General features: G+C 46.2%; 1 long non-coding RNA gene across 1 annotated transcript; it reads right to left on the reverse strand.

The window, feature by feature from the left end:
* Positions 1–35,112: 35,112 nt before the first annotated feature.
* Positions 35,113–52,632, reverse strand: LOC144142154 (uncharacterized). Its single transcript, XR_013316866.1, has 4 exons — positions 52,441–52,632; positions 37,969–38,148; positions 35,610–35,801; positions 35,113–35,180 (listed from the first exon to the last, which is right to left on the reverse strand). It is a non-coding gene; the product is annotated as an uncharacterized LOC144142154 (long non-coding RNA).
* Between the last annotated feature and the right edge of the window lie 19,457 nt (positions 52,633–72,089).

Consider the following 72,089-nt stretch of genomic DNA (forward strand, 5'->3'; position numbering starts at 1 on the left):
CAAATCGGCCTACCTTAAGCCGCTGTCATAGCCCCGGCTCTAATTAACATCGTCATGCCAGGTCTCTTCTCCATGATGAGATCAATATCAGGTCTCAGTTATGACGTGTATGCAGATCACATAACGCTGTGGACCAATTCAGGGACCCCTGGAGAGCAAGACATTTCTTTTAGACAGGCGTCAATGCCGTCCACGAATATATTCAGAACTGCGGCATGAAAACCGAGGTCGCGGCGCTCATGAACGGCCCGCAACTGCGAGCTCAGTCCGAGTGCACCTTTGTCTCCCTCCGCTTAGAAGAATCAGTCACTTGCCCTAAGCGAACAATTCGTACTCTTGGTATGATTAGTGACGATGAGAAAGGAGCTAAAAGCTGCCCTCAATGCATGAGGCAGTATCCCCATGAAGCCATGTACTTCTTCCGTGGCGTGTCCGCCCGTGGATGGAGAATTAAAGAGGTTGGAAATCGTCAGATAGCTCTACCCCTTGCAACATCAAACATTATTTTCGCATATTTGTGTTCACCGCTTATTTAACACAACCCAACGCCTTCGCTTAAACGAATAAGTTGCAAAGCGATGCGCTCGGTTACTTGTTTACCGCAGTAGTGCCCAGTAGCGGATATGCATGCATGCAGCCAACTCAACGCCCTGCGGGAGGTTGCTAAGCGGCATCCGCATACCCCACGTGTCCGTTTCTCTAGACCGGTGCCTGTCTGCGGCAGTCTGCGGGCTTTAGGCTACGACGTCGACCACCTGTAGCCAGACTTGCCTGCTGCCCAACCCTGCAGACCTATCGACCTATAGGTGTGCAATTACCGAAGAACATTAGTTCAGCTAATCTACAAAGGTTGAAAGCGCCATTTAAATTCCTCAGGGAGGTGCATGAAACTAGCCCAGGAGTTCATCAGCCAACTGTACGCAGAAGCCGTTGAATTTCAACAACGCCCCGCCATAGCCTGCAGACATCACCGTAGTCAGACATCACCGTAGTTCGAATGCTTTCCGAGAAACAAAGAGTCACTATTCTTGAGCTCATTGCTTTGCGCATTTCCATTATGTGCATAGGAGAAAAACGGGATCCGCGGGACGCGAGATTTATATAGACTGGTTTACAAGAAGCGTACACTGCCTGTCATGCAGGAGGCGTAGACTACTCGGTACTTAGAATTAATAGGACCAAAGCCTGTCGCCCCGGAGAAGAGGGCTACAAAGTCGTTATACATGGGATTTCCGCCCATGAAGAAAATAATGGTAACAAAAAGGCACACCTGGCTATCGCACTGCAGCTCTTTCCACACCTTTGCTTTCTTTCAACTTTTTAAGACCCTCCCGACGATTCACATCGACCATTTTTGACAAGAGATAGGGCCGATACATGACATCACGCGCAAACGTATCGCCGCAGCATTTCCCTGCCCTTGGCTAACACCTAGGAACTATATCGCCGTCCACCCGATACGCTCAGGACGATAGAGGCCGTATTTTCACTGAGCCCAGACGGGTCAACTTCTGTCTCTTACACGGTTGCAGATCATTTACTCAGGCTCATACTAGACTTTACATTGCCCGCCATACCCAGCAAGAGGCACGACCGAACATTTCCTGTGGCGCTGCCCTGTTTTTACAGCGTCCGGGAGAGATCACTTCAGTCTCTCTGCGGACACCGACCTCGTACTTTGCAAGAGTAGATCTACCCGCCATCACATATCAGGCTATCGGGCTATCCTGGGCTACTCCTCCTCTGCTTGTGAACAAAAAAAATGGCATGTAAGATTCTGCGATGACTACCGACGGGTAAACAAAATAACGAAAAATACTTGTACCCTATCCTACAATCCGCGACGCCCTGGACCACCCTTGCACGCCAAGTAGTTTTCGTCGATTGACTAGATACCGGGTACTGGCAAATTCAAGAGGACGGAATAGACTAAGAAGACTGCATTTACAGCGCCGGGCGGACTCGACGAGTTTAGGGTGATGCCGTTTGGGCTGTCCACGAAACAGCAATATTTGAACGAGTTATGGACTCAGTGCTAGCCGACCTAATGGAGCACACCTGCCTCGATTACTTCGACGACTTCGTCGTATTTTGCCGGTGCTTCGGCGAGCACCTCGAGAGGTTGTAGTTGCCACTCAACGCAATCCGACCATCACTTTAATACTGCAGCTCCAGAAGTGCCACTTCAAGCACGAGGAACTGAAGCTTTTGGGGCCACGTCTTCAGCGTCGTAGGAGTCATGCCTGACCCCCGAAAAACCTCAGCCATAGCCATTTTTTTAAGGCCGAAGGCCAAACATGGCGTGCGAAAATTCGTCGGACTATGCGCGTACTACCGGCGCTTCATCGAAAACTTCGCCGGCATTGCAGAGCTACTCACTCCCTTGAAGAAAGATAGCCCCTTTGCAGCTGAGAAAACGCCCAAGAGCAGTCATTCTGGGTGCTGCAAGAACGCCTGCAAAACCCGTCTGTGCTCGCTCATTTCGACGAAAACGCAGAAACAGAAATACACCCGGACGCCAGGGATATAGGTTGGGTGCCCTCCTCGTCCAAAAGCAAAGCGGTTGCGAAACATTCTGTGTCATCCGTGGTCTGCCGAAAGAATAGAAAAAGCGCGCCATCTCCACTAAAGTGAAACCTGGGGAGGGGCGAAGCAAGCAGTGTGTACGTGTAGTTTTGGCACCTTGGCGTTTTCCTTTCAGAGATGAAACCAGTGGGGGTAGAGTTAAACAGTGTTGCTGTATAAGTTTCATGTCATTGAAGCATAGAGTGCTCTAGCGCGAAGGCGTTGGAAAAAGAGTGCCCCGATGTTTTAGTACCATGACTAAATGAAATGACGACGCCGGCGCAAGACGCCGAAAAGGATTGTTTTACAGACTTGCGTATAAGCACGTTCATCTTGTGCTCTTCTTCTCTCCTCAGGATGATGTATGAAGGCCCGTAGTTTATGGCAGAAAAAAGACATGTTTGGATAAGCTTCACCATGGCCCTTTTTTATGCCTGTGTGTCTGTCTGTTTCTGGCCCTTCGTATCGTATGCGTGGCTTGCTTGCCGGTCTTGGTGAGTTGTTCTACCAATGCGTTGTGCTTGCCGTTCACCTGGACGAGTAGGCCCAGAATCCCGCTGGATTTTCTTGGCTTATTGCGCCAAAGCTCATTGTTCGGCGTCTCCTCCCCATGAGAATGTTATACGTCCGTGGGGAGCACGACTAAGGGTCGTTGTTCAGCAGAATGGGAATTTGGTATGGGTCCTTTGTCAAAGTGAGCGAAGTAGAGCTGATATCCGTTAGCCGGCACTCGACGGACGTCATTACTCGATTGTATCAGCCACCACCACAACCATGCCACGTGTCCTGGAATTCCGCACCCAATGCAGATACGGTGGTTCTCCGGTGCCCGCGAGGGATCGAGTGTTTGAGGTGTGAGTCGTAGATACCGCCTCTCCTGCTGGTCAGTCGCAACGTAGTACGATTCGAGCGCACCACGTTGCAGTTGTCTGACGAATGTAGCATAACTCAAATGCGCCGGTTTAAATGAGCGATTCATTTTTAAGTATGTTAAGGCGTAAGGTAAGACCATAATACGAAAGGTGGATAAAGGGCCGCTGCTAGTTATTGTTAGACGGGTGTTACCACTGGTGATGCCAGGTACCTTGTAACAGCCGAAGTGAGCGGTGCTTTAACGGCTGAAGTCACGGGTGCAGGACCTAATTTCGGTTACTGATTGAAATAAGCGCCTACGCCACCTGTTCCAAGATGAGGCGGGGTAACATCCAGTGCAGTAGACGTAAGGGCCCTTGTCCCACGGAAGCACGGTTTGGGGGGGAGGTGAACTCCCTCGGAGGTTCTTCTCGAGTATTCAGTGGCGATTGGGACCTGCCACAGTGTCAATAACTAGACGAAGGTGCTTGACAACCAAACAATCATATATTCTTAAGAAAACACGCCACACATCAAAATACACACCATTACACCAATAGCATTCGAAAATCCCTTTTACATATACTGCGGTACAAAATATATTCATAGTGCACAAGCCACTAGTGATGAAAAACAAGCGACAAAATTTTGATACGTTTAATATTCACAACGAAGCATTAGTTGTATTTGCGAGCTGACTCGAATCCTGGACTTCGCTCTGAAAAAGAAAAACATCCCCCTCGCAAGGGGCACGATCAAATGCAGAGCATTTCCGCGGGGGGCGCGCCTGCAAGTCGTATGGATTACGTATTTGTTGTTGTTGTAATTGTTGTCTTCCAGCATAGACATTGTCGATGAAGTCGCTGGTGAAACGTGAAACGTGCCGTGAACCCCCTGCCACGGCTATGACGCAACGTGGAGCGGCTATGACGCAACGTGGCGCGGCTATGACGCAACACAATCCAACACAATTCACTTTAATCCAATCCAATCTAAATTCAAACCAATCCAATCCAAGCCAATCCAATCGAATCCAATCCAATTCCCCTCGCCAGAGAGTGTTATAGCGCCAAAATCGCGCCACCACACGAACGCGTGATATTGACGTCACGATCACGCCACAGATGTTAGCGACCGGAGCACGCGCGAACGACATATGTGGTTTAAGCGCGAACCCAACGCGGCGAGAGAGGGTGTTGCGAGCAGAGAGAAGGCGAGGAGGACGCGGGGGAGAGGGCGCACTTGTGGCCGACGGTTGAATGAGTCAAGGATATAAGGGCCGTTCGTAACCTTCCGTTCTGTGTCGCCTTTGTGGCCCAGTGAGTAGAGCACCTTGTACCCTGCGTTCCGCCCGCAGAGTCGTGGGATCGAAACCTGGCGCCGGTAAGTATTATTTTTTTATATAGTGTAGGGGGAGCGATGCGGACTACGGACGCCAACGCGGGTGACATCGTGAGTTACTGAAATGCTCTGCATTTAAAAGCAAATCACACCTAAAAACGTAATGACACAGACATAACCCTACGGCATACGAAACATCACAAAAGTACCAAGAGAAGTCCTCACCGAAGGTTCAAGGCGATGAGGCGTTGTACGCAGGGCGTCGTGGGTGCTGGTGTCGCTGCGAGGCGAGGCGTTTCTGGGCTACGACTATGGCGTCGCACACGCCGGCTTGTCGACGAGGAACATACACCGTTGTCCATGTTGACAACGGTCTGCTCGGCACCCGCTCACAATCGGGCGTCTTGTAGCTGAGGCAACGGTGCACTGGCTTCTCTGACGGGCAGCAGGCAAAGGGTCGTCCAACGGCGGAGAACCCAAAGTTGCGTACCTCCCGGATTCAGGAGTCACGTCTCGGCTCTAGGATGCCAAGGCGCGAGGTAGACCCCTCTCGAGCTCGAGTCCCGAAAACTCGAGGAGCTTCGAGTCTTCAACGTGGATGTCGCGCTCCTTCATCGTGCTCCGTCCACTCTTCCCGGCGTTCTCCTGTGTTAGACCTCGCCTCGGTAGCTCCGCGGTTGTGGCCGTTCCCATTGGCTCACGTCAGCGCCTGGTGTGGGTTGCCATTTCTACGCGCAACCACACTAAGGGCAATCTCCGCACGATTACTGCGTCCGTATGTTCCCATGAGGTTGTCGTCGTTGTTGTCGTCACAACGGGATCCTCATCTCTCATACCGTCAGTTGCCTCAAAAATTCTTCTCCTAACAACTGCTCGATGATTGGCAGAAGACAATAAAGGCGAGGAAATCAAATCCACAACGAAAGCGTTCCTCGAGAGAAGTCGCTACGCGGTGGCGTGTTTGCAGATGAAAACGCAATGCTTTCGTAGTTGGTCGTGGCTCACCAGCAATTCACGGCTTCTTTGCTAGTGTGCATCATCTTTAGGACAGCAATGTGAAAGCATATTCGTGTATGGCCTTTGCAAATTTATTTATTTTGCCGCACTCAAGAATTGCAGGATTTAGTCACGTCCCTAGGTCCACCAAAAGCGTCTACATTTCTTGTGCCTGACTCGTTTTCCTGCCGTGCACATGCACGTGCACGTGAAATAGTTCAGCGCGAAGCTAGCGCACAGCCGATCGACCCAACGCCTCCATGAAACTTTCTTGAAGGCTCATGACCATTGTTCGTAAATTTCATTGTTATAGACTGTAAAGGTACCGCCAATCCCCGAAGGGGTATGCTTGCAATTAGAGGACAATAATGCCCCGGTGCGCGAGCGCGTGAGCTGATGGAACGCGACGGGGACCACCATCGGTCGGCGGAAGCCCGGTGTGAGCTTGGACAGCACCGAAAGTGATCGACACCAACCGACGGCGCCCGTGCTACCGCGCCAGGAGGTCGCCAGTGACCGCCGCATAACGGGGGCCGTGCCGTAGCGCCGGTCCCTCGTACCCGCCAAAACACCAGGCACCCATGCCTTGCGCCTGGGCGTCTGGTCATCAGCCCTCTGGCAGGGCTGCCATCGGTTCGAGAGGACCAACCGTCGGGGTCGCCGCCCCTGCCTGCCTCTCTTGGGCCTCTGGGCGAGAGGTCTGTGCTACCGCGACGGGCGGCCTCGTGTTCCTGCTGCGCTGCGCCAACCGGTCGGGCCACGTGTCGTTCGAGAGACGTGGGGCCAGCCAAACGGGACTAGCACGTCTGCGACCCTCGGCTAGTGTGACTGCAACAACCCATGTGAGCCCAGTCCAGATTGCACGCGTATGTGGGGCGTTCGCTACCCTCGTTGAACTGGAACTTGCGCGGGACTGTTAGAAAGTGCAGGACTGAATCACGCTTGTTGTTTTTCTCCTGTTTCATTTGCGTTTGCCGCGTGTGTAACGTTTTGGTTTCTTCCCGTTTTGACCCATGACCCATTTGAGCTGTTTTCGCCGCATAATACATCACTCCTACGTTTCCCCTTCGTGTTGTGGCCTCTGTCGTCATTGATCTTGCGTACACGTCTCGTGGTTCCCACCACCGAACACAGATCATCACAATTTATTTTATTTATTTGTTTATTTATTTATTTCATACATACTGGAGACCACAGTAGGTCCAAGAAGGACGGCCATTTGGTAGATATACAGGTACAAAAAAATAACAACTCAAGGGCAACAAGACATGCGATTAATCTAAGGAATGTGCGCTGAATACGGTTCACTTAACGTGTTCCAGTCAGACACGGTCGGAGGGAAAAACGAATACATAAACGTATTAGTTCTGGCAAAAACCGGGGTCAGTAAGTTAAATTGGAAGTGCCGAGTTGGCCTCGTTGGAAGAAAAGATAAGTACGGGGATGGGTCTACCGACAGTTTGCGGTTCAGCAACAAAAAAAGAAAATCAAGTCGCAAATCACGCCTGCGTGATTCAAGCGTGTGGATGCCGTTATCAAACATTAGCTGGGTTGGGGTATCGGTTCGGGAGTATTTGGAGTAGATAAATCGAATTGCCTTCCTTTGTATTCGTTAAAGTTTATTAATATTAAGTTTCGTGTGCGGGTTCCTTACGACACTGGCATATTCTAGTTTAGGCCTTATATATGATAAATAGCACATCAGGTATCCGTTTGGTATCCGTGACACAATTGGGTCACCACAATTGGCGTCCGCGACAGGACCTCGTCAATAACATCTCGAAGAGGTCACGAGGCTTGTCCAAGAGGCGTAGGGACAGAGGACCGACATCGAGGTGGAAAAGTTAGTGGCCAGTGGAAAGTAGCTGGGACTCCGCGATGCAGATCTCCGGGAATGGGTTAAGTCAGAGCAGGCTCAGTTACGCGATGAGAGTGCGGCAGAACGGGAAGCTCTGAAGGCGGCAGGAGAGCTGGAATGCGCATAGCAGGAGAGCCTGATGCTCAGTTTAAGGCTACAGGAAGGCGCACAAAACAACCCACAAGCTGAGGTTTCCGTGGCAGCCCAACCAAACCCCGTGCCTGCCATGGCAACGAGCCCGCACAACTTTATTCCCCCGTTTGATGAGAACAGAGATGACCTGGATGCTTACCTCCTAAGGTGCGAGAGGGTTGCTGCAGCTCAAAAATGGCTGGAGGATAAATGGGCCATCGGCTTGAGCACATGCCTTACCGGAGACGCGCTCTCCGTCGTCGGGAGAATGACGCCAGAAGATTCTCTGGACTACCAAAACGTTAGGCTTGCGCTCTTTCAGCGGTCCCGTTTTACCCCTTTAAGGGTATAATGATAAATTCCGCCTGGCTAAAGCTGAGGACGGTGAAACGGGAACTCAGTTCGCACGCGACTCTCCGGTTATTTTGACCGATGGCTCGAAACGTCTGGGGTTCCAAGACGTTCGAAGCGTTACGTGACAAAATGATCGTGGAGCAATTTTCCAAGTGTTACTCGTCCCAGCTGGCCATTTTCATTAAGGAAAGGAACTGCAAGTCGACCAAATAAATGGCTGAAGCTTACGATCACTTCCTTGAAGCACAAGACCTCACAAACTTGGGAAAGACCAGGGACGAAAGAAAAGAGTGGCAAGCAGACCTTCCTTCCAAGAGAGTTCCCACCTGCGTTTTATGTGAAAAACGGGGCACAGCCCGCAAAACTGCAGAGTAGTAGGCCTGAACATCCACTGCGGACGCTGTAGAAAACAAGACCATCACGCAAACAGCTGTCGCTCTAAGCCTCCTGATAAAGAGCAGGTGTCGTCATGCGCTATTGGGAAGTGTCACGACAAACCGCAACAGCACCGCGGGAATAAAGGCACATTGGCACTATCAAGTTCCCAGCGTAAAAAGCAATGCCAGCACCAAACGAAAAGTGCTGCAAGACGTATGCCAGTTGTAACCGGTGACATCTACGGTCAACAAGTTTCCGTTCTGAGAGACACCGGCAGCAACGCCGTCATCGCGCGACGATAGCTGGTCCCTGATAGTTGCCTTACAGGCCAGGCATCAACCATCCGTTTTGTGGACAATACCACAAGGAGACAAACAACAAGCGGGATTCAGTCCTGCACCTTCTAACAGTCCCGCGCAAGTCCCAGTTCAGCGGGGGTAGCGAACGCCCCATATACGCGTGCAATCTGGACTGGGCTCACATGGCTTGTCGCAGTCACACTAGTCGAGGGTCACAGACGTGCTGGTCCCGTTTGGCTGGCCCCACGTCACTCGAACGACACGTGGCTCGACCCTATGGCGCAGCCCAGCAGGAACATGAGGCGGCCCGGCGCCGTAGCACGGACCTCTCGCCCGGAGGCCCAAGAGAGGCAGGCAGGGGCGGCTACCCCGACGGGTGGTCCTCTCGAACCGATGGCGGCCCCGCCTGAGGGCTGATGACCAGACGCCCCGGCGCAAGGCACGGGTACACGGTGTGGTGGCGGGTACGAGCGACCGGCGCAACGGCACGGCCCCCGTTATGCAGAGGTCACTGGCTACCTCCCGGTGCGGTAGCACGGGTGCCGTCGGTGGGTGTAGATCACGTTCGGTGCTGTCCAAGCTCACACCGAGCTTCCGCCGACCGATGGTGGTTCACGTCGCGTTCCATCCGCTCACGCGCTCGCGCACCGGGGCGTTATTGCTCTCTAATAGCAAGCGTACCCCTTCGGGGATTGGCGGTACCATTACACTACCCCCGGCTTTGGAACGTTGTAGGGGGCGGAGCCACACACACACTTTCAGTGTCCCCGGTGTTCGAGGTGCGGTGATGAGGGAGAAGAAGAAGAAAAGAAAACGCTATTTACACTACAAGGGCTACTTGCGTAAATGTCACCAAAACAATAAGGCAGCAAGCATAGACTTCTGGCATTACACTCGACTCATAAAATCTGCTCCTACATTTTCAGCACCTTTTATGTATTGTACGGTGAATGAATATTCTTGTAGGAACAGACACCACCTCAAAACACGGCTGTTTAAGTGTTTCGCGATTTGTAGGTATTGCAAGGGCTGGTGGTCTGTTTGGAGGACAAACTTTCGACCACACAAGAACAGATGATATTTCCGCACAGCCCAAACGAGCGCTAAGCATTCTCGTTCCACAGTTGAATACTTGCTTTCACGCGGGGAAAGCGTTCTGCTGGAGTACGAAACAGGGTGGAGGGTGCCATCTTTCTCTTGCAGCAGAACCGCCCCTACGCTCTTGTCTGATGCGTCGGTGCGCAGCACGAAGTCCTTACGCAGATCTGGTGCTTGCAAAATTGGTGCGGAAGATAGCGTCTAAATCGGTGAAGGCGCGTTCATGCTCTTGCGTCCAGTAGAATATGTTTTTGGCAGATTTGCGCGTGAGGTCCGTCAATGGCTTGGCCGTCTCCGCGTAGTTTGGTATGAACTGGCCATAACAGCTGGTTAGCCCAACGAATGACCGGACTTGTTTCTTGTTCTGGGGTCGTCTCGACTCTAGAATTTTATCTAGTGTTTTGTCCATGGGTTCTACTTTGCTGGATCCAATCTTGTGTCCTAAAAAGGATACCGTTGGACTTCCGATTACTGATTTTCTTGGCTTGACGGTGAGCTTGGCTTCTCGTATGCGTGTGAAGACGGTTCGGAGAACGAAGAGGTGCTCGTCTCATGTTTCGGTAGCGACTAGAACATCGTCGAAGTAATGGAAGGTGTGTGGGATTCCCGTGAAGACCTTTCTCATAAAGCAAGCGTAGAGTGCTGGCGCTGTCTTCAAGCCAAATGGCATATATTTAAACTGGTACAGCCCGGATTTGCAAGAAAAATCGGTCTTCTCACGGGAGTCTGGGGCCACCGGAACCTGCCAATAACCTTTCGTGAAGTCGAACTTTGAAGAAATCTTCTTTGGTCCGATTTCTGCGAGCAAAACGTCAATTCGTGGAATAGGTTTGCTGTCGTCCAGAAGTAGCTTGTTCAGTTCCCTAAAATCCACGCACACTCGGATCGTGTTGTCCGGCTTTCGGATAGCCAAAAGTGGCGAATAATATGGGGAGAGTGATCGTTTGATGACGCCCAAGCGCAACATATCTTGAACCTCATTTTCAATGGGTTCTTGGAATGCGAAGGGCACGGGGTATTGCCGCACGTTTACCGGAATCGCGCTGGTTAGGTTGAGCTGACATTCCACGAGGTAGGTCTCTCCCGGCACGTCACTGAATATGTCTTGAAACTGGCTGCACAAGGATCGTGCCTCTTGTCGCTGTTGCTGCGTCAACCCGGGGAAAATACCGACATCCTCAAAAGTTTGCTCCTGTTTGCCGGAGAAGAAAGGTATTTCTTCGCTGTGTGTTCCACCTTTGATTATGTTTACAGCGGCTACAAACGCTTCGGCCTGTTGTCGCTCCTCATATTTCTTTAACATGTCGATATGAAAAAGTTTCGTTTTGCCTCCTGCATCCACCTCATAGTGAACGTCGTTGCATTGGCGGAGAACCGCAAACGGGCCCTTCCACTGCATCAACAACTCGTTTGTGCTGCTTGGAAGGAGTACCAGGATCCGGTCCCCGGGCTTCAATGGTCTTCGAACTGCTCTGCGGTCGTAATAGGCTTTCTGTTTGACTTTAGCCTTCCTGAGCTCTTTGTGCGCAGTCTTGCATGTTTCTTCAAGATTTGATTGATTGTAGGGTTTAACGCCCCAACGCAACGGAGGCGATGAGGCGCGCCGTAGTGGAGGGCTCCGGATTAATTTTGACCACCTGGGGATCTTTATCGTGCGCCGAAATCTCGAACACACGGGCGTTTTTGCTTTTCGCCTCCATCAGAAAAGCGGCCGCCGCGGCCGGGAATCGAACCCGCGACCTCGTGCTCAGCAGCGCAACGCCTTAGCCACTGAGCCACCACGGCGGGTATGTTTCTTCAAGACGGTTCCGGAGTTCTACAACGTATGTGTAAGTGGTACGAATATCTTCGTCGAACCCGTCCTCCGTCCAGAGCTCTCGTAACACTGCCATCGGTCCTCGAACATGTCGACCGTAGATCAGTTCAAATGGGGAAAATCCCAGACTGGCTTGAGGAACCTCTCTATATGCAAAGAGAAGCGGAGCTAGATAACGGTCCCAAGATTTTGGTTTTTCTCGGCACATTCTGCGCAACATGGTCTTAAGCGTACCGTAGTATTTCTCCACCAAACCATTGTCCATGGCGTGGAATGGTGTTGTACGCAGAGATTTCATGGAGAGTAGTCTGTTCACTTCCTGCATGAGACCGGATGTGAAACTGGTTCCCCTATCAGTCAAGATGTCTTTCGGGAAACCGACTCTCGAAAACATTTCCAGTAAACCCTCTGCAACGTGGATACTGTCGAGGCTCGGTAGAGCTACTGCATCGGCGTACCGGGTTGCTAAGTCTATCATGGTTAAGATATACTTATTGCCCTTTTCTGAGGCTGGTTGTAGCGGCCCAATGATGTCCACTGCCATCCTCGGGAATGGCGTTCCAATAATAGGCGTAACTCCTAATAGGGCGACACCGACCTTCCCTTTTGGAGTAATACGCTGGCAGATGTCAAATGACTTTACAAATCTTTTAACATCTGCATGAATACCTGGCCAGTTGAAAACCTGGGTAGTGACAATGTAAACATTGAATTTGAAAATTTTGTTTCTTACATCACAAATGTAATTACCCAATCTACGCGCGAATGCGTCAAACATAATTATGAAGACCCTGTGTGCCCGTGGATAACTCGAGACATACTTGCTGTTCTGAAGAGTAAGGATTCGTACTACAACAGATGGAAAAGAAACAAAACAAATGAGTATTACCGCAAGCAGTTTAAGTACTACAGAAACAAGTCAGTAGCAATGATTAGAAAATCGAAGAAACTGTATTACGCAAAAATGGTTACACAAAACAAAGGTGACACGAAACAACTATGGAAGATTGTCAAAAACGTAATTGGAATAGATCGACAAAACAAAGTCACACCCAAAGATATCTCCCAACACGTTGCTAATAATTTTAACGAGTACTTCATTAATGTTGGTTCTGGCCTCACCCGGAAATTTCCTTTAGAGTTATCTACTACTCCTGCACCCAGAACTGTAAATAATAACTTCTGTTTTCATAACACTTCTATAGAGGATATGCGAGCCAGTGTCAGTAAAATGGCAGTAAATAAAGCATCGGGTCTTGATGGCATCCAGATGCGGGTTATAAAAGAAAACATTGATATCATTGGTCCTTACTTATGCCACCTGTTCAACCATTCCCTTGAAAATAGCTGTTACCCGGATATACTCAAAGTTGCAAAAGTGGTCCCCATATACAAAGATGGAGATCCAAACGAACCAGGTAGTTACAGGCCGATATCAGTACTGAGTGCGCTCAACACTCTCTTCGAAAAACTAATTGCGCAACAGGTTAAAAAATTTCTTAAAGAAAATAATATCATTGCACCCCAGCAGCATGGTTTTGTAGAAAATAGATCTACTTCAACAGCCGTACTTACTTTATCACAGGCTCTCAATTCCGCGATGCATCAGAATAACATAGCTGTCGTTGTTTTTCTGGATATTAAAAAGGCATTTGACACGGTTTATCATCCAATCTTGCTGCATAAATTAGAAATTTATGGCTTTACAGAGTGCACACTTAAATTCTTTCATAGCTATTTATCCTCCCGGAAGCAAAGGGTTCTTATTAATGGTTTTTTGTCAGATGTTAAAGAGATAACTTGCGGTGTACCACAGGGCTCCGTTATGGGTCCCATATTGTTTTCACTTTATATAAACGATCTCCCTACGGCTCTTTCCTCCTCACAAATAATAATGTATGCAGATGATGCCGCTCTTGTTTCCGGAACATGTCTTCAGGAAATTCAAACCAGAATAACCAGTGAGCTGAAAAACCTATCTTCTTGGTTTTTTGAAAACCGCTTAACACTTAATGCAGACAAAACTAAGTGCGTCATTTTTCACTCTAGGTACAAGACCACCCACAATTATTTTACACTTACTCTCGGCACCCTTTAATGCCGGAATTATGAAATAGGCCGCAAAAAATTTCTTTTTTCGTGTTTCGGCTTTAGACAGACACCGTGTTTGCATTCCCCAGTTGTATTATCTGAGATGCAACGTAATCGCCGACTTTTAGGTTTGTCGCGAATTCGCGACAACAGGCACGTAGGCCAATATCTGGAATGCAACTTTATCGCCTACTTGGGCCATCCCTTTGTTTGGGTTTTTTTCGTTGCAAAAAGATTGGTCTGCTGTACGATGTGATGCAGTAAGCTGTCATCAAAAAACTCTTTGAAATATTCAGTAGGTCCTCACACACTGTCTCTTTCAGGAAGAGTGATATTCCAGGATGGTATCTCCCGCTGTTCTTGACAGTCTTTTTTTTCACTTCACTGTCTGTTTGGCAGAGGCAGTTGGCAAAGGCACCACGTCACCGTTTTCATCTTCACTGCTTTGACGGAGGCTCTCCCAAGGTCGCAGCTCGTGCTTGTGCATGAGGATCGTAGTCAACATCGTCGCAATCACTGTCACTAAGTCAGCTATCGTCACTGTTATCCTCAGGTGGCAGGCGTGTGCGAAGCCCTATTCTTCCATACAGCGATCTGACATCCATACTCGGCCATAAAATAAAAAAAAACAGCATACCTGCAGTCACCGCAAACTGCCTAAATGGCCGAATGTCGCGAATTCGCGACATACAACGAAAGCAAGAAGCATGCAACAAAAAAAGTATTTTTCGACAATGTAACACCTCTTGGGCAGTCTCCTGAATGCGTGCAAAAAGAAAAAAAATTGGGGGACCTTGTACTTTTTATGGTTAGACAGAAAACGACGACGAAGTAAGAGCTGTCGCACGTGGCGCGCGCAGTCCGCCAACCAATGGACATACTAAGTTTAATTTTCAACACCTTATACAAGCTGGCGCTACAAGTCTGGAGCGCAACCACCACCTCTTTGCCGCAAACACATCACAGCCGCCGCTGAACGTAGCAAAGGTTTCGCGAGTTGGTTGGCCAGCTTCATTCAGTATGTCGCGAATTCGCGACAACCGGCATTAAAGGGTTAATACAGCAAGTATCGCATTTCAAATACTTAGGAGTAATTTTTGACTGTCATTTACACTGGAAAGAACAAATTAATAGCACATGCAAGAAACTAGCTTTTGGTTGCCACGCGCTCTTTAAGGCGAGATATTATTTTCCGTACGATGTACGACGCTCCCTCTACTATGCATTCTGTCATTCACATATCAGTTATTGTTGTGAATCTTGGGGGCAAACGTATAAAACATACCTGTCGCCTTTACTTCGTATGCAAAAACGAGCATTGACTGCGTTAACTGATTCAGGTCTTTTCAGAAACAACGTTTTCCATGATAATCACGTACTGTCGTTTTGGTGCTTGCGTAACTACAAAATTTCGCTCGTGATCAACAATATAATAAACACCAATTCTCCCTTTCCATTAAGCATTTTCCCCTTACCCTCTCGTAGTACAAGGCAAGCCTCAAATTTCAATTTCAACCTTCCCAAATGTAACAATGTATATGGTGAACGCCTGATCGAGTTCAGTGGAGTCAAAATATGGAACGACCTTCCGATAGAGGTGAAAACAGCGAGAAATTTGAAGATGGCCGCTAAACAGCATTACAAGTCTTGTGAAATTTTATCTGAAACTCTTGCTAGGTGAATCATCTTTTTAGTGACAATATTTTTCTGTTGTGTTTGTTGTGTCTATCTGTGAATATGTACTTTTCCAGTTGTATGACATGTAGCCCTGTGTACATCTCAATTTTTCTTGAGCCCTCTACGCTCTGACGTTTAAGTGCTTGTGAATTGCTTGTGAATTGCTTGTAATTTTATATTGGACCGGCCACTAGCCTATGCAGCTATCGGTCCAAACAGTGTTTGTACATACTTCGTGTTTTTATGAATAAAGTTTCTCATTAAAAAAAAAAAAATTCTCGAAGAATTCTTCCAACTGTTCTGCTTGTTCCTTGATGGCCAGACATGATTCGTTCGTGTGCAATCTTCATGACCGCCTCCCTCAGCGGATGAGGTATGACCAGCTGTTTGAACCGTTGACCTGCTGCCGTACAATATCGTCGGTACAGCAATCCTTTTTCCTTTGTATACGTGTACGCATTTCCGCTGCGGGAGAAGAACTCCGTCCCCGCCTTTTTGAAACAATCATCAAGGGATTTGTCTTGTTGCGGTTTTTGGATCATATCCCGGCTCGTAATATCAGCGATCGTGATTGTGCTCGTAGGTATGCTCTGTTTCACAGCTGATATTTCTTGGGCAGCTTTGTCGGTTTCCCTGTACGCAGGCGAGTGAAGGGATTCTAGACTGGCCGCCTCTGCCCTTGGGGGTTCGGGGACTTGCGGCTGCCACGTGGGGTCAGGATTGTTCGGATTCCTACAACCAGGTATGTTCTCCAGTATCAGGTCATACAGGGGGTGGGCCATGCATTTCGCCAGAACGTGTCCTGTGAAACACGGTGTACTGACGTAGATATATGCCTCTTCAAGCTACCGCGTGGTGTTGTTCACAAACAGAACCGTGGACGCTTGGCCCGTGAGACACCTGTCTGGAATGAGTTCCCGACGCTCGATGACCGTATTGCTTCCGGTGTCTCGTAAGACCAAAATGAGTCGTCCATAGACCTGACCGGTGGCGACAGGCATATTTGCGGTTAGACTTCCCGTCTAGAGCTTGCACTTTTCACGCACTGCACGCGTGCGAGCTAGTTTACGTTTGACGCCATCGTTCTTTCGGGGTCCTTCGGAACGGCGTTCTGCAAAAATGCATACCGAGACCTGCTTCTTATTGGGCGGTTTGGACCGGCAGTTTTCAGTTTTGTGTCCCTGTTTTCCGCAGTTATCACAGCGGACATTCCGTACTGCGATCCTGCAGTCTGGGGCACAGTGCCCTATTTTCCCGCATAAAAAGCAGTTAGGACCTTTCTTGCACGGAAGGTCTACTTGCGACTCTTTCTTTTCGTCTCGGGCCTTTTCCAAGTTTGTCAGAGCCTGTGCTTCGAGGAAACGATCGCAAGATTCGGCCATTTCTTTGCTAGACTTGCAGTTCCTTTCCTTAATAAAAATGGCCAGCTGGGATGAGCAGCACTTGGAGAATTGCTGCGTGATCATCTTGTCGCGTAATGCTTCGAATGTCTTCGAAACCCCAGACGTTTCGAGCCATCGGTCAAAGTAACCGGAAAATCGCGTCGCGAACTGAGTTCCGCTTTCGCCGTCCTCAGCTTTCGCCTGGCGGAATTTGTCATTGTACCCTTCACGGGTGAAACGAAACCGCTGAAGGAGCGCCAGCTTGACTTTTTGGTAGTCTAGAGAATCTTCTGGCGTCATCCTCCCGATGACGGAGAGCGCGTCTCCGGTGAGGCATGTGTTCAATCCGACGGCCCATCTTCCGGCCATTTCTGAGCTGCAGCGACCCTCTCGAACCTTAGAAGGTATGCCTCCAGGTCATCTCTGCGTGCATCAAATGGGGGGATAAATTTATGCTGGCTCGGCGACATGACAGGCACGGGGTTAGGTTGGGCTGCCATGGAGCCCTCAGCTTGTGGGCTGTTTTGGGCGCCTTCCTGTAGCCTTAAGCTGGGCCTCAGGCTCTCCTTTTTTGCGCGTTCCAGCTCTGCTGCGGCCTTTAAAGCTTCCCGTTCTGCCGCCCTTTCATCGCGCAACCGGTCTTGCTCCGATTTAACCCATTCCCGCAGCTCGGCATCGCGGAATCCCAGCTCCTTTCCGCTGGCCACTAACTTTTTCACCTCCATGTCGGTCCTCTGACCCCACACCTCTTGGACAAGCCTCGTGACATCTTCGAGATGTTATTGAAGAGGTCCTGTGGCGGACACCAATTGTGATGATCTGTGTTTGGTGGTGGGAAACACGAGACGTGTGCGCAAGATCAATGACGACAGAGGCCACAACACGAAGGGGAAACGTAGGAGCGATGTATTATGCGGCGAAAACAACTCAAATGGGTCATGGGTCAAAACGGGAAGAAACCAAAACGTTACACACGCGGCAAACGCAAACGAAAAAGGAGAAAAACAACAAGCGGGATTTAGTCCTGCACTTTCTAACAGTCCCGCGCAAGTTCCAGTTCAGCGAGGGTAGCGAACGCCCCACATACGCGTGCAATCTGGAGTGGGCTCACATGGGTTGTTGCAGTCACACTAGCCGAGGGTCGCAGACGTGCTGGTCCCGTTTGGCTGGCCCCACGTCTCTCGAACGACACGTGGCCCGACCGGTTGGCGCAGCGCAGCAGGAACACGAGGCGGCGCGGCGCGGTAGCACAGACCTCTCGCCCAGAGGCCCAAGAGAGGCAGGCAGAGGCGGCGACCCCGACGGGTGGTCCTCTCGAACCGATGGCGGCACCGCCTGAGGGCTGATGACCAGACGCCCCGGCGCAAGGCACGGGTGCCCGGTTTGGTGGCGAGTACGAGCGACCGGCGCTACGGCACGGCCCCTGTTATGCGGCGGTCACTGGCGACCTCCCGGCGCGGTAGCACGGGCGGCGTCGGTGGGTGGAGATCACGTTCGGTGCTGTCCAAGCTCACATCGAGCTTCGGGGATTTGCGGTTCCATTACATAGACTCACAAGTTGGTGGCGTATATCAGGTGATAAACTGCGTCGTTCTGTTTAGTTTCATCATCCCATGTGAGAGCGCCTACTTCTTCGTAGGAAGAGAGCCAGACTCTTGTGTGTTTCTCATTGGCACCGGTGAAGACGATAGCGTAGTTCTGGCGAAGAGCGCCGGGGCCAATTATGGGTGCGCAAACGTTGACGCCATTTTCCAGTTGATTCCTCGGGGCGCCTGGGTAGCTATTATGGGGTATTAACCGGACGTCTTCAAGACATTCAGCGAGATCAGATAGTCCCACAGTCCAAGCGCGAACAAGCGAGCTCTCGAGCCCATCCGCGCACAGATCTCGCTAACAGGCGCTTCCGATGGGGCTCCCTCAAAGTGTCTATACGCATACACACTCTGGAAATAATGTTAGGTCTGCCTCTTTGTCTCTGCTGGGCACATATGCGAAATGGGAGTTGGGTTCATTTATGAGTCGTCACCATCTACACTACAATATCCCTCTCTCTCTCTGTATATAAATGCACGGCTACTTGTTCATTGCAACTATTAGTCGGCGGAGTAATTTCTTCCACCCAGTTCCAGCGGCGTCCGCTTGCATAAAACACTTCCTAATACGTAGCGTCCAATTGCATTCAGTTGGCGTGCTTCGGTTTGTGTTTTATTTCTTATCCACCAAGCTCTATAGAATGCATCAAAGCCGGCATGGACGCTGCTTGTGTTTGTATTTGTGTGTGTGACACGCCCAGTACATCCAATATATTCGTGAGTAAAATGGGCAGTTGTTTGTCTTTTCTTGTCCCGTGCATGTGCTATGGAGTATGTTGAAGCAAACGGGCGCATTTTGCTGTTCCATTCTCACCTTATTTCTGATATATTATGTATTGAAGGCTCCATCACGACTGAAACAGCCAATTTCGTTGTGGTTTTATTTCTGACACACGGCTTTGGTCGTAGGGCGCATACCTTGGTAGCACTTTAATTTTACATTTTTAGAAATGACTACTCATTATTTGTTCGTTTATTTAACACATAGTGAATACAAAGTATGGTCCATGCACGGTAGGGCAATAGAATTTGAAAATCCCTTTTACATATACGGCGGTACAAAATATATTCATAGTGCACAAGCCACTAGTGATGAAAAACAAGCGACAAAATTTTGATACGTTTAATATTCACAACGAAGCATTAGTTGTACTTGCGAGCTGACTCAAATCCTGGACTTCGCTCTGAAAAAGAAAAACATCCCCCTCGCGAGGGGCACGATCAAATGCAGAGCGTTTCCGCGGGGGGCGCGCCTGCAAGTCGTATGGATTACGTATTGGTTGTTGTTGTAATTGTTGTCTTCCAGCGTAGACATTGTCGATGAAGTTGCTGATGATGATGATTGTAGGGCTTAACGCGCCGACGCAACGCAGGCGATGAGGCGCGCCGTAGTGGAGGGCTCCGGATTAATTTTGACCACCTGGGGATCTTTAACGTGCGCCGAAATCTCGAACACACGGGCGTTTCTGCTTTTCGCCTCCATCAGAAAAGCGGCCGCCGCGGCCGGGAATCGAACCCGCGACCTCCTGCTCAGCAGCGCAACGCCTTAGCCACTGAGCCACCGCGGCGGGTCGATGAAGTCGCTGGTGAAACATGAAACGTGCCGTGAACCCCCTGCCGCGGCTTTGACGCAACGTGGAGCAGCTATGACGCAACATAATCCAACACAATCCACTTTATTCCATTCCAATCCAAATCCAAACCAATCCAAATCAAGCCAATCGAATCCAATCCAATGCCCCTCACGAGAGAGTGTTATAGCGCCAAAATCGGGCCACCACACGAACGCGTGATGTTGACGTGACGATCACGCCACAGATGTTAGCGACCGGAGCACGCGCGAACGACATATGTGGTTTAAGCGCGAACCGACCGCGGCGAGAGAGCGCGATGCGAGCGCCCCCACCTGTTCTTGCGCGCGAACCGACTGTTGATCAGCGCGAACCCAATGTGGCGAGAGAGGGTGTTGCGCACGTCCCCACCTGTTGTGCGCCCGAACCGAACGAGGCGAGAGAGGGCGTTGCGAGCGGAGAGAAGCCGAGGAGGACGCGGGGGAGAGGGCGCACCTGTGGCCGACGGTTCAATGAGTCAAGGATATAAGGCGTGTTCGTAACCTTCCATTCAGTGTCGGCTTTGTGGTGCAGTGGGTAGAGTACCATGTACCTTGCGTTCCGCCCTCAGAGTCGTTGGTTCGAAACCTGGTGCCGGTAAGTATTATTTTTTATATAGTGTAGGGGGAGCGATGCGGACTACTCACACCAACCCGGGTGACATCGTGAGTTACTGAAATGCTCTGCATTTAAAATCCATACCCACAACACAGACCAGGCGAAAAAGACAGGTTGTACCTACAATTTACTCCCGGCATGTCAAGCATAGCGGAATCCGAGGATGTTCTTCGGTTCAGGCGTACCGAACAACCCTCATAATCATCCCTTTCAAGTCCGCCAACCGACGGGTGCCCGCACTAGTACTGCGCCTGCACCAGTTCTATTAAAACCGTCATTCTAAACCTCAGGCGCTCTTTCCGCTCTCGCACGCCGGCATGGCAGGCGGAGGACCTCGACGTACATCGCATGGTTGCGCAACCCACGAATCTGAGGACAACGCAATCCTCATCGACGCACGGAGCCTAACAGGCCCTGTGAACAGACAATATGCCTGTCAGGAAATCGAAGCGGAACAGGAACGAACCGGAATTTTTGCCAGGAACCGGAACCGAACCGAGCCCCTTTTTTTCCGCCAGTTCGGAACTGAACGGGAACCGGAACGAATCGAGTTAACCGTTCCAAACCGGTTCCGGGGTTTGAAAAACTGTAATTTCCATTTTTTGATTATGGTGCTCTGCTTTGCGTGTGAAGATATCTTTACCACTCGCCGGACAGCGCCCCCAAGGAAGGAAGGAAGAATGTAGAAGAAAGGCAGGAAAGTTAACCTGGCTAGAGCCTAATATTATGCATAGTCTGTTGTCCCAGAAGTCACCAGTCTTTCTTCCTACTCCTACCCTCAATATATGTGAAGTTGTCCTTACATACTATCAGTTTGTGTTAGATACTGCCAATTTGCAACAATTTTTTTGCATTTAGCATAAGTTTTCTTAAAAGTACGAAAAAAGCGAAACAACATATCCTTCATTTATTCATCGTGATTTTGATGTAAACATCATTATCATCATCAGCCTATCTACACTCACTGCAGGGAAAAAGCCTCTCCCAATAATCTCCATTTAGCCCGGTCCCGCGCTAACTGCGACCAATTTGTCCCCGCGAACTTCTTGATCTCATCTGCCCATGTGACTTTCTGCCGCTCTCTGCATCGCTTGCCTTCTCTAGGGATCCACTCTGTTACCCTTAATGACCAACGGTTATCTTGCCTTCGCATAACATGCCGTGCCCACGTCTATTTCTTCTTCCTAATTTCTACTAATATCCTTAACCCTTTCAGCCCTGAATTTTTTTCTTTCTACTGGAAAGATGTTTTCTATGTGTTTTCTTTAATATTTGTACCCTATTAGTTTACAAACAAAAAATTGAGCTTGTGATGCATGTAATTAGCGATCTACAGGCATGACAACTAATTAGGTCATTAGGCAATAAAAATTTTAAAGTCGAGTAGAAAAAATATTTTTGCTTGTTTTCCTAAATTTTGGAAAGAACTAAACCCACATACAAAAATTGAAGATGGTAGTGCAAATATTTTTCGATTGACAGCCATGTAAACTAACTATGACTTCAGTCCTTGGAGTCACCCTGACGTCAATTTGGTGTTCACTGCAATGCCTTCCTCTTTCATGTGTTCAGCTATAGCAAAAAACGAACAATAGTTATATCAATCGGAAGGGGCATCCTTAAAGAACTATTTCCCAGAAAACTATCTGTTTTCGTTTTGTTCTCAAATTGCTAGAAGACTTATGGTTAATGTCCTAAATATAGGACACCAGGGCCGAAAGGGTTAACACGCGGTGTTTCCCCGACCCACTTCGCTCTCTTGTTGTCCCTTAATGTTACGCCTATCATCTTCAGTTTCATTGCGCGCTGAGTCATCCTCAATTTAAGTTGAACTCTCTTAGTGAGCCTCCAAGTTTCTGCCTCGTAGGTGAGTACCTTTAGGATGCAGCTGTCATAGACTTTCTTCTTCAAGGACAATGGTTGGCTGCCATTCATTACCTGAGAATGTCTGCCGTATGCACTCCACCCCATTCTGATCCTTCTAATTATATCTGCCTCATGGTTGGGATCCGGGGTCACTTGTCCTAAGTATATATATTCGCTTAGCGCTTCCACTGCCTCGCCACCTATCTCACACAACTGTGCTGTCAAGAGGTTTTTTATCATTCCTTTGGTTTTCTGCATATTAATTTTCAGGCCCACGGTTCTACTCTGTTTGTCCAGTGCAGTGAGAATGATTTGCAATTCCTCCCCGGAGTTACTCAGCCAGGCAACGTCATCAGCAAATCTGAGGTTACTGAGGTATTCTCCATTAACCCTTACTCCCACCTGTCTCCAATCCAATGTTCTGAATACTTCTTGTAAAAATGCTGTGAATAACATTTGTACCTTTTGATATACATGGTGTTAAAGATTGTGCAAATTTTTCGATGTCTTGTGACTTTGAATGCATCCCTGCCCCCTTGTGAAGGACTTCAGGACCATCATAAAGTGCTAGATTTTTGTCAGCTGGGTTATTTGGTACTGTTCCCAGGTGGCTAACAGCACAAAAACTTGGCGAAGACACGAATGGGGAGGGCACAAACAATTACGGTTGTTATTCTCAAATTCTTATGCACTGCTCCTAAATCTTGATTCTGTACCGTCCGGTAAAACAAACAATTAGTTACCTTCCGGTAAAACAACCCATTAGACCTCTTCATCCGACAAAAGCAATTTCAGGTCACTGTTCACAAGGTAATCCATTATACCTTCTCAGTTGAATATTTTTTCGGGCCGATACTGTAGACCGCAAGATGGCATCATGCACTCCCCGATGCACCGCTGCTTGTCGCCCTCCGAAACATGACGAGTGATGTCACGGGCCTAACTAACCTTTTCCATCATTGACAAACTGTGCTCAAAGGCAGACTTTGGGCCTAACTGCAGAACTTGGCAGTGGGGCTCCGGAAGCTGCACGTCACCTAACGCGACTACTTGTCCTTGCATTGGAGTGGATCTTTTCCTGGTTGGGTGGGTAAGCCGGGTGATGTTCCAAAACGCTTCCATTTCTTCACCAAAAATTTTAGGTACAAGAAAACCGTAGCAGATAGCCCCATTTATTCTCAATGCAAAATTTTTGGCTCATTGTGCGAAGATACGTGTGTGTGTGCGTTTGCTTGTGTTGGCATTCGGTGCTATCAAACACGATGGCCGTCAACGAGGCTCTCTGCTACCCAGAGGAGTTGTCTGCCCTGCTAAGACGTTTCCCGCTTGCCAGTAAACTACCTGTCTGCCGCCTTCCTGCCAGCCAGAAAACTCCCGCGAGGATGCCTGATAGGAGAGGAGAGGCGGCACGTCACAAGCCACCCAGGAGAACGGGGGTGCAATTCCGCACCACGGCGACACTCGATGGTACCAAAAAAAGCGATAGTAGACGGACTCTCACCTGCTCTGTGGATGGACGGGGCAATGGGTAGCCTCCGAGGAAGGTGCGCATTGCCAGAAGCTTCACGCGAGGATGCCACATGGGGGGGGGGGGGGTGAAGGGGGTTGCCGTCGGCGGCACCGGGGTGCTGCCCACTGGCCAGGAGGTTGCATGCCTGCTTGCCAGTAGTAAGCGGCGAGGATGCATCAGTAAAGTTACTACTTTCGTCTAGCGGTTTCGCCGCGGATGCGCAGGTTCCACTTTTGAGCGCAAATACACCCCTTGTGACATACCCCTTGAAGCGCATCGCGTGATTCCTTTTTAGTCGTTATTCTCAACTAGCGGCGACGGTCGCCGCCGTTCCGGCCGCTCAGCAGATCGGCAGGCCAATCATCCCCGCCGCCTCTGTGGCATGCGCCGCTGGGCCGCCTCGGGCTGCGTGACTTGTATTGCGCCGCCTTGTCCGTAAATGAAAGCGAGACGGCCCGCCCACCGTGACCGTTGCACAGGACCGAACGGCTTTGAGCCGTGGTCGTCAATGTAGCTACATAAGAGGTTAACCAAGCGAAACCTTGACTCAACCAGACTAAGCCAACCTTTTGCTTTGCATATCCAAGGTTAGCTGAGGTAAGCCGCAGCCAATTGTTTGGAGACGGAGTGGTTTGGAGACGACCCCGCTGCTCTCGTTTGTCGTAGTGCCTCACAGTCGGCCTCGTCGTAACCGAGACAACGAAGGGGCCACCGAAGATAGCGCAAACAGGACAGCAGAGGATGAAAGTATGGCGAAATTGTGAGGGGGAGGTCGTCATGCCGAAACTGCCCTACACATGCTCCCACGCGGTGACGCGCTACGAGATAACGCCAGAGTATAGCGCGAACCGTCGTGCTTTCGTTCATGACGCGGTCACTCCCTGAAACACAGGAGCCAAACGCCGTAGCCGAGTAGAGGACAGTTCGTGCTTCGATCATTTTCACGTGAAGGAGTATCTTGATCAACAGTCATTTTTGGTTAATAAAGCAGCGGGTTTATGACCCAAGAATAAAATCAAATCGAATTACATAAATCACCTACTCAAAATCATTAAAAACAAACTTGCGGCCAGTTTAACCTTGAGCTTGGCCAGCTGGTATTAGCAGAAAATACCAAGAACAAAACATCCGGCGCTTTTCAATGGTTGAACATCGTAGAAACGATGTTATAAGAGTGAAGCTGGCTTTCGCGCCAGCTCTAATGTGAGCACAAGGGCCATTAGCGTACGCGCCCATTCTACTATACCATTCTAAAGATGATGGCATTTTTGGGCGGCTGAACACGCAAAATAATATTGGCGCAGCTGGCACTAATGGTGCAAGGCAGGAGAAACAGTGCAGCTGATCGTCGACCTAGCGTCTTCCCGCCTGGTATACGCTGTCAGTGTTGGCGACCGACCGGAAGGGCCTTGTAAAATCCGGGTAAACTTGGTCTCACCCCTTAGGTCTTAGCCTAGCCTAGCAAGACAGTCGTGAAATCTAAAAAACATTACGAAGCCCCGCAAAACCTAGGAAAAGTGGCAAAATCGGAAGAAGCTCGTTGACCCTCAACTCCGCCGTTTCTCCAGCCTTGTGCCATTAAAGCAAGCAGCACCATTTTTTACCGTGGAGCTGTTGTTGCATGTAAAGATGCAATAAATGAAATCAAATGAAACAATCAGAAAACCGCCGGTCGTAGTTAGTCTCGCTGCTTACCGCGCACGTAAGCACTCGCCGTACGAGGAGCGCCGGGCGTCGTCCAGGTTAGCGCGTGGAGTTCGGAAAAAAAATACGAAGAAAATATTTCACGTACGCCCGCGCTTCAAGGAGAGAGCTGCACAAGACAGCTCGCGATACAGACGCCCAGCTGGCGAAGCCGGCTAGCGCAGGTTCTAGGCCTTGCTGACGCGTTCCACTTCCGAAAAAATGCGAAAGCGTGCGGACAAAACGATTTTGGGCGGCCCGTCATGCATGAAGAAGACGACAATATGGATGGATATAACGATGACTACTACTACCACAGTGAAACGCGACGACGGCACATGTAAACAAACGATTTCAAACCTAATGCAATGCGTGGCTGTGGCTCCTTGAGTGCTTGCATAGAAAGAAATCCTCCATTTTAGCCATGGTTCAAGCCTTGCGTGACTTATATAGCGCAAGCATCCCCAATGTTTTACGTTGCTATCGAATGCGTTCATTGCTGCAGCCAAAGGAAACCCGGCGAATAGCCGCTCCACCAATGTAATGAGGTAATTCCGGCAGTCAAAAATGGGAAAGAGAAAGAAACCTTTTGAGCAACTTTCTAAGTTACCTGATGGGCATAGAGCAGTAATTTCGGACTGTGGCGCTTCGCGACGCTCTAATCTATGTATGGATGTGTTGGATGATTACGTTCTGGAAGCCTTTGAGATTGCTAAGCTGAAAAAAAGGTTGCAGGGTCTCTTTGAATCGCCAAAATTAGATCATTTGCACAAGAAAACCTGTAATATAACTTTGTTTTCATACCGACGTTCCAATGGCATAAAAACGCAGCGCTAAAAAAATTAAACCAAGAACACGGCTCATTTTTATCTCCGGACGCGTTTGAACCCGTTTGACCCCATTCGAACTGGTTCGGACCGATACGGAATGGTGCTCCGGAATCAAAACCGGAACTGAACCCGAAAGTCCTGGACTCGAACCGAACCGAAGGCAAAAAAATTCCGGTTCGACACCCTGATGCCTGTGATCTTCGCTCAGCATCCACCCCCCCCCCCCCCCCCCTCTGACAGTCATAGAACAGCTACCGTGACGTCGTCAGACGCTTTCCTCGCAACTCGACAGAGCACTAAACAAGGCGGCCGGTGTTTTGCGAGTGACGTTGTTTCTGTGACGTTGTTTCTGAACATACTGCAACTTTGACGGGTGTACTGTCCGGTTCAGGAGTACGTACGAAACCTGAAAGCCTGAAAGCAGTCGGCACTAATCTTGGCCATTATTTCTCTATACCAAGGGAAATCATCTTTAGGGTACCGCAAAGAGACCTGGTGTAGCAGTTTCACAAAAGCTTCAAACCATGTGCGCCTCTATAACGACATCCACCTCGACTTAAAACGTAGGTGATCCACAGAACCGTACTGCACCTCCCGAACAAGACCTTAAGCAACTTCTCTAGTTTTTGATCATCAGGTACACCTTAGGGAATTCCCGGAGCAACAAGTAAAAGTGATTACCACTTGCATCACTGTGACACTAGACGGTCCACCTTGACCACAGAAACCATTTAACGAACACAGAGTATCGGCTCGGCAAAACTCAGCAAACAACCCTCAACGGCGCTTGTTCCAGTCTGCGAAGCGTCGCACAGATAATTGCGACTGCAAAGAGCAGAGTTTTACACGCAAGAAGCGGCTGCCCATCAAGGTAGGTCGATGTTTTGGGCCACCGAAACGGTCAGGTTTCAAATACGACCGAGGTTGAGTGCTGTGCCCAGAAGTGCGCCCGCAAACATGCACCCGTAAGACGCCCCGAACGCACCGTAAGACGCCCCGAAGTGCGCCCGTAAGACGCCCCGAACATCACCGATGTGAGCTATGACACTCTGCCTCGTTCCTCCACCAACCGGTCCCACTGTTCTGCTCCAAATTTTTACAGTTATATTCCCATAATCAGCATCTACAGGACGCCACCAATTGCTCTGCGACGGAGGTAGCCACCACAGTGGTATCTCTGCATCGGGGAATCGCGTTCTTGTCCCCGAAACTAGAGCGCGATTTCCTAGAAGAGAAGCCAGTGGCAATGGGTGTCGTTAAGTTCAAAAACAATGCAAGTCTGAGAAGATTACGTCTGCCAATTGTCCCCGAAAAACTGAGAAGCCCGCGTGGATTGAGGCACCCGTAATGGGTACAATACGCAATGAACTTGTAATACCACAACACAAAGTTATGAAAGTGGTGCAAAAGTGCAATAGGGCACACTGGCACTCTTCGCAGAACAATTCCGTCAAATCAAGCTATGGACCTTCGGTCAAATCAAGCTATGGCGGAGAATAGTACTGGGATCTACAGACCGATAGGAAACAGACCGGTAAGAACGGAAAGAAACATTTCTATATTACGCTGTGGAAGGCCCGCTGCCTTTAGTAGCCATTGTCATGCACTGTGGTAGCTGTACCGTTGTGCGAGGATCTGTTCACACCAACGAGGTGTTGACCACTTTCAAGTGTCCCTCCACAATAAAAGTATCAGCTTCAAAGCCGAGCACGAGCACACCTCTGTCGACAAACTGGTGAAGACGCAATTCAATAAGACAGTCATTACAACGAACAAACTAATGAGCTTCCGCCACTATGGAATAAACCAGCTGAGTTGGCTGTTAACATTGAGGTTGAGACAATCATGAGCATCATCAGCTTATCTACGCCCACTGCAGGACAAAGACCTCTCCCATGGATCAACATTTCTCCCGGTCCTGTGCTAACTGCGACCAATTTATCCCCACAAACTTTTTGATCTCATCTGCCCATCTAACTTTCTGCCACTCCCTGCCACGTTTGCCTTCTCTAGGGATGTATTTATTGATTGTAGGGTTCAACGTGACGCCGCAGCACCGGGGATGAGGCGCGCCGCAGTGGAGGGCTGCGGATTAATTTTGACCGCGGGGGGATCTTTAACCTGCACCGAAATCTCGTACACCTGGGCGTTTTTGCTTTTCACCTCCATCAAAAAGCTGCCGCCGCGGCCAGGAATCAATCCCGCGAACTCGTGCTCAGCAGCGAACGCCTTAGCCACTGAGCCAACGCGGAGGGTCTGCCTTCTCTAGGGATTTACTCTGTTAATCTTAATGACCAACAGTTATCTTTCGTTCGCATTACATGCCCTGCCAACACCAATTTCTTCTTCACTTCCACTAATGTGTCCTTAACACGCGTTTGTTCCCTGACACACTCCACTCTATACTTCTACGTTAACGTTAAACCTATCATCTTCCGTTCTATTTCTCGCTGAGTCATCCTTAATTTGAGTTGGCAGAAACTTGGAGGCTCACTAAGACGGTTCAACTTAAATTGAGGTTGAGACAATGCTGCTACCCACACTAACAACAACCTAGGCAACAATGCCGAGCTAAATGAGAACGATAACGATAACAGTACAAAAAAAATGTACCTGGAAGGAGAAATTAACCAAGAAGTACAGTGGGGGGACAATTACCTTGTTTGCATGAAAAAATTATTGCTTTTACGTCGACGCGAACTGCTGCGAACAAAAAAGCTGTTCCCTAAAGAGCACGATCAGAGTTGCGAGAATTCCTCCACGACGACGTTTTGTTTTGAGTTCGGCGGAGGGTACTTACTAATGACACCTACATAGCATAGGTCCCCAAACTTCTGCCGGAAAAAAAACACTTAACATTGCTCAGGATCCAACACTCTCAGACCCTTGTTCGACATGGAGTAGTACGAGACACCCTAGCTAAATTTCGGGAGAGGTTCTGGCTTCTGCACTCCCGGGAACAGATAAAAGTCTTGGACATTCTTTTCCATCCTGCAGACTGTGGTCCCAACAACACGAGCTTTGCCCTTCTCCATGTGCTGTGTTATTTTGCTTAAACCACGTGCGTTATAAGCCAAGGTTAAGGATATGCATACGTTGTCCTGTTCACTTGTACAGTAACAAGAGCTGTTCAACTGGATCATATAGAAGACCTAACAGGGGAAACATTCATTTACGCCAAGGAGAGGAGGTTTGTGTCACGGTGTGGGTTGCGTAAAACCACCTACAGTGACAAGACCCAAATTTGTGTTCGCGGTTCAAAAGAAATTAAACGGCAGTGAAAAATATCCCAAATCCCGACATAGTTATGTTATTTATAGCATCAAGAGTGTAGTGGAACTTTTTCTCCCCAACCTCACTTTAATGGGGTTCACCCCGCTTCACTAGGCTTCACTAGGCTTAACCCCACTCAAGCGGGGTGAAGCCTAGTCAGGAGGGTATATTTCCTTTTGCTTTGCCTCGCCGTCATTTCTGTATTTTACTGCCCAAACGGAACAATAAATACAAATAAATACGGTACAGTAATAGGATGGCTTCAGCAAAAGACTGGTCCGATTTTTTAAGATATGATTGAAGAAAATTTTGGAGAGCCACCCATTAAGTTACAGTAACTTGGTCCAATTTCTTTACAAAATGTAGGTTGTTCTAAACTCTTGATCTCTAACCTATGTCTGTACGATATGAATGATCCCCGTTACCTATCTCCTGGAAGCTTTTTTATCGGGAAGTCGTTTGGAGCATTGCCACGAGCGAAACCCAGAACCCCCCCCCCCCCCCTAAAACTTAGTTACCATCTGCGAGTCCCTTGGGAAAAAAAGAAAACAATTTAGAGCCAGTTTTCAATCGCTAATCGAAGAAATATTGAGTGACCAGAAACCCTTTCCCCTCAAACAGGTGGTTCTGTTATTCAAAACAAAACGTGGCTCTTGTAATTGAAGTGCAACTTCCAGGACATATGTGAACTCTGGGCTGCATTTAAGCACTTACTTCTTTTTACTTGGCATACCTTGTCTTCGAACCAAGTTTCCTTTTGGCAGACGAATATTGTTTCTTATCTCTAGGCCTTACGGCAATGTTTGTTTTCACACAGCTATTGTGACGGTAACACTGGCAGATTGAGTGCGTTTGATGAGTGCCAATCTGGCATTTGTTGGGAGATTTTAAAAAGCGAAAACGACGCAGGTGATAAGAAGGTAATTTCAAAGTTCACCAACATCTATTATGAAGCTATTAAGTACGAAATTTATTTCTTGCATAAAGAAGTCCCACACGTCATTGGGATACCTGGAACAGTAAAAATTGTGAAGAAACTGGTTCAGCGCTACAAAAAGTTCATGCAAACGCGCCCCGCAGTTGCGCGATTAAACAGTTCAGCAGTTACAGGATTCGTGAACCAATTGTTCGAGAAACACCTATCATCCCAATGTTTTTAATTCAACTCTGTGATGGACAGAATCGGTATGAAAACTGATTAATTTTATGATCGGCCAAACATGGGGCCCACTGACATAGTACAGATTGAAGAGCAGTTAGAGGCAACGAATTTGGGTAATGTGTTTGACAATCAGTTCGTCTAAGCTACTCCGACATTTTTCATTAAGGAATGCCTTGCTTACCTGACATGTTCTAATGCCAATGCATTATCTTTATTTTTTCAGGCCACATGTGATGAATCCGGAGTCGCTGTAAATAGTTTAGTCAATAATTCCCCACCCATGAGTACAGCGTCATGTTTGGACCAACAATTACGTATTCAACTTTCTCGCGTCATTCTTCTTCCTTTATTAACGTGTTTTTCTCCCATGGCCTTGCGCCAATCAATACGCAATCTGTAAAAATTATTCTACTGTACAAGAAGGGAGACAGAATGATATCTCCAACTATTGAGCCATCTCAATTGTTTCCACTTTTTATGGTTGTAGATATTATTTTCAAGAGGGTCAAATTATTCAGTACATTTTCAGGCTTTTGCTTCAGCTCAGTGTCACAACCAAAAAACAGGTCACCGGAACATGCAAATCTCGCGTCAAATAAAATGATTTTGAAATAGTATAAAAATACAACTTTACGAGTATTTTATCAATCTTAGTGAATTTTTGAATATTTGTCATCATACGCTTTTACAAAAGTTAGGGTGGCTTGAGATATGTGGACAGGAATCCGCATTGTCTTCATATTTAGAATTTTTTTTTTATTTCAATCAATCAATCGGTTACAGAATACAGGGAACAGTACATTTGCCACACATGAAATAAACAAGGGTAGTAAAAAGGCAATTTAATGCCTGACAAAGCACCGCAACCTGTTCCAGTCAATAAAGCACACAAGGAGCATGTTTGAGACGTAAAAAAAAGTTAAAATCATCTGGCCTCACTACTTACTAGAAGTGACACATCCGTACACGTCAATTTTTAAAGTCAACCAAAGTTAAATTCATCTGTCTTCCCAACTTACTAAAACGGACACATCCATACACGTCTATTTTTAAAGTCAGCCTGAGGGATGCGAACTAAAATGAAATTGGCAACAAAAAAGAAAAAAAAAAGAAAAAGAAAACAGAAAGAGAAACACAAGAAAAGAAAAACAAATTTACTTTTGAAGCTTTAGTAGATATGTGTGTATTTTCTTTATAAACGAAATTACTGAGCGGCTTTCTTGCACCATGGTTGTAATGGCGCTACAAAAACATCGATCCCAATTTGTTGAAATAGGCGGGCAATTTCCGCTGCTCCACCGCTCAATGGAGATTACCTCAATGTACTGTTTAGGCCCGTGTCTGTTGCTTCTTTGTATGAACAAATTTGTAATATTGAAACATATCCCAAAATTATTATGTACACATTTACACGTGGCGTTTTACTAGTGCGATAATTAAACAGTTAATTGTCATCCCTTTACGATTGATTACTAAATTGTATGATGTATTACATGAAGATAACTGTTCCGTAGACAAAAACAATATTCTTTCACCCACTTAGACTGACATTCAAGCTTACTATTTATTTCAGTGTCTCCAAAATTCCTAGAATGGCCAGTTTTAAAACTCTTCCAACAAATTTCTCAAATTGCAGTATGACGAAGGATACTCTGTAGACTATCTTATCACAACATTCATTCAAGTTATCATTGTATAGCGCTTTAACGCCTTTAGTCCAGTTAATCTCCTGCTTCATATTTCCCTGTTTTCTTCCCTGTTTACGATTAGTGTTCTTGTGAGGAAAGCAAAAGTAGAAAAAGTCCGTGTGTTCGACATTTCGCCGGACGTTCAATATCCCCAGGTGGTCGAAATTATTCTGGAGCCCTTACCTACGGCGCGCCTCTTGCCTTGTGTAATTTCTACGCGTTAAACCTCATAATCATACCTATAGTGTTTTTAGCACGCCAAAACCACGTACGCAAATACATAACGCTAATACTTCTTGAAAAAGGAGGAGTAAGAATAGAAATTGATTCTTTTCATCACTCCCACATGTATCAACTCCTGAGAGCTCCCTATCTTATTCAGGTAAATATTTTATACTCCCAGAAACTTTGTCCCTCCTATTTAAGAAGGTCTAAAAGTAATGCTGAGATATAATCATGGGCCTGTCTCACGTCGGCACCTCCTCTTTATCAAACCCTCCATCGCTAAAAATAGTTGTCACTAAATGTCGGATGAAAGATACACAACAAATGTAAATGTGCAAACCGTAGACATTACTCGATGGACAAGAAAAAATAACCTTGATTTAGTCTGTCTTATTATAAAAAATTATTGCCCAGTGTTTGCCACATAGCACATGTAACATCACTGCCCCTACCGTTCAGTTCCTTACGATTTATAATTGATTGTAGGTACTGCTCTTTTGTTCTTGTTAGGGTTTACCACCCGATATTCGGTCCCTACATTTTTTTACGCTCCACGGCGTATGCTTTCACTCCGAAAACACTAGGCATTCCACCCAATTGAAGTTTTCCTGAATACTAATGTGTACTGGTATGTACAGTGCAAACTTTATATTTCGAAGATTTATTGCTAGTAATTATTTATAAATATGTGCACCCAACACGCATTGATTAGCCCACTTTTTAATAGATACAAGTGCGCTATTGTCTATACCTTCATGGTGCTTGATGAAGAGGGCCCAGCTAATATTTTAATGACTGATTTTATTACGGTGGTTGATATCAGCGTGTAACGACTTGTCCTGGAAAATTCAGAAAGTTACTCTTGTTTTAGGTCATCCATTACTAGACTTTGGTTATATATAAAAAGGAGGATTCTTTCAGCATGACTGCCCTATAAATTGTCTGATTTCTTTATTTTGGTTTCTGACGGGAATTTCTCAAAAACATTTGCACGTTTTCAACCGACTCACTAAAAACGCCAATGACACAGGGAAACATCCGTTGGCTCCAACATTATCACTTTGCCTGTTTTCCTGAAATGTCTTGATCAATCTCATTAAAGACCGTAATTACACACCTTACAAAATCGGGAGGCTGATATATTTTTGGTAAAGCACTTCCTAATAGGAAACTCTTATGAAACAGACTTGCACCGTCAGGACCCTTTACTACGCAGTGGTAAAGCAATACCCAGAGTTCCTCCACTACATGGTCTGTCCCTATTCCCATTACAGCGGCGGGGCGAACGGAATCAAGAACAGTGTGAGCAGGATATTTCTACATTACCTTGTTTAGGAGATCAAATGAGGAATTTGTCACCGCATTTCCTAAATTCATTGCTTCCGCCTGACACTTGTTTGAAGAAATTTCGTTTTTTCTTAAAACGCTATAGTTTTCTTACATGCTACATTACTATAATTTATCCATTTTGCCTCATGCGTGTTTTAAATATTTGTACGTCTTCTTTCTTTTTATTATCCGGCATTGCATACTTCATTATTTTGATTGCAGTCGCTCCGTAAGCATCACAATTAGCAGAAATATATATAAAGTTTTCTTTGTGTACTTCTCCCTGTGCCTTACGCATATTTACTACCCCGTAATCTTAAAAATGTAAGTGACGTAACTGTGAACTTCGCAGAGCAAATGCACATTCTTTTCAGATCCTGAGTAGAGTGCATGCCCATAGATCTTTAAAAGCGAAACCTCAGCTCCAAGCTCTCCGGGTTCGGGTGGAATGTAAGTCTGGTTTTTGCTATTCGTACATCATGGCCTCTCCATATGACCGATGTTTATAAGAACGGATGCGACAGTTGTTTTTGGCTAATAATTAGAAATACTCATTCGAATCGGTAGTCGCAGCCCTTCTTGAGTGCTTTTGAAAGCAACGTCAATGGCTGCCTCGGGTGGTAGAAGAAATAGCAGTGACCAAGGTCCTATTTTCTTCGCACATTCGGACGTTCACCACGGATGAAACCAGACTTATTGCAATAAATACATGTGAAACTCATCTTTAGAAAGACTACCGCTACATCTAGTTTGTTTTCAGTGTTCTTCAGATATACGAGTCTCATCAGAGCAAAATATAAAGACTATAATTATTTAGTGCCACCTTTTATGTTACTCTTACACAACAATGAACTGAAAAAGGCAGCTCAAATAGAAAACACAAAACGTTGGAAGTGCGTATACGGTTTTATTTCGAAAGAGACCTGTTATGTTCGCCAGCGCCACTTTGGAATTTCTGAAAAGTAAAAAAAAAAATATTATTGACGCCGTGAAAGTAAAATATTCTCACACTTATACCAATATTTCCCTTTAACGTTAATACAAATTATCAAAAAAGTAACGCGTTTTCCCAAAGAATATTTGCCCTTCCTTTTAAAGCCGAATGAGAGATATCTTGTGAGGCTGCCCTCTCAGAAGTTAAAAAAACTGTTTGCCTAAAGCGGCGCGTATAATGCTTAAAGTGCTTCGCTGAAGGCTGGACTTTTAGCTTTTAACTGCCGTAACGGTTTTTTGTCAGCTTTTATTATTACAGTTTTATTGTTTTTATTCTGAGTTATACTTCATGCTTTACTAACAGTTAGATATAAAACAATTCATCAATTTAATCACAAAACGTGCATTCGCGGCGGCGGATTGAGGTAATAAAAATTACCGCGGTACCTACCAGCGCACTCTTGCACGCATTCGTCATAGCCGTATAAAGTTGGATCCCGAAAATTGCAGTCAAAGAAAAATACGACATAGCACACTCTTCTTCCATTCCAGTACGTTTTAGTTAATCTTCTTCCGCAGCCGCCTCCATTAATGAACCAGTACTTGCAGCCTCTTCTTGGCGGGATTGGATGAGGTGCGGTTGCTGGAAATAAACATTTTAATATTGCAATAGAATTTTCCCAAATATCGCAACAAAGTTGACACACACGCGCACATACATACATACATACATACATACATACATACATACATACATACATACATACATACATACATACATACATACATACATTCTACATACATACATACATACATACATACATGCATGCATGCATGCATACATACATACATACATACATACATACATACATACATACAGACATACATACATACATACATATATACATACATACATACATGCATGCATGCATACATACATACATACATACATACATACATACATGCATGCATACATACATTCATACATACATACATACATACATACATACATACATACATACATACATACATACATACATACATACATACATACATACATACATACATACATACATACATACATACATACATACATACATACATATATACATACATTTAAATATATTGGCAAGGCGGTACATCGGGAAATCAGCGTCTTTAAAAAATTCTGAGCAAACAACCCATCTGTTCGCGCCCAAGCTTTACGCGAATGTCGCAGAAAGGCCACCTATATTCGATTACTATTGCTTGGATAGTAGTTGCGTTCTTTAGCTTCTCTGACGCGCTCGCGTTCAAAGCATACATTTTACCAATTTTTCTGATATAGTTCCACTACCATCGCCCACTGTCTAACCTCTTTTTTTCTTATATAGAATCAATATACCGTTATAACTCAGAACACTAGTTTTACAGGTAGCAAGTAGCCGAAAACTGCTTAGAGTAGCCAAGAACGTTATTTTCATGAAATACGGATTTCTTTCGAACCAGATATCCTGTATCAAAAAATAGGAACCCTAGTTAATCAAGCTCTCTACTTCAATTTTTCCTTTCAATAGGTTGAAGGAATTTTTGCTGTTTCGCAGGAAAATATTTTCTGGCCTTAAAGGGGTCATTTAGACATATACAAGTGTGCTTTATTTGAAAATTTCGTGTTTTATAGTGCCCCCAGTGCTTGTCAGGGTGCAAACGATGCTTTATTACCTAAGAAGTTACTCAATTTAAATTAAAATGTTGATTTTCCAGCAATTATTGTGTATTCATGGTCCGCAATGACATCACAGTAACAGACCACTCTGCCGCCGATTGCAAAGCCTGGTTTACCGTTAGTGAAACTAGATGGCGCCACCATACAGCGGTAAGCCGTTTTCGGCCTCTGGTTTGCTTTTGACCGTGTCTACACCTGTTTTATTTTTGTTCGGGTGCGCGCTTGACAAATATGGTCACGTAAGACAATCGCTTGCGACAATCACTTGCGTCAATCGCCCAGTATCGTCTGAGACGACAGCAAACCCCGCAGACCTGTGCAGCTAAACCAAGCATAGTGCGCGCAGTACTAACAGCAGTACGCATCAGCATTTCTATGTTTACGTGTGCTTTCGTAACTTCCACTGTTTGTCCCACCATTCTTACTGCTTGGAAAAGAATGCGCCCTAAATATAAGCGCAAATAGCTCGTTGGGAAAGCGTTTAAGTCCTCCCTAATTTGCGTTTGCTCTTGCCGGCCTCCGCCAATCGCAGAGCTGGCTGGTATGACACCATAGATTCTGTTGCGGGAAGTGAGCTAGTGCGGGCGGTGATCATTCCTTTTTTTCCTAATTATATAGCTTGTTTCAGCGAAGTTTACGTTAAAAGTGGTGTCAGTATGATTTTAACGAGGCGATATTTTGAATAAACAAAACTTGCGTTTTGTCTTCAAGACCCCTTTCTAATTGACCACAGGTTAACCACGTTTCGTTATTTAATGTTTAATCTAGATAGATGTGGTTAATTGCACAAGTAAGGATTTTTTAGATATCTAGTTTTATTCGACAACAAAACCAGCACATTTTTTAGCATTCAATTTATAATGGAATTTTAGCGTTTCATATTTTGTCTGGGCTTTGAGTTTCGCAGTTCTAGCCACGCATTCCTCAACCTTTTGCCTACTCAACTGTAGCCATCGCAGGAGAAGCTTGGTGCAGATCACTCCTAAAGTAAAATCCTGTGGTATGAGTTCAAAGAATGCTAGTAAAAACAGCAGCTAATATGAGCAGTCTCTAAAGGCAACAGTGTTTTTTGCTGGTGATACAATACTTCTTATATTTTACTCACTTGGTGGGCAAGCATTGTCACACTCTTGCTGTGACTCAAAACCGTTGGGGTGGTCGTTGCAGACAAAATTTTCCTCACACCTCCCGGAGTCACTTTTGAAGCTAAACTTCCGCCTTATAATTGTACAGTTTTCCATCGTAGGTTGGATATCACACCCGGCGAGTCTTGGACTTTTCTTGCCTAGTAAGAAACAAACAAAAATTTGCACCCGCGCGTCTTCTTGCGTACATTTATTGACAAAGTGCTTAAGGAACTCTTCGTACTCACTAAGAGACAAATGTTTATAGCAGCCCAGTATGACGCAATTTGCAACGCATAGAAGCGCACTAAAACCAAACACAGAGATAAATAGGTTTGCACGAACGCGCTCCTTTCCTATGGAGCGTGGTACCTGTGGGATTTTGCCACACTTCCTTTCGGCCGCCTAGCGGCACCTTGCGCAACAACAATATGTCCATCCACCGTGAGAGGCGACAGTAATATTCTTTTTATGGCTACTTTCAACGCCTGGAAAAGCCGTTCTTTGCAACCATATTTTTGCTATGTATACGCTTCTAGAGTAAAATAATTTTTATTCATCTACATTACCTTTGAGCCAGACATACAAACCTTTTACCTATAAAAAAGCCAAATGCCACATTTCTACAACAATGTGTAGTGGTAAAAAATTAATCAGCGACTCAATCTTTTCTCCTTTTTTTTGGCACAAAAAAGGTAACAGGTGGATTAAATATCTTTGTACCAATTTTACAAACCAATACCTCTGCTTTTCTGGTTGATTTTATTTGTTTAGTGAGTGGAGGAACTTTGATATACTACGAAGGCACAATAATGGCTTGAGCCAAAGACTCTGTGGAAGCAAAAACGTTGTTTCTGGGTTTACAGCTCTTATACTCAATTTTGAAATATCAGAAAAGACACAGGCAAAACGTGAACACGCCCCAGCACTGAATAACAAATGGGGTTTTTTGTGCTAAGATTCATATAGGCGGTGTTCAGTTGCGTAAAAAAAGGGAAAGCGATAAGTATAGAAACGCATAACATTTCGAAATGCTACTACTTCTTACGTAAGGTGTTCACTGGTACCATCTAAATACGCAATACCTTGATCTAATTAAAGCACAAGAGGTGTAGTGACAGATGTGTCTTTGTGGTAACTAATCTCGTAGGCTCCACCTATTCCCCCTGTCAGTTGGTCGTTACCTTTGTGAATGAAGGAGCATTTAGGAAAGTCCGGGTAGCAGCCACAATTTCTGAATTGTATGCCAAGTGGTCCGTAATTTCACTTTTACAACTTTAGGTGATGGTTGTGCAATTTGATCATTAACACATCGTCCAGCGTGTCTCTCTCATCTTTTCCCACATAACGCTGCTCAATGTACTACGCCTTCTCAGCAAGCGACAAACAACGGCAGATTTTTTATCCCGCTTATGATTGTTGACTTGGACCTCATTCTTTTTGTTTGAAAGTTTTGGTAACTCATTAGAGGCCGACAAGGACATTTTTACGTTCGCACGTTTTGTAATTTTTTTCGGAATTGTGAGAAGGTGTGAATGTTAGAGACAGTGGTAATTTTGGCTTCCTTTGTTTTAACGATTCTTTATTGTAAAGTTCCACTGGTTATTAAAAGTACCTTCATGGTGGTATGTTCCCGTGCTAACAAAATGCACAAACGCAAAGAAGGTCACTAATTTAAATTAGTGGTAAGGGAGGATGCGAAGCTGGTCATGACGTTACAGATTTATGGCTACAACAATGGTTTTTTCAAACCGCGAAAGGAGAAAAAAGGAGTTAAATAAAATAACTGTGATGGGGTACCTGACGTAGGCAAATTTGATCTTATAAGTGGCATAATTGAGTGTTTTAAGGTGATGCAAGGTAGCAAAGCTAAAATCTTCTACAAATGTTGAACGTTTCGCAGTTCCAACAGAGAACAAGGTTGAGCTAGCTGGTATCAATTCATCTTCATAAAAAACCGCATTAAGAAAGAGACAGACAACAGTGCGCTAACTAGCAACTCTGAGTGCATCGAAAAAAGGAAATTTATATGTTGTCCATGTTGTCAAGCTATGTTCACTGTCACCGAAAATGACGACATGAAATTGCTTTTTTTCCAAAGTGGAAAAAATTCTCAAGTAACATGGGCGGAGGAAGAAAGGGATGCAGCGAAATCTGTGGAAAACAAAAGCCATGAACAACAATCGCGTCAATAAAATGCAAAATGTCGACAGTACTTAGCCAGCGTGTGAATGAAATAGGCGTAATCCTTTTTGTACAAAAACAAAACCCCTTTCTTAGAGAAAAATGATTAAATCGAAAAGCTTTCACCTCAGAGCCTGAATCAAAGTCAAAGTTTGAAATCTAAACTGCTTCCACCTTGTAGAAATGGTGCAATCGGATAGACGTCGGCTTTCTAACGCGAGGTACACGTATTATACAGCGTCCACGTGTAGAGTTTTTAGGTGCGTGATGTGCCTTTGTGAAACTCATTGTGTAAGTTGGCAGTATATTTTGGGGTTACGATTGACGGCACCAGTAAGAATAGAAAGCTTAACTTTAAAATGGATGGGAGCTAACACACCGATCGCCGAACCTCCTCGTGTGGACGGCCTCCATCATTACTTTGGTCGTTTTGTCTCTTTGGCTCGTTGTAATATCCACGGCGCGTAGTTTATATAAGGGTACCATGGCCTTGCTTGCAAAATCATGCATCATATACTTCCGGGATGTGACTAATTAATCCCGGCAGCACCGCGACGAAGATGTGGTGTTCACACCGTTTTGTGTTCCCGCTACAGCCCTTTTTTGGATGCCTGGTGGGTTGTTGTGGATCCCCCGAAGGCGCTCATCCTCGCAACGATGTACTGTGACTTTATCGACCGTGTAAACTGAGCAATGCTGTTACATCTCTGGTAACCCGTGATATTCTTGCCACCTGCACAGCTTCTCGAAGTATTCCCCCAACGTTCACCAACCTCAGATGCATCAACCTAACCTAACCTAACCTAACCTTTACCCGCATAAATAAGACCGCAAGTTCAGTAGAAGCACTTGCCTCGGCGTAACCGCTAGGGACATGTGCCCAAACTATTTCTCGTCTCTCTGCTACAGGGGAGAAAGCGCTCTGGAAAATGCTACCATAGTGACCTATTCCTTTTAGTTCTGCCGTGCCCACCGCATATATTGCCTTCGTTTTGTGCATAAGCTGTTCCGTGAAAAAATGGCTGGTTGATCTTGGAAGCCGATGTAGAAAACAGTCCTGGTTCGACCATGATTGAATTATTGGCAGAAGGCGGCACAATCACACCTGTTTGAAAGAGCGTTAAGATCAACAACAAATTTTCTAAGGAATCATTCGTGGCCATTCTTATAAGCTAGATAAGTCAACCTAACTGAGCAACAAATTGTAACACCTTGCCACCAAATATCGCACCTTGAAAGCAGCAGAAACAACCTCGCACGCCAAAATGGCAATCTTAAAAACCAAAGTCAACGCTCAGACGTAATTATCTAAGGTCTACCGGATCACGAGAACGAAACTGACGATAGCCTATTCAACGAAGCCCCCTGTATGTTGGGCGATCAACTGGCCTTTATCCTTGCGGAATTTAAAGATCACGCTGTGTGTGGAATAAAAATAAAAAATACATCCAGTCTTCTTAAATCTGATTTATTTGAGATATAAAGTAAAAATAATACAAAACTGCCCACAAGTCAAAGGGTGGATTTGGGTGCGTGAACAATTTTTCAAAGATTCCCAACGTAGGAAAAAAAACTTCGGAGCACTTGCGAACCTACCCGTGAAAGACAATAAAAGGTAATCTTGATTTATTACGAAATGAAGGTTAATACTTAATCTTTCATTTGAAACGATGAAATTCAATACAAGGTTCTCTTAAGCAAACAACGGCAACATATCGCGAGCAAACAGACCAGCCATTAATTCAATGCATGACTTCATTGTACCTGGTGATCGTCAATAATTATGCAAACAGCATCCGCCGCGGTTCATCAGTGGCTAAGGCGTCGTTCTGGTGAGCCGAAAGACGCGGGTTTGATTTTCTGCAGCGGCGGCCGCTTTTCTGATGAAGGTAAAAAGCGAGAACGGCGGTGTGTTCAAGGTTTCGGCGCACGCTAAACAACCCCAGGTGGTCAAAATTATTCCCCAGCCCTTCACACGACGGCACGCCTCATCGCCTGTGTAGCTCCAGAGCGTTAAACCTTATAATCAAAATCAGTGTAATTAAAAGCCTCGTAAATAGGATAACCGATCTTAAAGCTTTACTATTTTAGGCAAAGTAATAGAAAAGTGGCCTTTTTTGTATTGCTAATTCAATCGTTTTTTTTTAACCTGAGCACAATATTACGCAAAGACCGAGGCTCTAGGGTGTGTCGCGTAGCAATTTGGTAAAAAACCATATACTCACCGCCGCTCCAAGTGATATAATTGGCGGAACTGCACTTAGGTGCAAAATTGAGCTTAAGCCTCCTTCACTTCAAGTGGGCGCCCTATACCGACTACCAAATTCAAGAATTAACTGTCCTAATACACTATCAGCGTGAGAACTTAATTTGACTAGAGTGGCATGGGCGGCCGCAAATTCTGAAACGTCATTTATTTTATTTTATTCAATGCCCTTTGACGTGCTCCGTTCGTCACGGCGTGTATTTCAACTTAAAATAAATCATTTTTGTAACAACACGAGTCACGCTTTACTCACAGAGCATTTTTGCTCTGACTTCCTCGTCTTCCCCACTTATAACAGACGACGCTGATCATCATCGTTTTCATCATGCTCTTCACGAGCTGTCACATGGTTTCGTGGCTGCATCGGCTCGCGCCACGTTTTCTACTATTCAGTTAAAGCCTCATCCTCTTAAGACGTGTCGCTGCCCTTCCTCAGCATCGCGCCGCAGCTGGAGGACCAAGAGGTCCAACAATTCTCGATTTAACGTTCACAAGCGATACCTTTTGTAACACAAAAATTGAGTGGGTAATTATTCAACGTATGTCGGGCCACAGCACACCCAAGTGCTCTCTAGTCTTGAATAAAACATCGGGCACAAAAAAGAGATTGCATGAGTTTGCGATTGGATGAACGCGGAAGATGTCAGTAGCATAGATTCCCTGGATTTAGCTCATTCCCATTTCACCAGCTACTTTTCCGAGCGTTCCGTGCTACCGGATGACCTTCGGAAATTTCTTAAACGTATGTGCCACGCTGCTCATGAATGTCTGGCCCCCAAAAATTAAAACGAATTAGAAAAATACCCTTTCAATGTACAGCGTAAGATCTGTCCACTGAGAACGCCGCAAAATAAATGTAATTTGCATTGCCTTGCGTGTTTATTCCAGAAACATTTCATCACCCTAAAACATCTGATTAGGGAAGCCAGGCACACAAATGCTAGCGTATCATTAAAAACTAACTTCGTGACGTCCTGACCCCCGAATTTATGGTTTTACCTGAATTCTAAGAAAAAAATTCCCGCGCCTTCCCGCGAGGGGAACACGAGTAAATGCAGAGCATTGGGGCCTCAGTACTGGTTGAAGGCAGTGTTGCTTCCATCGCTTCTTCCGTGATGCTGGGGTACCAGACACGAGTAAACGTGGGAGCCAGCGTCAACCAAGGAAGGAAGGAGCAACGCAGTGACTGAAGCACGAGCGACCGCTAGCCGCTTTATATTTGCAGCGCGCGCAGTAGAGGGAGAGCAGTACGGGGGGGAGAGCGCGCATGCGCAAGCAGCGCGCGCCCTTCCACGACCCACAGCGCTGCTATCACGCACCTGTTACGCCGAGACCGGGGCTGACTACGACGCATGCGCCCACCAACTGCCGTTGAGAGAGAGGAGGGGAGAGGAGAGCGCACCGGCTGCGGACGCGGAGCTGTGGACGCCGTCCGACGCAGGAAGAGGCGAGTCTAAGAAATGCTCTGCATTTAAAAGTTCCAGGTCTTGATATGTAGGGCGCGATAGCGTTACGTCGGTCTGGAGGGATAACTTTTTTAGTTGAGTTCATGCATTTACCATTCATGCTTTCCAGGAACTGCAAATCACAGACGAGAGCTAGAGTAGCTGCAAAGATTTAAGTCGCGGCGGAACAGGGAAGGCAAAGGCCATTTACTCTTTTGTGGATTGTGATGTGGGCGTGGAAAGCTGTGGCTGTGTGGGTTGGACAGTTTGAGCAAGAAGGGGATAGTGTTAGTGTTTCAAAGTGTTTATTCTTCAGCGCCGTGGTCCGACGGAACATTTTTTTATAACACACACACGTGGAAAGAGAGAGAGAATAAGACCGAGAGAGAAAGGGGTAGGAGATCGAGAGCTTTATTGAGTATGATTTATTGTAAGTTTGAGAAAAGGGGGTAAAGACAAGGTATACTCTAAGGGTGGGACTAGAAGTCGAGGGCCACAGGATCAGCTGATACTGGTCTTGAGGTGGCAAGCAGGTCAGGACAGCCCAATATGTGCCGATGTAAGTGTGCAATGCTGGAATTTCTCATCCCAGAGCATATCCCTCAATATGACTGGCTTGTGTAAAGAAATGGACTACTCCTCCGTATTAGCATATTTTAAGGTTAATGTCGCACGTTTTCTACTTTACATAATCGCTCACCTAGGCTTCTCGATATATGTGCTAGTTTGTAACCCGTGCAGGGTGTGCGATTCTTCGGCGTTAAGGTGTGGTGCGGGGAAGAATGGTGATCGTGGGCGTAGGATGGCAAGACGTTCTCAATATTTCTCGATGTGGAAGTGTGGCAGTCGCTGCAAAAGAGAGCATGGTTTGCGAGTTTTCGCGGATCTTCGTCAGCTGCGTCGTTCCCTTGCAGGCCCTTTCGACCGGGTGTCGACGACATGTAAACTTTCAGCAACGTGAATTTAAAAACTCTCAAGGTTGTATTCATTACGCCTGCAGCCAAGTTTGAGCGTGTGTAAAGATGTATATGCATTATTTGATAGTTCCGCTAGACAGATATCGCTAAGAGGATTTCGACGTTTTTGTTCCTGTGTGTAAGTGGGCATCGACGTCATGTCGATTGCCACGGTATTCCACTACGACAATTGTTGCATTCGTCTTTCGAGCTTCCTGGCGTCGCTTATGCTGTGTTTTCGTAGTTGAGGAGAGTTTCTCGAGAGAATTTGATGCGTAGGTTTGGGGATGTATTTTTCGGTAGAGAAAGTGCTTTCATGGAAATCCGCTGGGTCGGTGATATATCCATCACGGCAACCAGAGGTTTTCTCTCTCCAGGTGCGGCATATATTCAGTAGTATAGCTCTGGCCCCATTTCTATCCCCGGAGGCTACTTTTGAGCTGGGAGAGTGCCTTCAGATATACTACGCCTTCGCATTATCAACAAAAACCTCCAATACTTCCTAATGCGTAAACTTCTTTGTCGAGTACCCCCGCAGACAGGACGGGGTAGGCCCTGAATTTCAAAGGAAATCATCGTACTAGCGAGCATTAAACCGAGGCAAATGTTTAATGTTTGCTAGTACGATGATTTCCTCGGTTAGTAACCAACTCGCCCAACTTACCGCCTTAGTTGCTCTGAAGTTCCACAGAAATTCAAATTTGTCAGAACTAAGACAATTAGTCGTTATAATAGCGTAAACTTTACGCTATTATAATAGTCGTTATAATAGCGTAAAGTTTTGCAAGCACTCCCCTAAATTGGTCGAATAGAATTTTGAAAAACCAAAAAATTAGAAAAAATAAAAAATGAACTTTTCACAAAACTTTTCGGACAAAATCACGAATACCCATACTATAAATATCTCTAAAGAACCGAAGACTAAACAAAAAACATCGCAAAAGAACATTGCAAACACGAATAAAAAACCGCAAACAAATCAATACTGCAGCACGCCGTGCATCTCCAAAAAAACACAATTAGCGATGTCAAGGCACTTCGTCATGTCATTGGCGAAAAGAAACAAAATAAAATTTAAAAAGAATGCAGTAGTCCAACGTGGTTCACTAACCTTAGCCATGTTTGGCAGTAAAGATCTCATACTTTAGACAAGCGGACAAGAACGCTACGCATTAGTGGACAATTCTATTAATGTCTGCAGATTTCTTATGCAGACATATTGAGAGTAGCATGGTTTAAACACCTGCAATAAAATATTTCGTTCATGAATAGTTTCATATATTTGCGTTCTGTTGTATGCTCTGCTTTCAACTTTCTGTACCTGCCAAGAACGTGCGAACCATTCTGTATAAATAGATGAACAAAACACATACGTAGATGAATAGAAGCGCTTGCCTTTAAAAAAAATATATTGCTCAACAGTTTCAGTGCGGGGACTGCATGATTAATGGAGAAAAAACGTTGTCATGCAGGTAGGGGACATATTCTCTGACTAATTGGGGCGAACCATACTTTAACACAAGATGAACAGGTTATCATACCTTCCTACTTTGGCCAATGAACCTCTCTTTTTGCATTCCAAGCTTTAGGAGTAGTTGAAAACACTTCGAATACCAATTTTCCCTGCCAGGGCTAAATGGTAGGGTGACTTGTTCCTATTGATTGATATTCTTTCAGTTGATTCCTATTGTCACTGTGTAGAATACAGACGAATGGATTCCACTAAAAGTACTAATAATAGCCCGTTCTCTGCTATTAATTGGTGAGCATCCTGTTGAATATTTTAGCACGACTGAAGGATTTTTTGGCGAAAGTAGAATAAATGGTTTGTTATTTGTAATTCTGAGAATTCCATGTATTTCACAATGCCACAAGACACTGGCCTATCCAAAGCGTCTAACCACTGAGTTTTACGCATAATTGAACTACAAAAAATCTCCTTAAGTATAAAAACAACACAGAACAAATCCCTAACTGCCACGCCCCATTCTTCCAATTTCTCGTAATTAACAATCCATAACTGTGTTGCTGGCCCTTGGTTGCACTGATTTCAATGAGTTACACGTTTCGTTCTGTAGGAGAAGTTTTGTAAGCACTCCCCTAAAGCACTAAAATGGTCGCTGAAGGTGAAACGGTCGCTCAAAGGCCATTCAGACGTCCTGCGAGCATCAGATGACAACGAGCTTCAACCGGCAGCTACACGAAAAACATGCTGGTGGTAGCGAGCGAAAGCCTGCCACAGCGTGTGAAAGGAAGGAACGAGAGAGGACAAGACGTGCAGCCACAAAAGGGAATACGGCGGTAGTTCCCTATGGGAATGGCTTCGCCCACAACCCAAAAAAATCTGCAGCCAGGCAAGGTGTGTTCATTGTCGTTAGTGCCCACAACAAGGCGTATCAAATGTGCTGACGCATAAATAACGAAGCAAACAGGAGACATGCCCCAACAATCATCAAAAAACATACGCCGAATGCCACACTGAAGCCGTATACAGCATCTCATTACCACGCAGAAAAGTATGCGTAGGACAAACCGGAAGGTGCATTAATGACAGGGCATGAGAACACGCCGCCTCACTCAAGACAACCTCATCCGGGCACCTATCATTCCACTGCCGCACTTGCCCGAAATGCACCGCGCACATTGATGAGGTCGATGTGATTCGGAAGAAACCCAATCTCCTCGCACGTAAGGTCGTCGAAGCAAAGGCCATCAGCAAGGAAGGTGACACGTGCATAAGCAGAGCTTCCGTACACTGACAAGGAAAGAACTGGACCTTCTTAGCGATTATAGTGTTAACAAATCCCAGAAAAAAAAAGAGTGGCGCGCGGTGCAAAGGTTGTGCAATGTTTCAGGTATAGATGTTCCTTTTTTTATTAGTAAACTCAGTTGATAGTCAGCATTGTCTCCGTGTTTCCTTCCTAAGTTGATTTGATTGATTGTACGGATTAACGCGCCGACTCAACGCAGGCGCTGAGGCGCCCGGTAGTGGAGGGCTCCGGATTAATTTTGACCACTTTAGGATCTTTAATCTGCGCCGACCTCTCGGAAACAAGGGTGTTTTTGCTTTTCGCCACCATCAGAACAGCGGCCGCCGCGGCCGGGAATCGAACCCGCGACCTCGTGCTCAGCAGCGCTTCCTTCCTCAGTCCTGTGGTTTTCGTTCAAGCGGAATTTTCGAGTCTACATGAACGAACTCACCTAAACCCAAGCAATTCTCATAATTTCAAATCAAGCACCAAAATGCTAGTTTATTTTTGTCTCAGGAACATAACCGACACTATTAAAAAGTCTACGGCGCCTAACCACTTGGGATATAGTGCTTGGGAAAGCACTATATCCCAACGAACACGGTTGAGATGAATTTCACGGTTAGAACGAACACCACTCTTGCTCTTGTGTAACGTGAACAATGCAAAAAACATCCGCTTAACAAGAATTTCTGATATTAGGACCGGATTTTCAGTCCTTTTGAGTTCGCCTTAACGGGAGTTCATTCTAGTTGAATTTCCGCCCAGGTAAGTTGGTATTGCACACGCAACAATGTTTTATTGGGGATGTGCTCGTGCCATGTTTTATTTGCCTGCTTGAGCACGATTTCTTGGGGAAGCGCAATTACAATACAATTTTTTTTTCCAGCTGCTACTAAGATAGCTGTTCGCAATCCATTGCCGTAGCTTCACCTTATATTCTGTCACACTTCCGTGTTCCTTCTTATCACCATCTCCGGTGCTGCACATCCTGCTATCTTAGTGGTGGACAATTTGGCAGCTTTTGGTGCTGAGTTGGCAGCTGGTTTCGCTCTCTCCGCGAATTTCCACCATTCCCGCTGCTGTTCAGCATCGCATCACCCCGGGCGACCAGGTTTTAAATTTGCTGTGCATGTGGGAGTTCTTGGCCCCATATATGTAACCCTCCTCTTTCTCAGGACGAGTTCACGATGAGTTTAAACAACAGTATGGTTATTGATTGATTGATTGATTGATTGATTGATTGATTGATTGATTGATTGATTGATTGATTGATTGATTGATTGATTGATTGATTGATTGATTGATTGATTGATTGATTGATTGATTGATTGATTGAATGTACGGTTTAACTCGCCGATGATACACAGGTGATGAAGCGCGCCGTAGTTGGGACTCCGGAATAATTTTGCCCACCTGCCGATAGTTAACGTGCGCCGAAATCTCGAACACGCGCGTTTTCATTTCTCGCCTTCATCAGAAAAGCGGCCGCCATGGCCAAGAATCGAAACCGCGTCCCAAGGCTAAGCAGCACAACGCCATAGCCACTGAACCACCGCGGCGGGTAACAGTACTGTTATGTCTATATTGCGTTCGCAGCCTCTTCCTTCTCAGATGCCCACACTTCGGTAGAACTGTTCGTCTTCATGACAGGGTAAACTTTATAAACGAAATTTGAATAACAGGTATGGTGTCGAAACAAGCACGCTCATGTCATGCGCAGGTGGGTTGCCGTGGCACCGCACTGTCTATATCTGGTTCCACGGCTCCTGTCAAGCATTCGGACGGCATCCTCTCAATATTCACAGCAGTCTTATCTTCTGTGTAATTTTTATTGTCTCATCGTTAGTATGACTGAGAGGCCTGATCAATCATCTTCTTTTAGTCATAGCGGAATCCTGATATGCAAATTGACTATCTTGCTGCCAGTGCAATTGTGTGCCTTATTATTTTTTGTGCGATGACGTACAGGTTCTTTTAAAAGTAATTGGAACGCCTTCTCCTAAATTTACACTAACTTCTTCTTCCAGAAACTGCCCGGCTGCTTTGGCGTACGTTTAAACGAGTCCTCCGTAACAGAAAGACCTTCCTGTAAACCGGCAATTGCTGTGATAATGCCAGTAAGTCAAATATTTTGGGATATACACAAATCCTTTTCTAAATACTTATGAAGGCCCCTGTGCATATCAGTAATATGAATTTTTGAGTCAAATTCGGCAAATTTAGTGCATACGTCAACTTTTAGTCAGCAAGAATCATCGAGTTGGGGTGGTCCAGTGGTTTAGGGCTCGCCTGTCATTCCGGAAGACCATGATCGGCACGCCACCTAGGGCCAGATTTTCCCTGTTTTTGGCCCAGTTGCTCATTTTCCTCGCAGCAACTTCGCTTGATTTATGGCGTCATTGTGATCATTTTTTTACTCTAGTCCGTTCAATTTAGCACCGGGTCATTCTGTACATTGTCCATCACCCGTGGGCAGCTGTGTACTATTCGTCAGCCAATTTCTCAGCCATGGGTGCATGCTTTTCTACCTGGTTTGTAACTTCTTCGATATTTTTAAGACAGCTGCACCTGCGGTGGGAAGGAGGCTTTCGCACATGAACCTATGCCAGTGATCACAGTGCACAGACCCTATCAAGGTCATGGGTATTGTTTCTCCGGCCGGGAAATATCCTTGGTGTGTGTCCTTAGAGAAACGAGCACACTTACCAGGTGAAAGACAATAACAACGTCCAAAAAATTTGCACAGAAATTAAATAATCCTTTTAAAAAAAGACAATAGTTTCACGAAGACAGTGTATCCTCAAATGAAAGCTTATGAGTCGCTTGCCTTTTCAAATGTGCCAGAAAAAACGCCTTCCGGACAACGGTCCCCACGAATCGCCAGCTACCTCACTGGCTGTTATTGAATGCAAGGTTATTCGAGTACCTAAATGCAACAATTAACCCTAATTGCAAACTCTGAATATTTACTCAGCATTCAAAAAGCCCCCCTTGTAGCATTGGCACAACAGAAAACGTTGCAGTGTTCTGAAATCATGGGGATTACAACTGGTCTAGCCTGAAGCTCTCTGCTCGAAACGTCAATTCTTTGTTGTTACGCGGGGGATATGTATTCCTTATTGAAAGATAGCTTTATTGCGTCAAGACTACACAAAACAAGTCAACAAAACAAACGACGAAGTACCAAAATTACCCTACATCTCTTGGTGTTCACGAGAGCGGGCCCTGTTGGTCTCAGCCCTTCTGATGTATTGCCGAAATCACGGTTTGTATGCGAGAAAAGTAGGCAAACTTTAACGTTTCATTTTTGTTTGAAGAAAGAGCACTAGCTGACTCAGCTTCATAGGAGTCGCCCACAAAGAAACCAATCCTGTGTTGGTATGACATGCGGCTGCCCACATTTACCGACTATACAATACCACGAAGGCGCAGATTAAAACAATGAGGTGTGCTTAAAACCTCGTATGAACACCACAGTCATTCGCGCTGAAAAGCAATGGAGCCCTGCGGGCAATTGCAGAATGTTTAATTACCGTTTCACTTCGGAGCTACGCTTTTGTATTTTTATATTGAGTTGGCGTTGCATTGCAAAAATTTTATCACTTAGAATGTACCCAGATATTGATCTCCCACTTAACCATCGATAAAAGTTTAAAAAGAGTCCCCGCCACGGTAGATTTTAATCGGCCTAACTAGTTAAGGATTTATACAGCAGGTTTACTTCATTTCAGTTAGAGTCCACGAAGGATCACAGTGGGTGGCAATTTCTTATCCCGCTAAGCCAGCCCTAAGTCATTTACTCGTTTCTACATTTTTGCAACAACAAAAAAACACCAGAATAAACTGAAATATGTCCATTTTGTACGTCTTTTTTTCCGGTGAGTGTTTGGTTTAGATTGTTTCTGTTGGGTGTTCCATTCAAATGTAGGTGCCTGGGCGGAGCCTACTTTATTTTATTGAGAAAAAAAACCGGAGTACACTGGTTGACTACAGGCAACGTTAAAACTTTAACCAGTACTCAAACAAATACAAGGTAGATGAGAGCCTGAAAAAGATTGTGTGCAAAGCCTTGTTCAAACAAAAAAGAAACTGACACGTTAAACTGACAACAAAAATTTACCTGTAGGGAATCTAATATATTTAAACGTCTTGAAATAAGAACGCCCTGTTCATGCAGGGTATTTATTCTATTGCAAAAGCTGGAAAACTACCTGTAATTGTCATAACAGTGGCATACAGATTCGGGATGGCAAACTTTGGTTCGTTTGGTTATACTTCAAAGCTCTATACATGAATCCGCTGCCAGTCCTTACCAACACTCGACCCTGAACACGAACGGCTCAGCGTAAATGTTTGTAGTTCGTTTTCAATGCCATGTAAAACATATCCGCATTCGAGGTTCTAACATAATCGGTTGTCGTTGAAGCAATGAAAGCTGTGTTATTACTGGCTAATTGGAGATGACTACTTATGCAATTATGAGACGCCCGGAAAACTAAACAGAAAGATCGAGGATGGTTTCAGCCATTGGTAACAACACGAACGAAAATATTTTTGTTGGTAAACCTTGTTTTCTAGAACGTTTTCGGGGCGATTATCCGCGATTCCATGTTTATTCTTAGCTTTTTAAGATCGACCTCGAAACTTAATTACGATTGCTTGCAAGTTTCTGTAAGAACACAGAGTCGTTTTAAAAATTGATGAATATTTTAAAAAAAACCCAAACTGTACCTGCTTCATTGCGAACTTTCACCCAGATAAGTCACTTAAATAAGCAAAGATATGCGCCCCCGACAAATAGTGGCAGGAAATAAAGTTTCATTGCAAATATTACTCCATGATATCTTACCACTTGCTTGAATCCACAATAAGGCACAAAACAGCGCAATTCCAGTGATTTGCGCCGCCCTCATCTTAGTCCAACAGATACTATCTACCTTCATCTTAGGTTATCTTTCTTTCTATATCATGCTTGAGCATAAAAGAGCAGTCGGTCTCAGAGCTCAAGCACTCGCACTTTGAAAATCGCTTTCTGTAGGGCCTGTCGCCGAAAGGGACCAAGCTAAGCTAACAATGGAACAGTGGCGAGCCCTGCACCGGCAGGTGCGGTGCTTGTCATTACTTTGAGTTCACTAGAGTTCGTTTCCCTCCAAGAAGTCCGACGTCAAACGGTTACAATCGATATGTTGTTTGTCTTAACTTATTGTTTCAGCAGTGCTATTTTTGTTCCAAACATTATTCCTGCGTGCACGTATTGTATGTCCAGTGCCCCTTGATGCTGACTGTGACTTTTTTCCTGGACTTATTGCAGAATTCCTTGGCGGTTCTTCTAAAACAAGCGCTGTGTCTGCCTATTACTTAGAAATAAATGCTGCTGAGCAAGCAGTTCTATGCTGCACGTTTCTCTGGCTACACATTCAGAAGATCTCTGACCTGTTGGATTTTAAATCTTACAATGCAGCTTATTTCCGATGCGCAGAAGCCGAATGGCCTGTGCGGTATACCTTGACCTTTTTTATTTCATCTTTCTTCATTTCATTTATTTCATTTTACTTACTTCGTTTTGTTTCATTTTTATTTCGCACCGGGAGGGTGCCGTAACATGAGCACCTTGATTCAAATAAATTTCATTCATAATGATCATCATCATCATCACCTATGCGTCTCGCTCCCTCATAGGAACTGAGGCACCAGCAAGGATATCATGACTGCATTTTTAATCCACCCCCAAACAAAAAAACGTTAAAATAGGAATTTGCTCTAGGAAAACAAAAGCTGCGTCGCGATTCCAACGCAGCCGTTTTGCAATTTTTGATAATGAGGGCCAAACGTTGCTGAGCACGGCCGGAGACCCTACATGTAGCGATGCCCTGGTAAATAGTACTTACGATGGTGGCGGCTACATAGCCCTTGTATATTATACTCCTCAGCGGATATCATGACAAGACGAATTAGACGCAAAGAGCGGGACAGTTCAACGAATCAAATAAGCGATAATCCCTTCAAGAGAAACTTCGAATGGCGCGAAATTTTAAAATTGCCCTACGAAATGCAAAACAAGCACCCACCCGAATACTATCAAAGCTTCTGTTTCTGGTGTCGCAACAGCTAGGACAGTCCAGGTTACGGAATTGAATGCTGTAAAATTATCGTGGCCCTCCTCTTAGAAAATTGTGAGAGAGACGTGCACTGATGCCTGCATGGGTAGTCTTAACCAAGCAGATACAGAATTACCAGTCAGGGAGTGGGGAAACTTTTTGAGCTAAATATTCTAGTTTCTTTGTGATTCAAATATTAGTAAGTGGCGTGGAAAAATACCCAAAAAAGAACGAATCAATGTGCACCTAGGGAATATTTTGCGGCCTTCGCATCCAGAAATTGTGTTGGAGATAAGTAACAAGACACACACAAGGAGTTTGTGCATTTCAATGGCGAAGAAATCCTCAAACAGTTGTAGTACTAGCAATGTGCACCGATGCTAGTTGTCCTCTTTATTTGGAGATATGAACTCTGTCGCGATGCTATTTACGGTAACCGATACGAACAAATACTAACAAGTCGAACATATTACCCAAACGCTATATCACCGACAACACTTAAGTGCTCTGTAATTTTTTGTTGCTTATGGTGTATTACTCGAATTTTCTGTTCCGTAGTAATAGAATACTGCAGCGACCATGGTGGTCGTCTTGCTTCCTATAGTCGGTCGCCAACAAACATACCGTGGCAGCTTGGCTAAGTATCACTTGTCCCCAATATCCGCGCCGTCGTGTAATGATGGCGATGATAGCTTTGCGTCTCGAAAGATCACTCAACCAACGAAAACGCTACACTGCAAGCACTGAATTTTGTCGCACTGCTGTTTTCTAGCTCTGAAATGTTGATGCAATAGAGTGCTGGCAATGGTCCTTTGTCGCTCGCTGCGTAGATTTCTGATGCCAGAAGAGAGGCTGTGGATGATTCTGCGCGTTGATTATCTGCGATGTGCAGCCAGTCTAACATGAATAGTATGACGCCGTCTGTATGCTCGGAGGTGAAGACCAGTTCATCTATTAGGCAACGGGAGAGGCAGCCCACGTTTTTGCTGCAGTTGTCCATATTTATAGACCACTGCGAACGCGGATTCTTGTAGGCGGTTAACCCACCGTCGAAGACGGTCGGTGTGGTCCTTCGATGACGTGAGCCAAAACAAGTCATGGTGATCAGTTGTGACAAAGTAATGGCGGCTATGTAGATACTGGCGATATTTCGCTAGGGCTACCAAAAGGGCCAGACACTCACGTTCAGTAATCGACGAGTTGCGCTTTGGTGCTGAGGGAAGGTGGCTGCCTATGCAATCACAGTGCTCTGGAAGTTCTGTAATTGGGTTCTCTTGGGCGGCGCCAATTCAATTTGCACTTGCTCGAGTTTAAATCTCCGTTGGGGTGGAAAGGTCGAGATGTGCCAAACTAAGTGCTTTGGCAACAAGGGCGGCCAGAGTATAGAAGGCTTGAACTTGTGAAGAACTTCACGTAAAGAGACATTCTGCTGAAGGGTGTCGGTAACAACCGAGTGATGTCTGACGTTTTTTGATGAAATGCCGGCTGAGTAAAGCCTGGTAATGCTATGGACATCTTTCGCATACCGAGGAAGAGAAAGGCCATGAAGGCGCGAATTCTACTTTGGTGAGACCAAGTGCCTGAGGTGTAGACTGAATAACCACGAATGCTAAAATGACAGCAAATTAAATGTTCCTTGCACGCGTTCGGCATGAAAAGGTAACGTTCACAGAGCCACCACCACGGTGTCGCAGCATCATCATGTCTAAAAACCGCGATGAAGGCGGGGACAACGTAGAAATACCCCTCGTAGTACAGAGTCGTTTGCCTAATGATTAGTGCTGCCTATAATTGAGCGTACTTAATCTGAAAGCCATCCGTCCACTATTACAGTACCACAGAAAACTGCACACATTTTAGGAAGTCCTAACAGCGAGCCAATGCGCGAGCGCTTCGATGAACTGGCGGCAGCGCATCGGCTGTCTTCACGGCAGCGGCAGGAAACGAGATTCGCGTTTTCTAGACGGATATGCGTGACCATCATGGGGGTTTCAGTGTAGATTTTTACATCGGCAACCGTATGCTCACTTTTCGCGAACTGCCGTAGGAAAATTCCAATTCTTTGCTTCGCTCTTTTTTCACAAGGCGTCGTTCCTTTGAGTACGTTCATTGGCTGAAGAGAAATCTGGTGCTCGGGCTCATGTCACCGGCACATCATTTTCGAGGAGAAATCACCTAGAACACTATCGCCCATGACACTAGATGGTGCATTGATGTTGACAGGTGGAATGGAAACGGCTCTGCAAATTATACCTAAAGTGTCATGTTAATAGCACCTTACTTTATGTGGAACGACGTTTTCGCGCCGTCTGCTGTCCTAATGCTACTCTATTCCGCCTTCTTCCCGCTTTTTTCTTTTTTTTAACGTGACGTTGTCGTGATGGAGCGGTGACGGCTGTAGGAAAGCTGCAGTCATTGGTCTCCAAAATATCTGTTGTCTTTGTGAAACAGAAAATTTTCATTTCGATATATTTTTCTCCATGTTTTACTTCGTTATCTTCAATTTATTTCGTTAATATGCACCATATATACTTAAGGGTGCCTATAGATTTTCTCCAAAGGTGCTTCATATGTGGCTTCAATTGTTTTGTATTTGAAAAGTACGCACAACAAACACGTTCTCTGTACTGACTCCTTTTATATGATCATCTTTTACTACAGAAGAATTCAGGATCTGCCGGTTTACACAATACATAACTACACAATACACAAAGCCAGGGTGAGGCAGGCTGCACACAGAAGAGAAACACGCAGATGATCACTGGACATGCATCGTTTTGTTATTTCAAGAAACGTTCCGACAAAATAGTCCTTCCTTCTCTCCGATAATGATGTATGTTACTATTGGCCGTGTAATGCCGCATGCCCAGCGAAGGGCAAACAGGGCCAAATGTGAGTACTTTTAACGGTTATGGATTACGTGGGTAGACATACAACTAAAATAGAAAGGGTAATGGAATAAAACACCTCATACACTTCATAATGCTAGGTTGTGACTATGCGAGATAAGAAATGAGGTGTGGAAATTTGATTGTCATAAACCTAAAACTGGTCTTATTAGAAAACCTGGAATTGTCAGCTAGGAATGAAGGTCAGTGAATTGAAATTTGCTGTCTGCAAAGTTCAGAGAAATATTTGCGTCAGGTTGTGTCGAAAGGCTTGCGTGCATTAGAATGTGAGCTATGGATCGGTGTTCTCCCCACGTGTAATTCAGGAGTCCAAAAGATTCAATGTGCAGGTGTGAGTATGTGGTATGTGTGTCGTATACGGATCGTGAATGAGGCGTCTGTTTTACTGGGCCGAGTACCACGCAGAAGTAATTCATTAGAATGTCATTTGAACTCACGCGGACAAAGTGTATTTACAGGACGTTGCATAGCACATGTCGGATGCGATAACACGACGAAACTTTCAGCATCATGGCAGTATCGGTAGGTAACAGAGAGAGAAGGACAGAGAGAAAAAGAAAACATTTTCTGGTCATATTGAGACCTGTTTCTCGCACTCTTCCGCGAGAAGAACCATGGCCAGCTGGTCAGCAAAGGCCGCCGACGACAACCACAGCCGCAAGTTCGCAGGAGGAGGGTCAGGGTAATGAGGATCCTGTTGTGCGGCATGACAGAAAAAAACGAATGTGCTGAACATTCCAGTACGTAGAGGGGCTGTGATGGGACAGGATCGGTCTCAGCGAATCGGTCTCAGTGATAACCAGGTAAAGGCGGGCTGGAGTGGTGAGGGTGTTCAGCTGGATTGCCTCAAGGGTGTGCAGGTGAGCAATAGATAGGGAAGTGTGGGGTCATGGAAGAGTCTGAGGCGAGTGCCGGAGGTGTTGGTAGTGCTGTTTGAGGGTCTTCTTGTAGAACAAACAGCTTAACACTGAATGAAGCAAAAACAAAATGTGTATTCTATAGGACCCAAAATACCGATTTATCCTATTCAGACAGAATTACTCTAGTCCCCTTCATTAGTGCGGTAAAAAAAAATCCATAAAAACACTGGACGCTACCTTTTCTCAGCACATGTCGTTCAATGATCACGTTAGAAATGTATCGATAAGGCTCAGCAAAATGATCGGCATGTTATTCCGCAATAGACAGTTGCTACCATGTAGGATTAAAAAGCTCCTGTACAACGCGCTTTTTTACTCGCAACTCGGTTACAGCAAACTAGTTTGGGCTAAAACCACTTCATCTAACCTACACAGAATTTATTTACTACAGAAAAAAGCTATTCGTATTATAGAAAATGTTTTATACCTACAGCACACAGCACAACTCCTTGAAAAACCTGCGATAATGAAAGCGCAAAATCTATACATATTCAGACTTGTGTACCTACAAAAGGGCCGTCTAGGGAAGCCTGTACAGGTTTCTAGAGCATGCTCATCTCAATATACATAACAATATATATTCCCTACGCTATAGACTACCATGGCAGACACTATTTTCTCGTACTACGCACGGAAGGAAACGAATTCGGCACGCATTAGCCGCTTCTCTAAACTATCTGGATGTAAGACGCATAGACATCCTAAACTTGCCTTGTAAAGGTCTTTTTGCATTGTTCTTGGGAGGGCATTTGTCAGCACAAAATGTCATTTTTTTATTTTTAGGAGGTTATGCTTACATCACGTTTCTAAGAATGTGTAATGCCGTAAATTACCTTTATGTACCGCAAGGAGCCTGACGTATACTTGTCACTGTGCTCACTTCCCAGGCAGCACAGGATTGTTCGGCCTTACTAAAGCCATTGTACTTTGGCCGGTGATTTTCTGCGCGGCCTTTCTCCGGCAACCATGTTCGGCCCGTGTCCAAATATGGGCCTTTTGGCCGTATACGGCCGTACTCCCATCACTGTCCAACGGCCAGTGTCCGTCGGCCAGTCGACCGGCTTACGTTCATACGGCCAGATTCCAGCCGTAGGGCTCCGGCCATCCCAAAGCCGCCCGTGTGCGGCCGAAGTACGGAAAACGGAGAGAGAGATAGAGAGAGAGAGAGAGAGAGAGAGAGAGAGAGAGAGAGAGTAAACGTGTTTATTGCGAAAAGCAATGGGGAGGAGTCCTCAGTCCAAGACCCCTTGAGCTTTCCCCGCCTCAACAGCCCTCAACACCAGCAGGCGCTGGTCATTGAGGCCGGAGCTGCTCAGAGCTCTCTCCCAAAGCTCGCGAGAAGGAATGGAGGGATTTCTCCAATGTAGTGGGGGGTGAGCGCAGCCCCCTATCATATGAAAGAGCGTCCCGGGGGCTCCGCAGAAGCGGCATAGCGGGGAATATACGGTGGGGTGCAAGATATGGCCTTTAGTCGGATGGGGGAAAGTATTCGTCTGGAGTTCACGGAGCTGCCGTTCCTCCTCTTTCGTTAGGTGTTTATACAATGCTGGGTAGGTGATACGGCCCAACTTGTAGTGCTGTGTTATTTCGTGATACGTGATCAGCGGGGTTGGCCTCTCTTGCTCGCTTCCCGGGGCCCGGCGGGATAACTCTCGGGCCAACAGGTGGGCGGTTTCGTTGCCCGGGACGGCAGAGTGGGCGGGTGCCGAGCACTGACAACCTTCCACCTATTTCCCTCACATCATGTGTAGGCAAATTGTTGGAGCACATCGTTCCAAACAGGCTACAAACGTACCTCGAAGATCACGATAAGCTACCTACGACCATGTTTGGCTTTCGCCCTCATCTGTCTACCCAAGACACCGGAGGACAACCGAGGTGCGGTCGTCGGACTCCAGCCGGACTAAAGCTGCCGGAAATTCGGCCGTGCTACGGGCATTGTAGTTCAACTACAGTACGTTAACTGTGCTGAGGCCGGTGGATGGCCACTGCATGCAGCAAAAGCAGATGACTCAATCGCGCTGTCCAGCAGCACAAACCCACCGTTTTGGGTCCACTGCACCCACATCAAAGTGAGCCCGCGCGCAACCAGCAGCTGTCCAGCCTTCAGCGCAGCCTGGCTTAAAGGAGCCATGAAGAGAAAATGCAAGTTGGTTTTATTCGAAAGATTTCGTGTTTTATAGTGCCCCCAGCGCTTGTCCGGATACAAACGGTGCTTTATTCACTGAGAAATTAAACAATTTAGGTTAAAATTTTGATTTTCCCGCTCAATCGTGCGTTTTCGTGGTCCCGAGTGACATCACGGGAACCGACCGCTCTGCAGCCTAGAGTACCTTCATTCACGCATCCGCCGTACAGGGTAGAGACACGTAACGCTGGCGCCGCCATGTTCGGTTGCTCGCTCGCCGCCGAAGCAAGTCATTGTGTCAAAACCGCGCTAAAGTTATCGCCGCAACGCGGTTTACTGAAGAAGTTTGAATCATATTGTCTGTTTTGCGTTGCTAGGTCTCGTGGGAAACGAAAAGAATAACGCGTTGAGCCCGTTGGCCCAATTGCGGCGGCACGGGACCGTTCAAAGGTTGTCTCCACCCTGTAGCGGTGTTGGTTTGTTCCCACGTTTTTTTACGTTGCGTAACCTAGATGGCGCCACCATACCGTGTCAAGCGTTTGGTTTGTTTTTGCCCGCATTTAAACCTGGTTTGTTTTTGTTCTGGGAGAAAATATTCGTTCCCTGAAACAGTGCTCGCTCGACAAATGGGGTCACGTAAGACACCGTTGCTTGCGTCAATCGGCCAGTGTCGTCTGAGACAACCCCAAGCCCCATAGTGCTGTGCAGCTAAACCAAAGCATGCTGTGCGCAGTACGAACAGCAGAACGCATCAGTACTTCTATGTTTACATGTGCTTTCGTAACTTCCACTGTTTACCCCATCATTCCTATTGCTTTGTAAAGAATGTGCCCTAAATTTAAGCGCAAATCGCTCGTTCGTCTAGTTTGTAAGCTCTACCTAATTTGCGTCTGCTTCTGCCAGCCTCCGCCAATCGCAGAGCTTAGCCCATGTGACATCACAGGTTCTGTTGCGGGAAATGAGCTGGTGGGTCGCATGACCATTCCCGTTTTTCCTAATTATGTAGCTTATTTGAGCAAAGTTTACGTTAAAAGTGGTGTCAGTATGATTCTAACGAGACAATCTTTTGAATGAACCAAACTTGTGTTTTCTCTTCATGGCTCCTTTAATTATCAGCGTCAGCTTACACCAAAATTAATTTATTCAACAGTGCTCACAAGTGGTCGTTCCTATAATTGCTGTGCCTCCTTTACTGTCGAATACAGCAAATATTCCTTTCATTTCAGAGCTGGAATAGATGTATTGTCCAGGTCCTGATATCTTCTGTGGTGCGGCTTACCTGTAATATACAAGGAAGGATGGGGGGCGGCGGGGGGGGGGGGAGCACAAGGAGGAAGGCGCATTCTTTAGTGGGTTGAATTTCACAAAGATGAAAGTGCCGCTTTTAGGCAATTTCTTTTAAAACAATACTTTCATGCTCTGACTCAATCAACTATTTTTACGACAGCTGCTTGACCAGTCTTTTTGTATATAAAACCGGTGCGAATGCCTTTACGAAGCGGTTCCGTACTCCCCAAAACACTCAGCAGCATTCAATATAATTTACTTCACACAAACAGTATGTCCAGTATTTGTCCATTTTACTTGCAATGAAATTTTCTACTCGATCAACTTTTCTGATGATCTTTCAAAGGGCTTATTCTAGAAGAGAACAAACAAGTACTTTCAGTTTCAATATACTTTTTATGTTGTTTTCATGAGTTACGTGCACACTCCTTAATAGTCCAAAAGAAATTAATTTTCCTCTAAAGTCGTACTACGTTAAGGAAATTCTAGACGTGTTGCGAATGACGCCCTTCTTCAGATAGCTGCAGTTGTATCCCTCTGTGTTCACGCAAGGAAAGGCGTAAGACTTAGCAATTGTAGTATTCATACAGCAAAGCTTTCATACTGCAACGAATAAAGCAATGAATATTTCATTGGTCAAGTTTGTATGCGTAGGGCTCTCAACCGATCAGACGTGAACTGGCGGCTCCAAAAGTTTATTTATTTATTTATTTATTTATTTATTTATTTATTTATTTATTTATTTATTTATTTATTTATTTATTTTTATTTGTTTATTATTTCTTCACGTGGGACTTCGTGGGACAAGGACCTCCTTGTGGGACTTCGCTCTCGCTACTGGCGTTCATCTGAGAATGTAAAGTTTTCCCGAACTGACACCACCCTCCCCACCCGCCCCCACATAGGCCGAGTCGCCATCCTTGTGTCAATAAAGTTTCATTCATTCATTCATTCATTCATTCATTCATTCATTCATTCATTCATTCATTTGTTACCTGCTTGCCCTTGCATGCGTTACAGCAGGGAGATACATAACACTAAGCATCAAAAATGAGACCAAATAACAAAATAATTCTACAAAGCGCGGTGAAAATCCCCATGATAAACAGTGGATAAAATCATACGTGGAAGATAAATACACTCTCATCTTTATCTAAAAAAAAATGAATCCCGCAAGGTGTCACCTTAAAGGGAAGTTAATAATTTGCTTCAATGTAGCGATCCCACTTTGGGATATGTAGAATGGCGCTTGGATATACTTCTCCCCTTCTATTCCAGTTTTGGAATGATAGATATTATGAAAAAATTTCAACCTAGGGTTTCGCCTATGATCTTTTCCGTCTTGCCATTTAAGTTTACTTTTACTTTCCCTCAACCTAAGTTGAAAGTGCCAATACCTAATAGGAATCGCACTGCCCTATTTTGTATGTTTTCGAGCATATCAACCAGCTCTTTGGTGTATGGATCCCAGAAAACACATGCGTACTCCTACATTGAGCGCACATGGGTGAAATACGGTTGTTCTTTTAAGTTAGGTAGAAGTTCGCTGAAATTTTATCTCGGAAAGCCAGAAACATGTGCAGCCGTAACTTTTATGTTGTGAACGTGCCTATTTCTCTAACAACTCGTTAAATAAACTCCTCGTTAGATACATTCCCCTGGACGTTTTTAAAGCAGTGTAATTTACTGTATATGCATTCAATTGGAATGAAGGTTTTCTTGTAAAGTTGACGTTAACACACCTTTTAAGACTCAACGATTTCTCTGAAACAGCACACCAGGATGTTATTAATTTGAATCATGATGCAAGTATACGGAATCATGTTCGTTCGCTATATTCCTGTAAATTATACAGTCATTCGGGAACATTTTTAACAAAGATTTGAGACCACACAGACAAAAGAGGGCTCGCAACTGAGCCTTGGGGAATTCCTGGGGACGCGGGAACATATCCGGACGAACAACCATTCAGAGCGACCAACTGCTGTCTTAGAGAAATATACTCGGCTATCCATGCAATAACCAATTCATTCAGTTTATTGCCCGCAATGTACTAACAAGAAGGTGATATGAAACACCGCCAAATGCTTTTTTGCCGCACAAGAAAATAGTCCGCTACTTTAAGCTTATCTATTGCAAGAGCCAAATGGTGCGTGAACTCATCAAGCTGCGTTGAGCAAGAAAAACCCGACGAAATCTGTGTTTCCTAGAATGCTGGCGATTATGTTTAACCAAGTGAGTCATATCCCAAGTGTAGCTAATCTCAATTTTAAACACCGCAACTAAATTAACATCCAGGCTTCGTCATTTACAAGGCTCTGTTGTTATGGCAAATTCAAAATAACACTTTCTAAATAGGCAGTCATAAAATCCATGAAGTAACATAGTGCAGGGCACGAAGTTGAGCCTACCAATGCACGAGCTTAGCGTCTTCTACGTTTATCACAAACAATATAGTGCACATTGTTTTTCGCAGTATTATTGTGAGAAGAATAGCGAAACCTGCGCTTTTGCGCGCCCTTGCCTTTCTTTGGTGGGGAGTCGTTGACATAGCGCCGGTTGAGTTCCTGCGTGGTGGCGGCTTTCTCGACACCCTTTAAGGACACTTATTTTGGTAAACCACCGCCATCCCGGGTCGGACATCGCTGCCGGGTCGATGTCTCCAATGGTCTCAATTTCTTGAACGGGCGAATAGCCTCGAGCTGATGCGTCGACGAAGCCGACGGGCGAGGCGTTGTAGCGGCAATGACTGGCGAGGCTTAGCTCACCCGTCGGTGTGGCACAGTCTTCTTGTGGCAATAAATGGCACTTCGATGGCCTGCACGTTTCCCTGGTAATATCCAGTGAGTCCTTGCACCTTGCCCCTTCACCTAGAACATTCATTACAGCTAGACAAACATAGTTCGTTCATTGAAAACGCAAAAACACCGAGCGGATGAAAAACGTGTGTGCGCCATTCGACTCCCTAACGGCTCTTTCTTCGCCAAGGGAAAAATCCGTCCTACATCGTCGGGTCTTCTTCCAAGCACGTCTTTACATGAATTCTCGGCGCCCAGACGCGCGCCGTTGTTCGCATAATGACGTATACCCTAATACCTTACGAAGGCCGGTCTCCTCTTTTACACCGGTTGCCGAAAATTCTCCGGCCATTCGCTTGCCGTCACGTCTTTACATGAATTCTCGGCGCCCAGACCGGCGCCGTTGTTCGCATAATGACGTATACCCTAATACCTTACGAAGGCCGGTCTCCTCTTTTACACCGGTTGCCGAAAATTCTCCGGCCATTCGCTTGCCGTAATTCGGCCGAGGACCGCTAACCAAATGAAAAACGTACATTCTGAGGCCGTAAGTCGGCCGGTCTCCTTTATAACACCGGCTGCCCGAAGAAAACCTGCCGCCGGCCGCGCGGTTCACCGTTGAAACAGCGGATGCGCGGCAGCCGCGCTACTGCCGGTCTCCTTTCGAACACCAACTGCCACAAGAATACGTATATCCTGCGGCCGGTCGCTTGCCGTGCTTCGGATGAACACCGCTTCCCGAAAGAAAAAATTACACCATCTTTTTGTGAGGAACCCTGATGAGGATGCGAAGCATCGTGGCGGTTCCGTGTGGTTCCATTGTGTTGCCGTTATGTTGAGTGATCTGGTTTTTACTAGCGCCAGAGGGAATTCCGCGTCCCGGTCCACACCGGTGGCAAAGGCACGCAAGTGCTGTTTTGTTACGGTGAGTAGGCGGTGGTTCTCGAGGCACCGAAACTCGTCCATCATGTTCTTGTCGATGTTGTCTCTGTGGTAGAATCGGTAGTCTCCGTCAGCTTTGGTGAGGTAAAGGTTGTTGACATTGGTGCACCGGCTGAGAGCAATGTACACGCCCTCCTCTTCGCAGCTTTGTCTTCTCGTTCTTCTTCTTCTTCGGCAGTTCCCCTACGACAAGATGATGACGGTGGTTGAACGCGAACCTATCTCGTGATGGATTCTTTGGTTGGCCAATCCCTAGGGGCATCCTGCCACAATCAGCATCAGCGGCGCTGCGGACCGGGCTGATTGAGCTGCAAGGCGCGTGGCGCTTCCCGCCACAGCTTTCACACGGGAAATTCAGCATCCCCCTCTAAAGTTTTCAGTTCGTCGTTTCCGTTGAAGTTCAGCTTCGCGTGCCTTCGTTGTATCAGTAGCTTCTTGACGTAGTTTGAATGAGTCAAGGACATCAGGCACGTTCGTACACTTGCTCCTGTCCCGGATTTGTAACTTAATAAGAAAAGCACCGCGTGCCTCCCGCTGCGGCCAGAGAGTCGTGGGATCGAAACCGGGCGCCGCTAACTATTTCTTTTCTGTTATACTGTAGTATCGCGGAGCTGTGGGTGTAAGGAAGAGAGTTGCGCATGCGCAGTGAGCGTGTGGATGGCGCCGCCATCAACGACGGAGGACCAGGCGAGCCTAAGAAATGCTCCGCATTTAAAAACGGATCCCTTAAAGCCGTACGCCGGCCGATTTCTTTCTCAACATCGGCAGCCGAAAGGCAACTGAATATCTGGCAGCCGGGCAGCTGCCGTTGTGCCTCTGAACACGGGCGGCCGGAGAAATACCGAAGCGCTGGTTGCCGAATGTTGTCCGTTCATCGTATGATCAGTGGCTGCCAGAGCGTGGATGCTGGCCGGACATGCCAGAAAGCGGCCATAGACGGGCCGGTCTTCGGACACACTTTTTGTGTCACCTGGGTTATTGCCCTCGCTTCGCACCAGACCGGTATTCTGGAGGTCGTGGGTTCGGATCCCACCTGGCGGGCATTTTTTCTTCACTTTCTTTCTTTCTTTCTGGTGCGATCGCACCAGACCGGTATTCTGGAGGTCGTGGGTTCGGATCCCACCTGGCGGGCATTTTTTCTTCACTTTCTTTCTTTCTTTCCAAATTCTTAATCTGTTTCAATGATCTACCACATCCTCCCCTTTGCTTTCCGAGGTTTTCTCGACTGCCAACCCTTATTTCTGTGTTATTTTCAACGAGCCCCTCATTTCCTATTCTGATTCGCTATATATATATATATATATATATATATATATATATATATATATATATATATATATATATATATATATATATACTATATTATTCTGCGAAAGCCTAGCGAGGGTCTCGGTTCTGGCAGCCTTGATACCTAGGTAGCATAAGAGGGCTTCCCGCCAGTTACCCGCTAATGCAGGCTGTAGACGCTCGAGTCACGCCCCGGGGGTTGAAAAAGAAGGTCCCCTTCTCCCCGTGTAGTCAGAGTGGCGCTGGCTACCACCCTCAGGCTGTAGACGCTCGAGTCACGCCCCGGGGGTTGAAAAAGAAGGTCCCCTTCTCCCCGTGTAGTCAGAGTGGCGCTGGCTACCACCCTCAAGCGTCAGATACACCTCTAGTAAATATAAATAGCCCAGAAAGTGAAGGAGAACACAGTCGCCCAGATAGCCGAATTGGTAAGGCATTCGACATGTAATCGAAAGGCGTGGGTTCGGTCCCCACTCTGGGCGCGTGTTTTTCTTTCTTTCTTTCTTCTGTATATAAAAAAAATGTTTACTTCATTAACCGTAGTGAAAAAGAAAAGAGCCTAACCACACCCCTATGCCTCCTTTGGCGTTGTAGACTGCTGCCCTATCTTTCTGTATATATATATATATATATATATATATATATATATATATATATAGATATATACTGTCTGAAAAGATAAAAACTCACACCGAGCGCGAAAAAATAAGGTTAGCAGAGACAGAGACACACGAGAAAGACGTACAAAATAGAAAGAAGTTTACTGACATTTCAGGAAGTGAACTTCCCTAAATATATATATATCATTGCATATATATCACGCATCATTGCAGTTTTATCGTTTTGTATACTGGGTAGAACTTTTTGCTGCGTACTTTTAAGCTAATTTTCAGGGTCTTTTTTCTGTTTACTTTCTTTTTTATATCCTTTATTTTTTCCCTTTTTTGATTTTTTTTTTCTTTTTTTCGCACCTACCCCTGCCTTGTGCGGGTTCGCAGCTTCGTCAAGCTGCGAAAATAATTATTTTTTCTCTGACCACCTTTTTTTCGCTGTATATACGGCGAAAAATAAACTTGTTTGATTTATTAATTGACTGATTGAAATTTGCAGCGTCCGCCATGGGGCAGCAAAGGCCAAAAGATCACCGGCGTCTGGTTAGCAGTCTCGTGGGACAGGCAAGAAACGAATTGACAGTTCAGAAGGAGTCTGCTAATATATCTTATTCTAGAAGGTATGCTCAATCTCTTGCGGACGTCCACAAAAAGAACCAGCCCACATTAACACGCGTAGGTGGCCACGTGCTGCAGACGCGGCGCTTGTCACGGCGATACAGCAGTCGGTGCTGTCATCCACTCGTTGCCGTAAGTTTGCCACGCCACTGAATTGCTCCAACAGCCCGACCGAATGGTTCGCCTGCGCATCGCACCCGATCACGAGATTTCTGGAACGCCGTAGACCGGTACAATTAAAAAAAAGGGTCAGCGTTCCTCTACCACGGCCGCAACACCCAGAGCCTTGTAGGTGGTTAGCTCCGGCCTGGCTTTTGTGTGGCCTGTTGGGCAGGCGTCCTAGGCAGTTGCCAACACGGAACTATGCCCTGTTCTGGCCGCCTTCCGTATTGGTTGTCACATCTCGCTCTGCCTACACGTGCTTTAGGTCGCCCTCTTCCTTCTCATTTTTTGTACAGTCACCGCATTGTTGCTCCAGCTCTCCTACTAGATCTTCTTTTCTTTCTTTTCTTTGCTTAGTCCGTTTGCGCGGCCAACTTCTTCTATGGCTACTGAAACACACTGTCTTCAATGAGTCTGTTTTGTGAGTCAGTTGTGTATCGTTCGAATTGTGGTTTTAAGACGTGTAGTTTTTTCTGTCTCCTCAGTGTTGATTTGATTGATTGTAGGTTTTAACGCGCCGGCGCAACGCAGGCGATGAGGCGCGCCGTTGTGGAGCGCTCCGGATTAATTTTGACCACCTGGGGACCTTTACCGTGCGCCAGAATCTCGTACACACGGGCGTTTCTGTTTTTCGCCTTCATAAGAAAAGCGGCCGTAGTGACTGGGAATCGAACCCGCGACATCGTGCTCAGCAGCACAACACCTTAGCCACTGAGCCACCGCAGCGGGTGTCTCGTCATTGTGTTACACCAAAGCTGTCTATGGCTACAAGGCAGCAGATCGTCTTCGGCCGCGCAGTGATATGTCGTTAGAATTGCACGTGAGTGTAGCGCCACTTACGGCGCCCACTAAAATCACCGGAATCACAAAACTGGGCGCCGCACCTTCAGCGTATGCGTAATATCATTCAAAAAACAAAAGGTCTATGGCTTTCATGTTGTAGTATAAGACGGCTTATATTTCCTCTGGAAGAATTTCTTCCCAGCATTGCGTCTGTGTTTAGCGTTGAAACCGACTTTAAAGGCAGCGTTTTAATCTTGGTCTTCTTAAGTTGGTTTACGTACTTTCAGTGTTGCAGTGTGAAGTAGGTCTATCATCGGAGGGAGTGTCATTACAGAATGTGGCTCAAACTCTTGTTTATTGAAACTATCCCGAAACAAATTACAGTGCAACCACCATAATATGACTTTCAAAAGACCGCAAGAAAGCGTCGTATGATCGGGGTGTCGTACGACCGGGGTGCGTGATAAATGCCGGTCTAGTAGACGGTCTTACGCAATAGGTGGGCTAAAACTTTTTTAAACTGCTATACTTAGCGCGTTGTCATGTGATTTCTGAACCTTTATGTGAAATCCCTAGTTAAAAAAGAAACAGCTCTCTTTCCACCCCCTCTTCCCCACGCCGTCTGAGCTAGCCCGCCAGCCAGGCGCCGCGCGCTACGTGACACCCGTGCAATGCGACGCTACTTACCCGCCAGCCCCGCACCTTCCGCCCGCGACTTAAGTCCAACCTGGTCCAGCAAATTGAGAGGGGAAAAAGCGAGTGTGAAACTCCCAAGGCTAAGCGAAATGAACGATAGTGCGAAGTGAAGACGAAAAAAAAACGGAGTACGCCTACAGGGTTAAGACACCCTTTGAACGGTCCCGTGCCGTCGGTATTGGGTCAAAGTGCTATACGTGTCTCCACCCTTGCGGCGGACGCGCGTGATTGTAGGCCCCCAAGCAAAGAAAGAAGCGGTGTAACAACGCCGCTTGGAAAGACACTGATAAGCAGATATAAGACAGAGTGAAAAGAGCGTCGTGAAAGAAAAAAAAATTACACCATCTTAATACGTGGGAACCCTGAGGAGATGCAAATCCTCTCAAATTTGCACTAGTTTGCGCGGCTTTGCACGGAGTTTGCACTGCTCGACGTTGCCGTTCCGCAGCGGCTTCACATTCTCGAGGCGAGGAATCCGCTGCTCGACAACGACGTTTCGAAGCGTTGTCGTGTTGACGAACGGCATCCAGATCCGCTGCTCGACGTTGGCGTTTCAAAGCGGCTTCGCGTTCTCGAAGCGCGGGATTCACTGCGCGACGCTGGCGTTTACGTTCTGAGTTGCAAGCTCTCCTCTGCGCAGCCTTGTCTTCAGAGGTGCTCGCGGTTCTGAAAGTGGACTGGTTGCTGGTTGAAGGCGTGGCAGCCAGTTCACTGCCAGAATCGTTGGCGTCCATTCTCAGCTCATCGGACGGCACAGCGTTGTCTCGACAGAAAGCAGCAACTGAAGGGAGCAGCGGCGCGGACCTGGTTATCTGAAGTGGAGAGGAGGAGGGGAGAGGAGGAGCAGCGCGCACAGGTGGTGTGGAGAGAGGGAGATGAGGAGCAGCGCGCGCGCTATGGCACAGGGGATGTGGAGAGGAAGAGGGGAGAGAGAGCGGCGTTGTCACAGGTGTTGTGGAGAGGAGGAGAGGTGTGGACGCTGGACCCCGGACGACGGAGCCTCGACTAAGAGATGCTTTGCACCTAAAACTTGGATCGAGCGGGCGAGGAAAGTGGGCGCTCAGTCATTGCCGTGGGGGCGCGTCATAGTGTCGTCGGCGGCTCGATGGAAGCTTCAAATTCACAGTCCGCCAGCCACCTGAACCCAGAACTATGACGTATCGCGGTTGACGCCTTGGCGTACTGCAGCCGCGTGGGGCCGTCGAAGGTTAAATCCCGCTCACGAGTACCCGCCTGCTTGCTTGCGTTCGTTCACCAAGTGGTCTCGCCTGCATGCGGACGTTTGCACATCAAGCAGCGTCAAATGGGCGTTAAGAATGTAGTTCGGGACAAGGCGGCGAAGCTGTGTAAACTAGGGTAAAAACGCCTGTCTATCCGCGCCAGGGTCCGTCGTATGAAGCAGACCGCGTGCACTGGAGTGTCATAGCATCAATATTTTTAATGTATTGTGTCTACAGGGAGTTTGCTGGGACCGCCGTGATGTGTCGTCGGAAGCATATCGTCGTAAGTCTGGGGAACGTACCAGCGAGGTTCCACTGTATATGGCAATTATCCACTAAGACCACGCCACCTTTCATTTACAGTTCAAAACACGTCGTTCACGGCGAATTGATAAATATAGACAGGCTTCTATGGGGGGAAGGAAGAACGAACGCCCCAGCTTTGTCCACTGACTAAAACTGTAGTTCGTAAATGTTTATTTCGGGTAATTAACCAGGAAGCATGCTTAATTCTCTATTCAATTTTATGCTGCTCAATCCCCTACTGCTTGAGCTGGGCGCACCTAAAGAAGAATATGAGGCAAAAAACCTTTGTAATTTGGGCTTTTGCATAATTCCTAGTCCGTTAGCAGAACAAAACTTGAGGGTCTTATGCTTTATTCTAGCGGTAAAACATGGGGCTTGCCGTTTCCCTCCCGCTTCGTAGTACTCTTACTGTCTTTGTAACACTTCTGCACAAACCACTTGACCGCGGAGGGCCATAGGTGGGTAGGGTTCGGCAGCGAAATGTCCGCGTTTTAATCTCCCACCAGCACAACGAACATGTCATCGGTGAGGGCATGTAGCCTAAATGCCCGTGCATGCCCCACCCTTCCTCCAACCGCCACCTTTGCACGCAGAAACTGACCACAGCTGAGGAGAAGCAGGAGTAAGACTTTATGAAGTGCTATTTGTCCGCTTGAAACGCCGACGTGAGCCAATAATTCTTGTTCATCTTGAACGCCTTTCGCAGCAAATATTTTTCCTGGTGTATTTTAAGCGTAATTTCACCTCTAACCGGCACATTACCCTTCTGTTGGTTTTAGCCACGACACCCCCCAGCTTCCGTGACGCTCTCGTCTCGTACCGGGACATTACCCTAAACTTCCGCCTCCTCCGCACGATATAGCCTCCCGCCACCCTTCTCTCACCCACGAAGCCGCCCTGGCGACTACTCCAAACCCACAAAGCGCCCCGCTAAACTATATTTCACCGCATCAACCCCGTTCTCTACCCTTCACCTCTTTGCCCTCAATGTCTCGATCCGGATACCCGCTATCATTCTCTCTGCGAGTGTTCCCAGAACTCATTTCCCCTTTTCCCTATCCCGTTACACTGGGAACAGGCCCTGGAAAGCTCCGACCCAGAAGTGCATTTTGAAACCTTCAGAAAGCGCAACCCTGAAAAACCGCGAGACGAAGAAAGAACACAGGACGAGCACTACTCACAACTAAATTTTAATCATAAAAGATGAAGTACATATACAATCCCAGTCATGAGACCATGCGTGCGTCTTCTACAATCAGGTGGGAACAACCCAAAAACCATAGGCAACAATAAAAACCCACATAAACAAAACCACACACCTACATAATCAACTGCCACAGGGTGTACAACTCAATGACTACCAAGATACGCAATCTTCTTCTCGTGTAAAGCAACAGATGCCCCACTGACACAAAGTTGGCAGGGTTTGTTCTTTGTTTGAAAAAAGATTGTCAGGTGAGCATCGTGCATGCAGGAATGAATACAGTGTGAAATATGAAACGCAGTATGTCAAGTGCAATGTTGGCTCTGTTTATGTACTTCCCCTGTCTTGCGGTAAGGAATACGTCCGTAAAATGGGCAGATGCGTAAACGTGCGCCTCACAGAAAATGAACTGTCCCTGAAAGGGGCCATGTCATCACATCTTGCGGAACATCGCAGCAAACGCCGGCATCGTGGTGGTTGTAGGGCGCTTTTCGGTGATACAGGGATTGTGTTCAGGCATGTGCGGCAGTTA

The sequence above is a fragment of the Haemaphysalis longicornis genome, unplaced genomic scaffold, assembly GCF_048455015.1.
Source record: "Haemaphysalis longicornis isolate Haplotype H1 unplaced genomic scaffold, Haemaphysalis longicornis Haplotype H1 scaffold_6, whole genome shotgun sequence".
Classification (NCBI taxonomy): Eukaryota; Metazoa; Arthropoda; class Arachnida; order Ixodida; family Ixodidae; genus Haemaphysalis; species Haemaphysalis longicornis.